The sequence below is a fragment of the Arachis ipaensis genome, chromosome B2 (assembly GCF_059453495.1).
Source record: "Arachis ipaensis isolate K30076 ecotype BB chromosome B2, ASM5945349v1, whole genome shotgun sequence".
NCBI classification, from domain to species: Eukaryota; Viridiplantae; Streptophyta; class Magnoliopsida; order Fabales; family Fabaceae; genus Arachis; species Arachis ipaensis.
In genome coordinates, this window is record NC_142437.1 from 101,419,658 (window position 1) to 101,491,746 (window position 72,089).

Genomic DNA, 72,089 nt, shown 5'->3' on the forward strand with positions numbered 1-72,089 from the left:
ACACACTACCTAACCACAAATATCACATTCAAACACCACAACTCAATACCCAACATCATAAATCAACAAATTTCACTAGGGTTGAGAATCTTACCACATCCAAGGTTCAAGGAGATAAGATTAATCTTCTCCTTCAAGAGAGTTGGGTCCTATAACATTAAAGAACTCAAAATCTCCATGAAATTCAAAATTAAGGGATGAAGAACTGAGATTAATTCGTGGCTTACCTCAAGAATAAAGTAGTGGATTTTTTAGAGCTCTTCGTGATGAACGTGTGGCCACAAACGATGTAACAATCGGAGCTTTAGATCAAAAGTTATGGTGGTTTGAAGATCAACCAAGGGTTAGAACTTGAGAGAGTGTTCTTCCCCATTTCCTTTTCATTTTTCAGCGTGTTTAGAGTGTAGAGAGGAGAGAGAGTGTTGAAAATTAGGGTTTTAGGTTTAGTTTGGTTGGGCCAAGGGCACATATGGGTTCGGTTGACCCGGTTCGGCCCGTTCAGTCCAATCTTGGGCCGATTTCTACAAAATTGGTATCGAAATTCTCGTCTCAATCTCCTATATCATATTAAGCCATAAAAATCACATTTTTGACTTTCTAGAATAAATTCTCATTTATGGGTTAATTATCCATTCATTAACCGGATTTTACACTCATGCAATATCATCGACTCATCGAGCAACCTGCTCTATTCTAGCATTATTGTTTTCTAACATAGGATTTAACACTATGGCCATTTGCTGGGTAAGCATATTTACTAAATCATGCTGGCTGTCCTCAATTTATTGTCTGAACATAGCCAAAGACTCGACTGTGTTAGGGGGCGATGTTCTGACAGAAATTTGCCTCGACATGTCTGAGAAAATAGAAGGACGTGCCACTCTCATTGGAAACCTACTTACCCTTATGCCTTGTGTTGAAAGAACATTTGGCATTGTAGAAGTGGTTTAATTTATGACAAAGGTACTGACCCTAAATAGAAAGGATTATTCATCAAATATTGATGTGCACCGTAATTTGTCATATAAGGGTAGTAATGATTTGGTATACCCATCGAGAGGTAATCCAAAGGAGGTCGTGCAGGATTATACAAAGGGTTATCCTTTATAGTATTAACATCTCCAACATATCCTGTATTAGGATTCTCTAAAGGTGGAGAATAATTTGGAGGTAGCCCATATGGAGGCCATGTGATGGGTACAGCTGTTGGAATTCCTTCCGTGTTAACAAGGTTCGACCTTCGGCTTGAGGTACCAGTCGATGGAACAACATCTGTTTCAGGCCTCTTGTGGAATCCCCAATATCACTATTAGACATATCTGTCAAAGTTTAGGCTCTATCAGACATTATTAACTTACCACTGCGTAATTGCATGCACAACTTGACACACAAACTTAATCCTGGGTTCCACTAGACGTGCTAATTTGTTTCACTTGAATTTTGGTAAACTTCGACAAGGTTTCTCGACAGGGTATCGAATCAAGCTTGTATCAAGATTTCAAGTATCAGAAAGCAGATACGACCCCTCTGAAACTCGACTTGAGAATCACTTAGTGTTAGTGTCGAAGCACACATTGTCGAAACGCTTGTGACAAAGTGTAGCAAATAAAAAGAAGTACGTAAAATAAATGAAAGCAAGTAAACAAAAGAAAGAGTAAAATTGAAATTGAAAGAAAGTAAAGTAAGAATAAAATACTGAAAACAAAGAAATGAAAAGAAATAAATTGAAATGGAAAAGAAAACAAAAGAAAAGCAAATAAAAGTGTACTTCCAACACTTACATACGCTTTTGCTCCATGTTCTTCCGTTGCGTTGCGGAGACCGGGAATTTTGGCGGAGGTTTTGTGTGATGATCTAGTATTTTTTATTGAAGTCCTAGAACTCTTCTAAGTTTCTCCTATTTATAGACCATGAAGATAGACTTGCCATGGAGAATCTTGGCCCACGATCTTATTTCATCCTTTTTCTCGGCCATGACCTTTCCTTAACCATGAAGAATCTTGACTCCCAAGTTTGATACCCACGTCTTCCTTGATCTTCAAGTCCTACGTTTTCTTCAGCTTGCTCCCCAAATTTCGCACCCATATTCTTTACTCAGTTTGAAGGTGGAGTAGCAAGCTTTGATGCTCAAGGAAAGACAATAACTATCTTTCGACTTCGACGTTCTTTGCACCATTTTTCTTCGACTTTAACTTATCTGTCTATACTTTTGTAAAACACTGCTTTTGTAGTTGAAATCATTGACAATCAGAACGTCCTCTTATCGAAAAAATCTATTTTTTATACCAACAACTACATACTTAATTTAGCATATTTTAAATTTTTTTCTCTTTGTATTGGCTTTACTCTTTTATCCACACATAATAAAAACTAAAAATTCAATGATAATTAATCTATTGTTTTATTATTTTTTTAATTTTCTACTTTTGAAAACAAAAATAATGCAATTTTGATCCATCATTTTATTAAGTAAAAATATATGTCTTCCTATTATCTATTATCTATTATATATTTCTAATTTTACAACCAAAATGTATTACATAGCACTCTCTCATTACAATTGAAATCAAATCTTTTCCTCCAAAATTAAGGAATTCTTCCCTCTTCCTTACTAATTTTACAACCAAAATGTGTCACATGTCACTCTCTCATTTCAATTGTAATCAAATCTTTCCTTCCAAAATTAAGGAATTCTCTCATCTTCTTTATTAATTTTACAACCAAAATGTGCCACATGTTATTCCCTCATTGCAATTGAAATCAAATCTTTTCCTCCAAAATTAAAGAGTTCTCCCCTCCTCCTTCTTTTCTCTATCTCTTTCATTCCTTCAACCACTCTATCTCTTTTATATATCATTATCAATATAAATGACTAATTACTAATTTGACAATCAAAATGTGCAACATGACATTCTTTAATTATATTAAAATTAAAATTAAAATATACTTATATTATGTATCATATATTACTATCTAATTTAATAACCAAATGTGTCACATGACACTCTCTTATTAAAATTGAGAAAAAATATTTTTCTTTAAAATTAATAAATTCTCTTCCTAAATTATCTCATCTACATTTCTCCATTTTTCTATTTCTCTCTACTATTTTCACTTTATATATATATATATATTATATTAGTAATTTAACAAATCAAAATATACCATCCGATATTTTTTATTACAATTAAAATAAAATTTTCTTCTAAAATTAACAAACTATCATTCTCACTCTCATTCTTCATCTTTATCTTTCTCTCTCTTTTCTCTCATTCTCTATTTTTTCTACATTTCTATTCTATAAAAAACAAAATTAACAAAATAATATAATTCAAATAAAAAATATTATTATTATATACATATTTTTTTAGTTTTTTATTTAGTTTTAAATTTTCACCGCTTATCTTTGTAATCTATTTTTCATTTTTCTTCTTTCAAATATTTATTACATATAATTTGGAGAGAATACTAATGTTTAATTAAAAGTTAGAATCAAAATTATATTGTTTAAAAAAAATTAATTGAATTTATTTTATAATTAGCAGTATAATTTTTTTATGCTAATATCTAATTATATTTTTATATACATAGAGAGAAAAAATATTATTTTTAAATAATAGGTATAAAAATTAATTATTTCTATTTGTGCAACAGACTTAGTACCTAATTAAATATAAAAGTATAAACGTTAAATTGTTTCAAAGTTTAGATAACAAATATTAAAATTAATTATTAATAAAAATTAGACTTTTATATAAAAATAATAACTAAAAATCTTATTATTTGATTTTTTATCTACAAAGACATTGGTCTTCTTAGTCGGAGATTTTTGTCAATCTACGACTTTTTTTTGTAAAAGTAATTTGATTTTATAAATCTTTTGTGCCATGCATAATCTATACTGTGAGAACAAAGTGGATCATAATTTTAAAAAATTTATATTCCTGTAATATTATTACGAGTAAAAATAAAATACTACTTTGAACTCGTTGACAATACGAAAATTAAATTAAACATCTGAAAATCAAACAGTAGTTTAATTAACCCCCGCCAAACATGAGATTTGGGTCCCCATCGGTTTCTTCATTTTTTTTTTTTCTTTCTTTCTGTTTGTCTCCTTTCAGGAGCTACAGTTGTGTCCAAAAGGTACATAGAATTTCACAAAGGAATGAATATTGAAAACTATGATTTTGCATGTGAAACGCTAAAAACACAGCTAGATAAATAAGCCAAGTTTCAGCATCAAATCAAGTAAATTAAAGGAATATATTAATTCCCCATAAAAGTCGTTCATATTAATAGAGAAAGCGAGCCTAATTTAGGTTAAAACAAAAACACCGACATACTTTGAGTTAAGTCGAAAGATATTCTTAAAATTAACTGCGTGTACTAAAATTCTAATTTGATCAATTATATTTTTGAAATCAACAAAAGTATATCATGCTAATTTTTAATGGCGTGATAAATCATTCTCAAAAACATAATTAGTATAACTGAAATTTTTGAAATTATTTTAATACATACAACTAATTTGGAAAATCACTTCAAACGAAACTTGATGTATTTTTCGTTTTCCCACTTTTATCTATCAGTAGTCGGATTTCATCAACTAAAATTCAACTAATTTGATATTAGAAAACAATGATTATGCCTCTTCAGTGACGGATTTAAAATATTTTATTAGTGAAAGCAAAACATATATAATATAATAATTATTTTTATAATTATATTTATTATTATAAAATATAATTAATTTTTAAGTTATCACATAAATAAATTAAAATACTAAAATAATTATTTAAACAATAGTCTGTTATTAATGCAACATCACATAATCAAAATTAAAATCAAATTCACTAATGAATACAATTTTAAAATTAATTTATGAAACAAAATAAAAAGTCACTCATGAAAATAGTAGTAAAATCATATATATACACGCATGCAATATATTCCTATTGCTTTGGCTATAATTTTTTCTTTAATTTATAATAAAATTAATCACGCGAATAAAAGAAAACATGCAATAAGACATAAAAATTTAATTTTCTCCACATATATAAACCAACTCTCACTTTATTAGGATGACATTAAATAAAATCATATAAAAAAATAATCAAAATTGTTGAAGACTTGAAGGTAATGTATTTAAATGCAGTGGTGAAGTTTAGTTCAGACAAGGGGGGGCCATGGCCCCCAAACTTTTTATAAAAAGTTTAGTAGTACTTTTTCAAAAGATAAAAAATAGTTCAATTGACTTAAATACTTTACTATGACTTAAAGTATCTAATAAGTTCAATAAACAACATTCTCTCTATCTTTAAGTTCAAATATAAAAAATTAGATATTTTTTATATATTTAATTTAATATTTTATATTTTACTATTTATTTAATTTAATTTTTTATATGATAAAAAATAATAAAATATTCAATAAGTATTAATATTATTGTATTTGTATAAATTGACAAAAAAAATTCAATAAATATTATAAATTTTAATATTTGTCCTTCTAACTTCTTCTTTACATATTTTACAAAATATATATTCAAATTTTTATATAAAATAATAATAAAAAAAAGATTTGATACATTTTTTAAGAGGAAGACTAATATTTAAGAAGGAGAAAATATAACTTTTATAATATTAACACCTGTAGATAGTTCTTCTACTTTAATGAATCACGAAAAAAGTGAGATATAACCTTCAAAAGTTCAAAAAGTTACATCTGATGACTTTTAACCTTAACTTTTTGGAACGAGATCTTGAAAAACTGCTTTAAATTTGGCAATATCACCCAAACCAGAGAAATGAGATTAGACGAACTTATCTTAAATAAGATCCATATCAAAAATATTTTTACAATTATTTTCTATCTGGCCCCTCCAAAATTTTGTTTCAAGTTCCGCCACTGTTTAAACGGAAGCCAATGAAAACAATCACGCACTTACATTGTCAGCCGGAGCAAAACAACATTCAGAAGAAGAAATAGATAGTAATATTAGATATTTGGATTACTTGAATAATTGCTAAACTAAAAAAGAGAGTTAGAGAATAGAACAAAAAAAAGTTGAACGGAAAACAACACTTTACAAATTGGAGTTATTCAAATTGATTAGGTTATTATTAATATTTTATTATTTTTTATATTATTTATTTAATTTTTTATTAAATAATTAATATAATATTTTATAATATAATAAAATCATTTAATCTCTTTTTTTTATTTGAATATATAAATGCTGTGACTAAGAAAATAGATAAAGTAATAGGGTTAAATTTATTTACTTTGTAGGGGCAAAAAATTTTTTTATTATATATTACATGAAAAATTTTTAAATGTCAGTGGAGGCATTTGCCTCCACACTGATCAATATATATAAATCCGTTCTTATGTTTTTTTATACTAATATTTTTTTAATTTTTAATAACAAAAAAATTTAATAAAAAATAATTAAATTTATTTTATTTAATATTTATTAATTATTATTTATAATAATAATTAATAAATATTAAATAAAATAAATTTTGACTATTTTTTTTATCTTCTTAGTATTATCAATTTTCTTTTTTTTTAAGTTTCAATTGACATAAATATCACTAGAAATATGTCATATTTGTTTACCACTCAATCAACTTGGTTTTTTATAAGTACCCACATAATAATTATGCCACCTAATTAATTAGATGGTGAATTTAAGTGTTTGACTTTTGCATGTGTACTACCACACACTGCTTTTTGGGATCCAAGATCACATGGGCACTATGATCATCTTTTGAAGGTAAGAAAATATTACAACAAGAGATCAAAATAAATAATTATTATATCAATTTATGGATCTCACGAATATACATGATTATGAAAAATAATGCACTTTGAAAACATAGCCCTAATCATGAGTTCTTAGACGCATTAAGAAGCGGTGAATATTTTGAGAAATCGAAGCACCTTTTTAGTTTTGTCTGGTTGGTCCCTTGATTTGTTGATTTCTTGAACACATGCCCACACCCTACAACTCAGATTTGCTTAGAATACAATGAAAGTCTCAAAATATATAAATATAAAATAACTTTTAATTGATTATTTGAGCTGATTTTTAAAAGTTTCCAAATATTTTTTTGTATTTTTTGTTTCTGACAAAAAGTTGTGCTGTCTTTTATTTTCTTAAAAAAATAAGGTTTGATTTCAGATTCGTGAGATGAACTTCGGAGTACCATGCTTAAAATAGAGAATAATTAATGAGAATGAAAATCAATTTGGGAGTATCATGTTTAAAATAGAGAATAATTAATTAAGACGAGAGAAGACATCTTACTAATAAAAAATGGTACATAATTAAAAATAAAAAATATTAACCGAATAAAATATGTTAAACATTATTAAAAGAAACATATTGAATTAAATTGCTCTCCAAGCAAAGGACTGTACTTTACAGTTAGCAAGTTCCGTACCACTTCATATGCTGAATCATATACATATTTTATTTTAATTTAACTATTTATTTAACCATCTTCAAGGGATCATCAATTTGTCGGTGATATGCTGCATATATTATCAGAAAATTTTTAAATATTTTAAAAATATTGTTGTTTGGCTTGATTTTCGTTTGATTTTGACACAAGTGTCGATCAAAGTTTGTATCTAAAAATTTAATTCGAAAAATAAATACGAGTCTTTTAACAGAATAAATTCGATACAAGATTTATTGACTTTAATATCGAAAGTAACTTTCTAAGTAGTAAAAAAATATCATTCTTGTGTTATTAATAATAGATGGATACAAACAAATGTTTAACATGAATTAAAGGCAAAACCTGGATTAAACAAATTTATACATGAATGAGAAGAAAGGAATGAAAAATGCTAGAATATTGAAAATAAAAAAAGAAATGAAAAACAAAGTTGAAAATTGCAATAAAATTAAAAGAAATAAGTTAAATTACACAGTTGGTCCCTATACTTTTAGTGAAATTACAAATTAGTCCTTACATTTTAAAAGTTTATAATTGGGTCCTAAAGATAATTAAAATTTGTAATTTAGTTCCCACCGTTCAAAAAGTATTTGATTTAACAGAATATTCTTAGCATATTCTCTATTTTAAACATGTGAGCTGCACATGTTTACAATAGGGACCAATTTGCAACTTTAGTAAAAGTATGAGGACCAACAGTGTAATTTAACCATTTGAAAATGACCAAAAACTTTTTAGACTATCTGAATCCACCCTATCCCTCCCCAGCTCTCTCACTCTCACTTTCTCACTTTTCAAAATGGCACCACAACTCCAACGCTCTCTGTCTCTCACCTCAGCTCACCATCGTCGTACCTCTCGCCTCCGTTACCGCGCCGGATTCACTAATAAATTGAGTTGCTATTTTTGTGTTGATTTGTTGTTATTTTTTTCTTAGACATTAAATTATTCTCTTTGAGCATTCTTGTGATTAGAATTGTTCTCTTTCATTTATTATCGGTGTTTTAGTATTGGGATTGGAAGAGAAGAAAAAGTTGTCGGAAGAGAGAAGCGAGATGAGAGATAGAGAGCGGTGGGGTTCGGGTGTCGTTTTAGAAAGTAAGAAAGTGAGAGTGAGAGAGTTGGAGAGGGACGGGGTAGGTTCAGATAGCCTAGGGAGATTTTGGTCACTTCAAATGATTAAATTACACTGTTGGTTCCCATACTTTCACTAAAATTGCAAATTGGTCCCTGTTGTCAAACATGTACAGCTCACATGTTCAAAATAGAGAATATTTCGAGAATATTCTGTTAAATCAAACACTTTTTGAATGGCGGGGACTAAATTGCAAATTTTAATTCTCTTTAGGGACCCAATTATAAACTTTTAAAGTGTAGGGACTAATTTGCAATTTCACTGAAAGTGTAGGGACCAACTGTGTAATTTAACCAAAGAAATATTAAATCATTCTTTTATCTTAGTCTATGACAACAATTAAAAAGTCTCATGACTCACAAATTTATTCCAACAAAATATATAAATTTAATTATAATTTTAGCCTTTATTATTATTTTATCTTTGTCTTATCTTTATTTATTCTTATCTTATCTTTATTTGTTTTTATCTTTTATAAGCCAATGTTCTGTATATATTTAGTTTTATTTTCATAATTCAATTCAATTCAATCAATTAACAATTAATAAAAATTTTTTATCTTTTCTTTTCTTTTTCTTGTTATTTTACAATTTTATTATCTTTGTGTACTCTTTATGTACTCTTTCTATTTTATTAAGAAACTAACTTTGAAATGAAACTTATATTATTTTTTTATTAATTTAATATTAATGATAATTAATTATAGTAAAAATATATAAAGAGTACCTAAGATTAGTCACAAAATTTTTTTGATAATTCATTCCAAATCTCAATTTTTTTAGATAATTCATTACAGATGGCAGATTTAGACATTATGTTTAGAGGATCTGAGGAGAACACAACACTGCTTGGTATGTAGTCATCAGTTAGAACAAGGTTCGGAATGTAAGGTTTGTCATATTGCTTTGGGAATGTTAGAGAATCATTAGCATCAATTTAGACCAATTAGTATCGTCTATATTTATATAGTATATCTGTATATTAATTATAGGATTCTATGCCTTTATTACTCTGATTCATTTAGCACCTATAAATACTCCTTGTATATTGTACTTTGGATCATACTGAATAATACATTTTTCAGATTCCTCTCCTAGTCTCTTGTTTGTAACATGGTATCAAGAGCTTAGGTTTTTTTTTTTTCAAATGAATTTTGGTTTATAGTCCCATTGTTTTTTTTCCTTCCGGCAGTGTTCTTTGGCCTCCTTTTTCGTTCCCTTTTTGACGCTTTGGTTCGTCACTACCGTAACCATCTTGTTCGTCTTGTCGCCGTGCTTCCAACGCAACCAGAATCGCCTCCAGACGCGCCTCCACGCGCCGCCGAAAGACGCTGCCACGACCAGGTTGCTCTCCTCTCCAGATTCCACCCGTGCCTCTTTGCCCTCATTTTTCTCTGTATTTCCGACGCTTTGGTTCGTCACCTCCGGCATCATTGTGATCTCCTCTTCATCAGCTTTCCAACGCCGCAAACCTTGCCACCGGAAGCCACAGGACGCGCCGCCACGCGCCGCCGGAAGTGGGCTGGCCACCACTACTGTTTTGCCTTCCAGAAGTTTCAGCAGCCGTTGATCTCGGCACCGATCCAACGCTGCAGGTGCTGCCACGTGTCGCGACGAAGCTTTCCTCCGTAGACCCGAGTGCCCGACCCGCTCGAACCTGACCCGCGCCTCTAGCATGCTGCCAGCGTGTCTCTCTTCTTCCAATCAGGTGCTGCCACGTGTCATTCTTCGCTGACGTGGCGCTGACGTGGCGGACAAGTGGAACCCTCCCAAAGATTTTTTGGTGAGCTCTTTCCGATTTTGCTATCCGTTTTCTCATTTTCTGCTCAGAAATTATAGTTTTTCTCTCCTCTCCTTGTTCTCTATGACTACTTTTATGGAAAAGTCAGATGTTTTTGCTGCCACAGACAGAAAGGGGGCCTTCTGTCGCAACTGTAACCGTTTCGGGCACCCGTTCTCCAGCTGTCCCTCTGTTGAATGTCGCACATGCCACCAGAAAGGTCATATTAGCTACCATTGTACGCAACTATTTTGCCATTATTGCAAGCTCTCGGACATTTGATTACTACCTGTCCTACTCGCCCACCACGTCCCGCGCCTGCTTCTACTGTTGAATCTACCACCACTGCTTCTCTCAACTCATCTCCTGTCTCTCTATCTGATATTGCGTCTCTTCTTCAACGTCTTCTCTCCCTTTCTGGTAATACCCATGCTGCTCTTTCGACCCCTCCAAGTACTTCTAAATGGTATTTTGACTCGGGATGCTTTAATCACATGTCTCCATTGCGTAATTTCTTCTCGTCTCTGTCTGCCACTACAAATGGACCTTCTGTCAATACTGCAAACGGTTCCCTCTTGCACCCCACACACAAGGGTTCTATATCCCAGTCGACTCTTAATCTTCCTGATACTTATTATATTCCCAAATTAAACTTTAATCTTATTTATGTCGGTCAACTTGTTGATATGGGCTTTGAAGTCACTTTTTCTATTTCTGGTTGTCGTGTACAGGATCCTCGGACGGGACAGATCATCGGGACTGGACGTAAGGTCGGAAGGTTGTTTGAACTCGAGAAACTTCATATTCCTCATGTACCAAATCTCTGTGCTACTTCTTCTCCCTCTACCCTTCACTTATGGCATCAACGTCTTGCCCATACCTCCTTAGGAAAACTGCGTCCTCTTGTGTCTCAGGGTGTTTTAGGTCAGGTTCCAAATGAATCTTTTGATTGCATTTCTTGCCAAACTGCCAAACAACCTGCTTTATCTTTTCACAATAACTCATCTCTTGCTTGCTCTCCTTTTGATCTCATTCACTCTGATGTTTGGGGCCCCGCTCCCACTGCCTCTATGGGCGGAGCTCGATACTTTGTTGTTTTCATTGATGATTATTCCCGTTTTACTTGGGTTTATTTGATGACTAATCGCCATGAGTTACCCCAAATCTATATCAACTTTGCTACTATGATTAAAAGTCAATTTTCAAAGGTCATTAAGGTTTTTAGACGTGATAATGCTATGGAATACCGTGATTCCAAACTCTTAACCTTTCTTGCAGAACAGGGTACTTTGTCTGAGTTTTCTTGTCCTGGTACGTCGCAACAAAATGGTAGAGCTGAACGTAAACACCGTCACATTCTTGACTCCGTCCGTGCAATGCTCCTTTATTCTTCGTGTCCTGAGCATACTTGGGGTGAAGCTGTTCTTACTGCTGTTCATGTTATTAATAGACTCCCTTCTTCTGTTCTTGGTAATGTTACTCCCTTTGAGCGTCTTTATCATACCTCCCCAGATTATAGTTCTCTTCGAGTTTTCGGATGTGTATGTTTTGTTCTTCTTCAGCCTCACGAACATAGTAAACTTGAACCTCGGGCTCGTATGTGTTGTTTTCTTGGTTATGGCACTGAACACAAGGGTTATCGTTGTTGGGATCCTCTCTCTAAACGTGTCCGTATATCTCGTCATGTTGTCTTCTGGGAGCATCACATGTTTTCTCAGTTCTCATCCTTTGAGTCAATCCCTACTACTCAGTCACCTCTGTTTACTAACCCCAATGTTGATCTTTTTCCTAGTGATGATTCTACAGATTCTATCTCGAGTGACCTTCCACAGCCTCCTGTTCTTCTGCCTTCTCCATCTCCCAATGATTCCAGACCGGACGATGATCCTGCTCCTACTGTCATGCCTCCTCCTCCCGCTCGTTCTTCAAGGGCAAGGAATCCACCTCCTCATCTTCTTGATTATCATTGTTTTTCTACTATCCTCCATCAACATGAACCTAAGTCATTCAGAGAAGCCTCCACAAATCCAAATTGGCAATAAGCAATACAGGAAGAAATACAGGCACTTGAAAAGGCACACACTTGGGATTTGGTTGATCCTCCTTCTGCTCAAGAAGTTGTAGGCAGCAGATGGGTATACAAGATCAAGACTCGCTCTAATGGTTCTATTGATCGGTATAAGGCGCGATTGGTTGCTCAGGGTTGTACGCAAGAGTATGGTATTGACTATGAAGAGACTTTTGCTCCTGTTGCTCGTCTCACATCTGTTCGCGCTCTTCTTGCCATTGCTGCGGTCAAAAAATGGTCTCTCAGTCAAATGGATGTGAAGAATGCATTTCTTAATGGAGATTTGAAAAGCAGGTATATATGAAGCCCCGTCCGGGTTATTCTTGTCCCTCCGGCAAAGTTTGTCTCCTTCGCAAAGCACTCTATGGGCTTAAGCAAGCTCCTCGTGAATGGTTTGACAAGTTCAGCACTACCATATGCAGTCTTGGTTTCACTTGCAGTCCTCATGAGCATGCTCTCTTTATTCGTAAAAGTGAACGCGGAGTCGTTCTTCTACTTTTGTATGTTGATGACATGATCATTACTGAGGATGATGTTGATGGTATCTCTGATCTCAAGGCCTCACTTCACCGAACCTTTGAGATGAAAGATCTTGGTTCTCTTAGCTATTTTCTTGGTCTCGAGGTCATCTCTACCGATGATGGCATCTATCTCTCTCAGGCTAAGTATGCTTCAGATCTTCTTGCTCGCGCTGGGATTACAGATAGTCGCACTGAGTCTACTCCTCTTGAGCCTAATGTTCGATTTACCCCTATGGATGGCACTGTTTTGGATAATCCAACTCTCTATCGACAGTTAGTTGGCGGTCTCATCTACTTGACTGTCACCCGACCAGACATTGCCTATCCAGTTCATGTACTTAGCCAGTTCTTGTCAGCCCCTCGTACTACTCACTATGCGGCAGTTCTTTGCATTCTTCGCTACATCAAAGGCACTCTATTTCATGGCCTTTATTTTTCGGCCCATTCCTCTTTGTCTCTTCAAGCTTACTCTGATGCTGATTGGGCTGGTGATCCCACTGATCGTCGTTCCACTACTGGTTACTGTTTGTTTCTTGGCGACGCTCTCATTTCTTGGCGTGCTAAGAAGCAAACGTTCACTGCTCGCTCAAGCACGGAAGCTGAGTACCGTGCCCTCGCTGACACCACTGCTGAAGTTATCTCGGTTCGTTGGCTTCTCGCGGATCTGGGTGCTCCTCAGTCGTCCCCTACTGATGTTCTTTGTGATAACCGCAGTGCTATTCAGATCGCACATAATGATGTTTTTCATGAACGCACCAAACACATTGAGATGATTGTCACTTTGTTCGGCAACGTATCCTTATTGATGCTATTCGTCTCATTGCTGTTGGAACACTAGATCAGACTGCTGATATCTTCACGAAAGCTCATCACCCGACTCGTTTCTGGACTTTGTTATCCAAACTCAAGTTGGTCTCCTTAGCTCCCACTTGAGTTTGAGGAGGGATGTTAGAGAATCATTAGCATCAATTTAGACCAATTAGTATCGTCTATATTTATATAATATATCTGTATATTAATTATAGGATTCTATACCTTTATTACTCTGATTCATTTAGCACCTATAAATACCCCTTGTATATTGTACTTTGGATCATACTGAATAATACACTTTTCAGATTCCTCTCCTAGTCTCTTGTTTGTAACAGGGAAATTTGCTAGAACAATCCCTTCAACCTTTTGTAGTTAATCAGAACAACATTCACGTTCTGGTTAGATTGGATGTTAAAATGTTACAAATTGTCCATTTTAAAAAGCAGTTCTTCCTGTGTTTTCATCTCCGGAAAGATGTCAGCATAGTATGAAAAATGATTTATGAAATACTCTGGAAAACAAAAATGGTTTTGGTTTGGATGGTGCTTGAAAAAAGCACCAAAATTATTTGACATAGAACATATACTTTCACAGAATAAGTGTTGTAAGCAATGTGATGCGAAGCAATGATGTAATTTGCTTTCACAGCATTCAAGGATAATTTAATACAATATTTTGAAGAAAAAAAAATATTTATGGCTAATCTTAGATATTTTTTATGTACTTCTATTATAATTAATTATTATTAACATTAAGCTAATAAAAAAATAATTTAAATAATAAAAAGAAATAAATAAATAAAAAAAAAACAATTCTTAACACTTATATGTACTTGTACTTATGTTCTTCCCTTGTCTTAGTATGACTAGAAATTTTGCAAAATTTTAATGTGATTTTATGATATTGAATTAAAGTCTCTTTCAAATTCTTTGCTACTTTTATTTATTAGAAAAAAAAAAAAGATTTCTAGTAATTTTCTAAGTTTACACACGTTGTTGTTACTTGTTCATCAAGAATATAAATACACATTCTTATACACAACTTGAGAATCAAGTAATATCCTGTATGTTAATTATGCCCTCTTTCATTTACATGTTTTATCTTCTAAATTTTTACTAAGTATTTTTATTTTCTACTTCTTTCAGTACCATTATTATTTCTTTTTCTTGATGATTGACATCTGTTAGAACATTTCGTCTACCACTAAAGACCTGTCATCCACTTTATTTGTTTGTATTTAAAGTTACTTAAGATAGTCGAACATTACTTTGTATAATAATTGTACTATAATAATTTTAATTGTTAATTTTGATTAATATTATACATATTATAATTATAATCAATGATTAACTATTAGAACAGCGATGTATTTTTGAAATACTTAAAATTTTTTCTATACTATAATGGTATAAAAGAATTAATACAAAAAATTTATTATATATCACGAATATTTAATAATTTATTATTAAATAAAAATATTACTATACATAAAAAATTACTTGTCACATAAATTACTATATTTTTGTGTATAAATATATAAATTATTTTATACATTTTTAATGTATGTGTATTTTACACTTTGACATGCATTATATGAATAATGAATTTAGTAATTGATTTTTGAGTATGAATAATATAATTTCTGTTAAATTAATAAAATATTGAATTTTTATACTCATTATGTGAGAAATTATTTAAATGTAATAATTTGATTAGATAACATTGTATAAAAATTATAACGTTTTAGTATTATGAAGATATTAAATACTATTATAAATTGAATATATCTTTAATATAAAAATATATCAAATTTAAATTCTTATTTTATTATTAAACAATTGAATGCGAAGAATAAACTAACATGCATTCCCCTGCTGACTTTAATGTTTCAAGCAACTTTTCTCTCATTTTTCCCATGTTGACTTTGCGATTTGTATTAAATTTTGTTGCTTAATTTGCACTCACTCGTTAGTTTGTATAACATGTTTTAAGCTTTTTTTTTTTTAAAAGAGTTTAGCTGATATGTACCTTAAATAAGCATATTAAAACATATTACTAAATTAAAAAATTATAAAATTTTATTAATAATAATTTTAACATGTAATTTTAGAGCATCTGAGATTTAAATATATTTTTAATTTAAATGTTAAGGTTTTCTATTGAATATTATATCAAATAGATTTAATTTAAAGTTTAATTAGTCTATTGGTCTTTATAGTTTTGCAAAATTTTTAATTAGATCTCTATATTTTTTTTTAATTGGTTCCTTGCACCAAATTTTATTTTTTAATTGGTTCCTATATTTTTTTTTCTCTTTTATTTGGGTCATTACACCAATCTTTTTTTTAAACTGACTCTCTATATAATTAAACCAATTACTGTTAAGACTTAAGAAGGACCTAATTGAAAAAAAATTTTGTGTAAAGACACAATTAAAAGAAAAAAAAGCATAAAGACCTAATTAAAAATTGTGTGAAACTATAGGACCAACAGAATAATTAAACCTTAATTTAATTATTACATATATGTGTATAGTATAATAGATGTCAAGGCTTCAGATGTTCACACAGCACAATAGAATTTTTTTTCCTTTCCAAGTGAGAGGAAGAAGTTTTGATATGGTCTGGAGAAAACAAATATTGGAAGAACACAAATCACACAATATTTGATGAAGTTGCTTAAATGTAAGAAGTGGGAATGAATGATTTCTATGTAAATGTTCCCAAAGTTTTTGTCTCACATCTGACCTACGCATATCGGCAACATCAATCCTTTCATTTTTCTCTCATGTCGTGAAATGTGTTTTATTACCGTATAATATCTTTTTCCAGATGTATTTAATTACTTAATTGTACTTAAAAAATACATGGTGAAAAAATTACATTTGACAGCAATAATTAAAAAAATGCTAAAAAGATTTATTTCCACACTTACTAAATTGACTGCCAAAGTTTCACCTCACGTAATTTAATAGGTGATCATATTTTTATTCAAAAAAATTTGGAAATTTTTTGTGTGTGTGTTTTTATTTAAAACTATATTGACTATGGATCCTATGGGTATAAATCATAGTTAAAAAGCCGGACTAAATTAACTAATTCAACTGAATTAATAAAAAAATTGAGGATTTTTAGCTCAAAATTACAACAGATTAATTAAAAAAGAAGAAAAAAAAAGAGAGTTTTTTCGTTCATTTTTTTATTTTCTTTTATATTTAAGTTTTTGTTTAAATTTAAAAAAAAATATTATTATTATTGTTATTGTTATTAAATTTGCTTCTTTTTTTTTTTGTTTATATTTTTGTTGTTGGTGACTTGGTGTTAGTGGTGATTTAGGATGAGAATAACGGTAAAAGTTGAGAAAAGCAAAATTCAATGGCGTGACAATGAGAAGATGGTGGCAATGGCTGAAAGTGTAAAGGATGGTAGGAGTGGGGTTGGCCGTGGGGGAATAGATCTTTTTAATTGTTAAAAAAAATTAAAAAAATAAAATATAATTTTTTATTTTTTAATATTTTTTTATTTTTTTTATTTTATTTATAAAATTAATAATAAGAGATCATATTTTACTCTAATTATTAAAAAGATTAAAAGGATGCATTTTCAGGCAGTGGAGGTTTGAGTTTGGATTATGATGTGATGTTGAGATAAGAAAAAGTGTGATAATGATGACGGTGATATATGTTGGTGGAGATGTTGAGAATAATTTAAAAAATTTGGAGACATTTTTTAACCAAGTGAACTAAAATTCAGCATCTAATATTTTTGTCAAATAAAATTCACTTTTTATAGATACAAAGTTAATTATGTTATTTTGTGGATAATTTTGTTAGCATTTAAAATATTCGTAAGTAAAAATGATAATATTTTTATTATTTTATTATATTTAATTTAACTGCGATTAATTTTCGGTTGAACCTTTAAATATTTGAACTTTTAATTTTACTGTTTAATTACGGGTTTAATTTTTAGAACCTAATTATGAATTGATTTATTTTATTTTTTTTAATATTACAAATTTAAATGAGTGTGGTAATTTCTTACTAAAACCTTCAAACTTCAAATGTATCCTATTGATCATTGCAAGTATCAACGATGCCAAATTATGTATTGTTTATTATCTCATCATATAGAAACGAAAAGGGAACTGGCTAGCTTGGAAATATATAGTAATTACTAAATTAGTATTGACATATTTATAGGTTATTGTCAAGATATCACTACTAAGTACTAACAATGATGGGGAGCTTATTTATTTATTTATTTTAATAGGAAACTCTTTGATAACTAAATTTAATTTGGACCCAGCAGAGATTGACACAACACACTTGGTTTGTTAGGCCCCAATTGCTGTTAGTATTTTCAACTGATTATGTTTTCCCCTTTAAGATTTATAAGACAAGCCAATAATATCTTTGTCTCCTATCTTACAACGTACAATAATAAGTAGAAGGATTGATCATCGATAAGTATCTATCAGCATTGGATTACATTTCCAAATTGTTGGTCCATAATGATGTTCAAGTCCATTGTTGGTTAAACAGAAAAATTTTCTTCTTTTTTAGTAAATATCATTCTTAATTTTTAAAACTTTTTAAGTTTAGACCGATCTATATATCTATCTATCTAAACAAAATATTGACCTCAATTTAATTTAAACCGTTTAAACTTTGATATTATGTACATCCTTCGGTGAAATTATTGTTAACTACTTTGTTTAGGATTCACTTTATTAACTTGAAAATAAAAAATGTAATAAAGAAAATTCTTAGGTAGAGTGCTTGTTATGGCAGAAATTTTGTCGAATTTTTCAATTTTGTCGATTTTAGCTGGCATATTAGTTAATGAGAATTATGGAATTAAAATTTTCGCAATGCATTACTATCGAGTATCGAATGCATAAATCTAATAATAATTCCGTCACAAGGGAGTGGCGTGAACATAAATACGCCAAAAGTTATTATTGGATTATTGGACGATAATCCAAATAATAAAAATGCACTGTTTTACTTAAGACTGCTATTTTTAACGTTAAATTAATCTAATTAATCTGACCGTAAAGATTAACATATTGATGAATCTTTGACCATTATTATTGTCGGGTAAATCTAATAAAAATCGTTTAGTAATTATAGTTAGATATCTAAAATTTGATGGTAATATTTTTCTATTAAGATTTTCTCAAGGGATGGTAACTAACGGTAAAAAAATTTACTGTCAAATTTTATATAGGAATTCGACAATAAATCTAACAGTATTTAACAAATTTTTTTGTAGTGTAGATATTTTACATAAGGGTATTACTAGAGTTACCCTTGGTGAGAGCCTAGGGAATGCAAGTGTTATATACAGCTTAGAGGAATGTAAGTGTAATAATGTTTAAATATTTGGCCAATTTTAGGATGTCTATGAGTTTTTACCTAAAAAGCTTACTTTTTATAGTAAGTTTTGATTTTTAAAAATTATTTATTCTTATATCTTTTAAATTAAATAATAACTTTTAATTATTTTTAGTAAATAGGCACCACTTTTTAGTTTTTAAGCACCATAGCATTCACCTAAATATTTTAGGAAAGACAAATATAATATGTTCTAATTTATGTCTAAAATCAGCACAATAATTATGTGCTTATTGGATATGCTACATTTATATAGACTATTAGATTATATTAGATGAAAATTAAAAGTTAATATAAAAGAAAAATATTGATGGATTCTAATAAATACAGAATATCCTAATACATAATTAAATGATTTAAATGACAATACTTTAATACACAATATTTTAAATGGTAAAAGAATCTTTTATTTTTAAATAATTAAATATAAAATATATAAATACAAAATATATAAGTATTTTTTATTCATTAAAATTAATTATTATGCAAGAAAATTTTATAATATTAAAAAATTATATTAAAATAAAATTTTAAATTGTAACATAAAAATATAAAATAATTAAAATTTTATTTTATATTACTAGACAAATAATTAGATTATTATATTCAAAATTTATTAATTAACTACTTTTGTTAAAGATATTATTATATAATATAATTTTTCATCAAAATATTTAAAAAAAATTATTTAAAATATTAAACATGAAAATATTAACTTTTTTATTTTTTTAATTTTTTTAGAAAATCAGAATAAATAATATAATTCTAAATACATGTCTATCACATTAATTATATATTTACTTATATTAGTAAGACCTAAAATAATCAAACTTACGTAATTAAAAATATAAAATATATAAATACAAAAAATATAAATAACTTTTATTCATTAAAATTAATTATTATGCAAAAATTTTTTTATAATATTAAAAAATTATATTAAAATAATATTTTAAACTGCAACATAAAAATATAAAATAATTAAATTTTATTTTATATTACTTGATAAATAATTAGATTATTATATTCGACACTTAACTAACTATTTTTGTTAAGAATATTATTATATAATATAATTTTTTATCAAATATTTGTCTAAATATAGTTTATTTAAAATATTATATATAATACATGAAAGTATTATTTTTTAATTTTTTTTAAAAATTGAATAAATAATATGTATCAACTACGTATATGTCATATGTGTATGTAATAGTGACTCATATAGGTGATATATATTCTTTTATTCTTTAAACTCTCTAATATATATGTCACCTCATGACTCTCTCTTCTAGTCTTTTTTATTTATATTTATTTTGTTGTAATATTAAGTAGATAATAATTTAAAATTATCTTTTAAATTTAACATTTATAGTTTCATATTTATAATTATATATTTATAATAAGTTTATTTTTTATTTTTTATTATTTTCAAATATTTTTTTATTTTTTTATTTAAATTTTTTTCTCTAACTCGACAAGACTTATATATATATATATATATATATATATATATATATATATATATATATATATATATATGAGAAATTAGTGTACAAATATCTTTCACAAAATAATTTTTATCATATATAATTTATTAAAAATATATTTTGTTAAATCCAAGAGTAAAATATATAATTTTTCAGTTTTAATGTAACAAATTTAATATGTTATTTAATTTTAATATTATTATATTATTATAATTATTTAATATAAAAAAATTAATAGATAGTATATATATATAAATAAAGAAGATTATCACATATTTTATTATATATAGGTGGAAGTTTTTTGTTTTAAAAAATATAAAATAGATAAATACAAAAAATATAAATATTTTTTATTCATTAGAATTAATTATTATGCAAGAAAATTTTTATAATTTTAAAAAATTATATTAAAATGATATTTTAAACTACAACATAAAAATATAAAACAATTAAAATTTATTTTATATTATTTTACAAATAATTAGATTATTATATTTAAAATTTATGAACTAATTACTTTATTAAATATATTATTATATAATATAATTTTTTATCAAATAAAAATAAAATTTATTTAAAATATTATATATAATACATGAAAATATTAGTTTTTTTTGTTTTTTCAAATTTTTATTGTGATATTACACGTTTATTATTTCTAAGTTTATTGTGATATATAATACATGAAAATATTATACGTTTAATATTTTCAAAATTAATTTTGTGAAAATATTTTTTCAAATTATATATAATACATGAAAATATTACATGTAAAACTCGAGAGATTAGTAAATAATTAGCGAATAAATTAATTATTAATCAAGAAAATTAGAAATATGATTTTTATGGTTTAATATGATAGAGAAAATTAAAATTAAAATTAAAATTTTGACACTAATTTCAAAAAATTTAGCTTACGATTGGGCCAAATGGGGCCAAACTAGGCCCGTATTGGACCTAAGGCCCAAGGCCAAACCCGTTTCTGCCTTTCATTAATGAACTTTAGTCATTTTCCTTGTTTCAAAGATGAAACACGCTGGGAAGAGAGGAGGGGGAGCAAAGATCATGCAAACCTATGTTCCAAAAATTTCAATCTCACCTAACTTTTGATCCGGAGTTTTGATTGACGAGCCGTCAGTGGCCACGCGTTCGTCTCATAATTCTCTACAAAGTCCAGTACTCTACTAGGTAAGAAAATCATTTCTCAATTTTGATTTTCTCCTTCTCCAATTTTAAAAATATTATGTGTTGGGTGTTGAGATTTTGTCAATTTTGATATTTTAGGACCAAATTAGCTTGCGTAAATTGTTGGGTATTGTTCATTTGAGCCGTGGGTAAGGTAAGAAAACTTTAACTCTTGTTACCTTACTGAATTTGTAAACCCTAAGGTAATTCTAATGGTAATTATGTTGTTAGATTGGAAATTGGTTGAGAAGTGAAATTAATTTGAGGATATGGGAGCTTGAGATCGATTTTGGAAGCTAGGCTCCTTGGTGAGGGGCTGTGTTGATAAGTTTATGGTGCGGAAACGCTTGAGATATTTTGGGTTTATCGGGAAATCAGCCAAGGTATGGTTTAGGTTTCTCGTATTTAATATATAATATTCTGTGAAAATTTAGGTTAGATGACCATAGGATAGGTGTGAATGCATGAGTATGATAATTGTCTAGCACCTTTGATGATGATTGTTGATATGGATTGAGTATTTGCTGATGATTATTGTTCATGATGAGAGTAGGGTGATGAATGATGGACTAATGATGCTAGATATGTTAATAATGATGAATATGAATAGATGATGGAGTGTTCATGATTTGTTGGTAAGAATGTGAAGTCCATGTTTGAGAGTTATGTAAAATTGAGGTGTGGTGGACTAGGGTGGTATGTGGAGGCTGTGTGGCTGTGATATGGTGTGTTGGTGGGTGGTTTGTAAGATTAAAATGTGGATTGAGTTTGATTTTTGATGAAAATTGAGGTTTGAGATTTCTGTGAAAAACTAATTTTTGGCCAAAGTTTGGCAAGGCATAACCTGACTTCCGGATCTCTAAATTATTTCAAACTTATTTCAAATGAAAATTGGGTCCGTGAAGTTTATGCCGTTCGAAGAACGGAAGAAAATGATTTAAAACAAAAAAGTTATGCGCGTCAGAAGTTTGGAGTGCAAACTGAAAATTCTGTAGCATTTAGCATTTTTGCTGTTCTGCATAAGCTTGCGTACGCGACCATCTACACGCGACGTGACCAACCTTTTCAGATTGGGCATCTCGCATACGTGAGCAAGGTGCTTGCGTATGCGAAGAAAGAAAAAGTACTCCCACGCGTACGCATGGCCCACACGTATGCATGATCTTTCAGTAATGTACTCCCATGCGTACGCATGGGCCACGCGTACCCACACGTACGCGTGGCTCCTGTTCAGCAAAAATAGATTTTGTGTTTTAAAGCTCAAATTCAAACCTCTAAACCTCTATTTTCATTTCTTTGACTCTAGACCTTGTTAGAAAGCTTAGTAATAGGATGAAGATAGGAAATGGTAGTAACTTGGAAATGAAGGAAGATTTTTAAAAGGTAATATGTAGTTAGAGAAGATAGTATTTAAGGTGACAGATTATGAAAGTGATATATGAACCACTTAAGAGAGTAAGGTAATGTTGAGAAAGATGAGATGAGCTATGAATGATTATTGAGAATGAAAATGATATTTATGAGAAATGATTGAATATCAAGCTTGGGGTGTTGTCTCCCCATGTCAACCTGAGATTCGTCTCACGGATAATGTTGAGTTTAGGGTGTTGTCTCCCCCATGTCAGCTTGGGATCTTGCCCATAGTTATCATTGAGCTTGGGGTGTGTCTTCCCCATGTCAGCTTGGAATTCTTTCCATGGTTAATTTTCTATGGTTAGCTACCAGGACATGTCGGGCTGGCTACGTAACCGACAGTTGATATCAACAACCATTAGACAGGCATACATGCATATTGTCCGATTTGATTGTTTGTGCATTAATTGGGATTGCCTAAATGATTTTAGTATGCTAACTGTTATACTTGCTATCTGTATTACTTGTATTCTATCTGTGTTTGCCATTGTCTGTTTGTTTCTCTATGTAAATTTACCAGAGTTGGAGAAACAGAGGAAAGGCGGAGAAGTTGGGGATTTTAGTTAGGCTTAAGACTTAGTTAAGTTAGGAACCCTAGAAAACTACCTTAACTTATGGTTTCTACTTTAGTTCCTTAATTTTTGTAATATGAATGACAGCGTTTTAGGATTGCCTCTGGCATTTCCAAGACCTTATATCTTATGTGCGTGGCACCTTTACCATGTTGAGAACCTCCGGTTCTCACCCCATACTCTGTTGATGTTTTTCAAATGCAGGTCGAGCGGCACCTCCCTAGGCGTCTGGAGTTCTGCTGCAAAGAGGTTTATTTTGAGGCCCTACTTTTAATATTTTGATATATATATATATATATATATATATATATATATATATATATATGTATTAGAATCTCCTTATATGTATATGAACACTTTATTTTTGGTACCTCTTAGAGGTTTCATGGAGAATTAGGACTTTTAAACATGTTCTTTTGGGCTTTCATTATGTATATACTGTATGTAAATCTTCTCCGACTAGCCTTAACTTCGCAGGCTGAGTTAGGAGCTTGTTATATCATTTTCTAGGCTCTCTACTTCTACTTTCTATTTAGTTATGCTTTTAAACTTTAGATTTTTTCGCACGCAAGTAATCCTGTTTTCTGAGTGTTGCGCTTTTTATTTTGCGATTTTGTTTTACCGGTTTTTTTCAAGGCTCCTAGTATACTATCTCCTTTTCTTTATTATTATTATATATTTTATTTTAAAGGTCGTAATACCACACCACCTCTATTTTACGGCTTAAACGTAAAGCTCTATATGGTAGGGTTTTACATTACACGTTTTTTCAAATATTATATAATAATTAGTTTTGTTAAAATGATATTATATATACTATTTTGAATAAAATATATGTTTACAAATATTTGAATAAAAAATTGTGTTATATAATAATATATTTTTAATTAAATTAACTATTAATAAATATATTTTAATGAATAATCTAATTATTTTTAAATAATATAAAATAATTTAATTATTTTCAAGTAATATAAAATAATTTAATTTTTTATATTATGTAATTAAAAATAGTACTGTATAATAATTAATCTTAATAAATAAAAAATATTTTTGTATGTATTTATGTGTTTTATATTTATTTTAAAGTAAAAGATTATACTTGCCATTTTTAAAATATTTTGTACTAAAATGTATTTATGTATGTATATACTAATATATTCTATATTTATAAAGTCTATCAGTACTCCACTTTCATAACATCCTTTGATTTTCATTTAATAAAATCTAATAATTCATAAAAGGTGACATATCTAATGCACACAAAATGGTTGGGTTGATTTTAGACATATCCTATAATAAGAGTTTATGATTTCATCATGTTTGACTAAACTTGAGTTAAGTGAGTTTGAAAATTAGAACTAAGCTCATTTACATTTGAATAAATTTATAGAGTAAATAGTAATTTTTTATCATGAAAGATTTGGATGCTGATAAAATTAACTATGAAAAATTAAAATTAAAGTTATATTTATATAAGATAAGTTTTGTTTGACAAAAAAGACCAATTGTTAAATTTTTATTGATAATTCTGTAAATATTCCTCTCCTTTCCTCCTCCTTCCTCGTCTTTCTTCCATAACCATCACCACCTCCGCTGCAAAATCTACTATCTCACTGAAAGAGCAAAACCGTCGGTTAGGAATTTCACACAAATAATTCCGTTGATAGTATAATTCTCAACCAACAAGTAATGCTCAATCAAAGTTTAGAATTTTTGGTTGTCACAAGTTCAACCCAATAAAAATAACCGAGAGTATTAGTCCCGGGTCGTCTTCTCAAGGAATTGCAGTGAGGTATGCGTATTATTGATTATGGTATCCAAGGGGTTGGGTTGGTAAAAAGAGGCAAGAAAATAAATGGCAAGAAAATAAAGCAACAACTAAAGAAAGCAAGTAATAAAGGGAGACATTCATGACAAGGATTGAGAATATAGACTTTCTATCCTAGTCATTAATTATCATGCGATGATTAACAAGAATTTATCCTATTTAGTCAACTCCAACAATGGAAGAAAGTACAATGTTATCTTCACACGAGAGAAAGTCAAATAAGACTAGTTAATCTCAATCCAAAAATCCTAATCAACTTACTAATTGAATTAGCAAGAGATTAGAGTCAATAGAAATAATATTAACTAACAACTCTAGATCACCAATCTAAATTAAGTATTAATGACTCAAGATTGCCCAATTTCTCTTTCCAAGCCAAGAATGCTAAAAAAGCTACTCTAACATCCAACCAAGCATTTTGTCAAACACTTGAAAGGCATAAAAGAAAAGCATATTAGATTGCAAGAATAATAAATCTACAACTATCCAATTGCAAGGAATTAACAATAACTACTCAAATCAATAATAAAAGAACATCAAACATGAAATTGCATTAAAGAAAATCCAAATCCAACAATAATTTATAAACATAAAAAGAGGCATAAAAAGGGAAATTAACAAGAAGAAACTAGGGAATTAAACTACTAGAGCATGAAAATGTAAAAGAAACAAGATGAAAACAAGAGATTAAACCTAGATCTAAGAGGAAAATTAACCTAAGAACCCTAATTCTAGAGAGAAGATGGAGCTTCTCTCTCTAGAAAATTAAACTACATGATCTTAAGCTAATCTAATTGCTCCCCCTTGATCCCTCTTGAATTCTGCATGAAATAGTCTCAGAAATGAGTTGGATTTGGGCCTGGACAACTCAGAAATCGCCCAGCAAATTCACTTTAATGAGGTCACATGATTAGCATCACACGTGCGCTGGCCAAAATTTCTCCGCACGCATACGCGTGGGTGACGCGTGCACGTGGCCTTCAATTCTCCAAAAGCTTATTTCTTCATGAATTCTCCACTTTGTATGCTTTTCTTTTCACTTTTTCTATCCAATACTTGCCTTATGAATCTGAAATCACTTAACAAATATATCAAGACATCGAATGGAATTAAAGTGAATTAAAATTAGCAAATTTAAGGCCTAAAAAGCATGTTTTCGCTCTTAAGCACAAATTTAGGGAGAATTACAAAACCATACTATCTCATTGAATAAATATGAGATAAGTTGATAAAATCTCCCAAATTAAGCACAAGATAAACCAAAAAATTGGTGTTTATCAAACCTCCCTACACTTAAACTAACCATGTCCTCATGCTAAACTCAAAAAAGAAACAAAAAGTATCAATATTTATTCAATACAAACTACCTAAATGCAATCTACCTACATGCAATCTATCTACATGCATGCAATTACTTGGTCAAAATAATTCAATTGCCAAGAATACATATATAAACAGAAGGGCTAAGGTAATCACAATCGATCAAACCCACAATTGAATTGAGTTATTGAAAAGATTTTAACAACTTGCAAGAAAGGAGATGATCATAGGTGAAAACATGTAATTGAGCAATCGAACCCTCACCGGATATGTATCCGCTCTAGTCACTCAAGTGTATAGGGTTGATTCACTCAATTCTCCCCTAATCATGCTTTCCAATATTTGTTTTTCATCTAACAATCAACAATTATTTCATACATGCAAACAAATATCATGAGGACTTATTCATAGGTTGTACTAGTGCTAGGGTCAATGTAGGATTGTATATGGTCAAGTGGACTAGAATTTGAATTTTTGATTAACTTAAACTTCCCACCTAACCTATAACAACCTATATAATTTCAAAGCTAACCTAACTACACATTCTTCACTTTTTCACACACGCATGCATTCTCTTTTTAATCACAACCCATATGCATTGATTATTATTGAACTTCACTTTGGAGCATTTTGTCTCCTTTTTATTGCTTTTCTTTTTCCTTTCTTTTTCTTTTTCTATTTTTTTTCTATTTTTTTCTTTTTATTTTTCTACATTTTTTTCTTTTTCTTTTTGATGACTTATATAAACAAAAAGTACCAATGCATATGGTTTAAACATCTAATGTATGAGTATGTACCCAATTCCCAAAATTTTCAACAAAAATACAAAAATACACTTTTATCTCTACCCAATGTTCCCAACTCTCCCACAATTAAATAATACACACTCTCACTAACCAAAGCTAATCAAAGATCTAAACAAGGGACATTTATTATTTTTTGCTTAAAGGCTTGCAATGTGCTAAAATTAAGAACAAATGGGTTTAGCATAGGCTCAAAGTTAGCTAACAATGGTAGATAAAAGGTAAGGCTATTTGGATAAGTGAGCTATTCGAAACGATAGCCTCAATCATATAAGTGCATTCATACACAAAATAATGGACATAAAAAATCAAACAAATCAAAGATCACAATCATAGAAAGAGAATAATACACACAAGAATGAAAATAAGTGGTTATATGATGCAACCACGCAATTTAGGCTCAAAACTCACATGCTTATGTGTTCTTAGCTCAAAAACATGATCCATAATATATAGTTCAAGCAAGTTCTAAAATTTTTTTTTCAAATCAATTGGGGTGCCCTATAGATAAGTTTCTTAGAAAATTTCATTATTTTGACTAAGCTTATTATATATATATGCAAAACAAGAAAATATAACAAAAAATCCTAAAAGACCTAAAAATGAAATGCAAAAGTGTTGGGATTAGAAATTTGTCACCTAAAAACGCCGAGTGGTCGGACGACCTCCCCACACTTAAAAGTTTGCACCGTTCTCGGTGCATTCAGAGATGAGCAAGGGGGTACGGCGACTACACGGGTTGCCACCTTCAGCTGATGGATCAACCGGCTGCTGTGTGTTCTTTCTCCTGCTTCCATCTTTGCTTATGAAGACTCACCCATGAAAGATAGGAAATAACACAATAAGATGAAAAAATGCAAAAGTAAGGAAGCGTAAATTGTTGGAATGAGGTAAATCACTAGAATTGAGTGAGTGAATTAGTGTGACATTGAAGAAAATGGTGTGTGAGTTCTAAGTTGCGAGCGGTTTAGAACACACACACACACTAGCATAAAAAGCTATGTCACAATTACACAAAAGAAATATGCACTTCACTCATCCTAGTGTGCTTGAAATACTTCAAGGAAAACTTCTAAGTTAAGACAACTAAACAAGCAATAAAGAAGCATAAAAGCATTCAAGTAAATAATCAAGCAATTGTGAATTGGATAATGGATGTGCATTGATTGATGTGTAAGTAAACTTAGTGAAATAAATGAAATATAGAGCTCACACATCAAACAATGACACATATTGAAGTTGTTGCAACACCTAAGTGACATAGAGGTGGAACACATGGGTGCTATGGAACTTAGGAAAAAGAAGATAGAAATTAAACTCAATCACATAGCAAGCATTGTCCACAAAGCTTTACAAAGCTCAAAAACATGTCACTAGGTAAGCTTTCGATCCAATTCCACAATTCCAAAGTCTCAATGCATGAAATAGGTGATGTGAATAAGGGTCAATCATAACAAGCATCACCTAAAAAAATGCATTGATAATACACAAATTACCTCATCATAGATAATGAAATCAAATCACATGGTGGCCAAAACATGCAATTCAAAAGATTTAAAAAGCTTGAAGGCAATGTTGTGAGTACTTGGTATTTCAAAAATATTAAGCATAAAGAACTCAAAACCAAGTAACAAAATATAACCTCAACAATGAATCCCAACAATGAATATCAAAAACAGTTATGCTAAAATAGCGTTCAGTTAATAATAAGCAGCAATAAATAGCAAACAAAATTAATAATTCAACACTTATCATAAAAACAAAAAGTAAACTAACTAAATGACTAACTAACTAACTAACTAACTAACTAAAAGAAATGGTGATAGATGCTGATTGGTAGTGTTGGATGATGGTTGAAGAAGGAAAAGAAAAGAGGAGAAGAGAGAAAAAGGAAAGAAATGGAAAGAAGAGAAGAAAAGATGAACGGTGAAACAGGGCAGGATCACGCGTACGCGTGGAGTGATGCGTAAGCGTGGTGAGGTGAAAGGGATGCGACGCGTATGCGTGGATCCCGCGTACACGTGATGGTCAAATCAGAGAAGGGCGATGTGTACGCATGGGATGATGTGTATGCGTGGGTGGATTTGTGCTAGAGGCACAATTACAGCCCAAAATGCGTGAAACTCTCTGGAATTTGTATGGGAGCATGAGAAATTTGGATGTCACACGTACGCGTGGGCGAAGCGTACGCGTGGATGGTTGGAAACTTAGGGGTCAGGTGTACGCGTGGCATGGTGCTCTATTTTTCAAAATTTTTCCAAGTTCTTGCACCAAACCAAGCATTCCAAACCTCCAAACAGCTACCAAAACACTATAAAACCTTATTTAACATACTAGACTACTAATTAAACTCAATAAACTAACATAAACATGAAATTAAACCTATTTTACCAATATTTACAAAAGAGAAAAGGGAAAGATGTTACCATTGTGGGGTATCTCCCACCTAACACTTTTATTTATTGTCCTTAAGTTGGACTTATGGGGAGCTTCCATCAAGGTGGCTTGTGCTTGAATCCATCCTTGAACATCCACCAATGCTTGAATCTCCAATAAACTCCATCATTCAAAATTAATAGCTCCAAGCTTTGATGGAGTTCTTCACAAACTATGAGCTCCCAAAATTGGTCCTCTTTGTGCGATCCGGGACCCCACACTTTGTTTTGACACCCGTCTTTAAGTTGATCACGTTGATTCCCTCCGGGTGATAAGTAAGCTGAATTCTCATTTAAATATCAAACGATCCTCCTAGACCCATCCATTTTGGTTTTACACCAACAATTGCTCCTAAACTTGGAGTTTCCAACCATAATGAACTGTGAAACATGATGCCTACCACTAACCAACCCTTTCTTTCTTTCCATTCCACAAAGAGCTCTAAGTTGACCATCAGTTTCAAGCAAACCATATTCAAGAGGAATTAGAAAGCTTAGAGATAAGAATTTTACCCACTTGAATGGTGTAAAGGATGATGGTGACTTAGGAAGGGAGACCTCTCCACACTTTGAATATGCAAGGTCCACTCCCTTGTGCTCTTCCTCGACTACCTCCACCTCTTGACAAACATCTTTCATGTTCACCTCTTGACTAGGCTCTTCACATTCAATCACTTCCTCACCAACCTCTTCTAGCTCTTTTCCATTCTTTATATCACAACTTGGAGGTAATGTGGAACTTATCTCAACATCTATCTCAATTTCAATGGGAGAATATTCCTCAAATACCAAAGGACCATGTGTTGGTGGGGAATCATCATCAAGAAGAAGAATCATTGCTTGCTTAACTTCTTCCAATTCTTTATCATTCACCATATGCTTCGGAGGTTGCACACCCTCCTTAACATCGCTTTCTAGTCCAATGGAAGAAGGCTCAACAAGATCATCAAGGGGATTGATCAATGTGGACAAAAAATCACTAATGATGGAATTCACTTCTTGATCAATTTTCCTCAACTCTTTATCCACTTCCTTAACATCAATGACCTCAACTTCCTCCTCTTGATGCAATTCTTGCTTTAACTCCTCTTCTTTACCTTGAATCTCCAAATTCTCCTTCTCATTGTGTTCCTCAACTAATCCTCCATATTTAACAATAAGGGTATCTTGGATAGTTGAGCACAATGATGCCAATTGGCTTATCACTTTGGTTAAACTAGCCACGGCTTTCCCTTGCTTTTGGCAACGAATTAGAAGTTCTTGTTGTTCTTGCATTAGAGGTTGGAGAGATTGGTACAATGAAAGTGGTGGTGGGAGATAGGGTTCATTGTTTGAGGGAAAGGATTCATAATTGGAAGGTGGTTATTTTTAGTAAGGGTATAGAGATGGTGTATATTGAGGTGGTTCTTGGGAGTAATTGTGTTGGAATTGTTGTGGTTCTATGTATGGTTCATATGGTTCATAAGGTGGTTGGTATGGTGGATAAGGATTAGGGTCATATGAAGGTATTTGGTTGTAGGGGGCTTGTGAGTATGGTGGTTCAAAACTATGTTGAGGAGGTGGTTCATAGGCATATGGTGATTGCGGTTGACAACCACAATGAGGGTCACCACATCCATTAAGTTGATATACATTAGAAGTTGGATTATACCTATAAGAAACCGGCGGAAGTTGTTGCCAAGAAGGGTAATCAATTCCTTGAGGCTCCTCCCATCTTTGATTGTCCCATCCTTGATGCATGTTGTCATTGTAGCTTCCATTCCCTACAACATAGTTAGAACTAAACTCATAGCCAAGGGGTGAGAATTCATAATAGTAAGAGCGAATGAAAACAAAATCTAACAAGAAACAAAGAAAAATAAATCCTAAAACTAGAAAAAACTAACAAAGAAACAAAAGGCAAACATATTCACAATATTCACAATATTCACATATATACAATAACCAATAACAAGCACACATTGCAATTACCCGGCAACGGCGCCAAAAACTTGAAAGAGCAAAACAGTCGGTTAGGAATTTCACACAAATAATTCCGTTGATAGTATAGTTCCCAACCAACAAGTAATGCTCAATCAAAGTTTAGAATTTTTTGTTGTCATAAGTCCAACCCAATAAAAATAACCGAGAGTATTAGTCCCGGGTCGTCTTCTCAAGGAATTGCAGTGAGGTATGTGTATTATTGGTTATGGTATCCAAGGGGTTGGATTGGTAAAAAGAGGTAAGAAAATAAATGACAAGAAAATAAAGCAACAATAAAGAAAGCAAGTAATAAAGGGAGACATTCATGACAAGGATTGAGAATATAGGCTTTCTATCCTAGCATTAATTATCATGCGATGATTAACAAGAATTTATCCTATTTAGGCCCAGTTTGGGTAAACAACTTAATTAAGTTACTTTTGAAGAAATAGCTTAAACAATAAATGCTTATATTAAAAGTAGCTTATAAATAAGTTATTTTATGTTTGGTTTTTTTAGTTCTAAAAGTACTTATTTTAAGAGAAAAGTGATAAAAAGCTTTTTATTATGAGAGAAGTCATTTTTTAACTTCTCCTTAAGCACCAAAACAACTTTTTAGAAAGTTGTAATTTTATTTTGAAAATTGTATCAGACATTAATACTACACCTTTTTATAAGTTAAAAGTTAAAAAAAGTCACTTATCAACCTATCCAAACGGGCCCTTAGTCAACTCCAACAATGGAAGAAAGTACAATGTTATCTTCACACGAGAGAAAGTCAAATAAGACTAGTTAATCTCAATCCAAAAATCTTAATCAACTTACTAATTGAAATAGCAAAAGATTAGAGTCAATGGAAATAATATTAACTAACAACTCTAAATCACCAATCTAAATTGGGTATTAATGACTCAAGATTGCCCAATTTCTCTTTCCAAGTCAAGAATGCTCAAAAAGCTACTCTAACATCCAACCAAGCATTTTGTCAAACACTTGGAAGAAATAAAAAGAAAGCATGTTAGATTACAAGAATAATAAATCTACAACTACCCAATTGCAAGGAATTAACAATAACTACTCAAATCAACAATAAAAGAACATAAAACATGAAATTGCATTAAAGGAAATCAAAATCCAACAATAATTCATAAATATAAAAAGAGGCATAAAAAGGGGAAATTAACAAGAAGAAACTAGGAAATTAAACTACTAGAGCATGAAAATGTAAAAGAAACAAGATGAAAACAAGAGATTAAACCTAGATCTAAGAGGAAAATTAACCTAAGAACCCTAATTCTAGAGAAAAGGGAGCTTCTCTCTCTACAAAACTAAACTACATGATCCTAAGCTAATATAATTGCTCCCCCTTGACCCCTCTTGAATTCTGCATGAAATAGTCTCAGAAATTGCCCCTAGCGAATTCACTTTAATGAGGTCACGTGATCAGCGTCACGCGTGCGTGTGGGTGACGCGTGCATGTCACTAGCTAAAATTCCTCCTTACGCGTACGCGTGGGTGACGCGTGCGCTTGGCCTTCAATTCTCCAAAAGCTCATTTCTTCATGAATTCTCCACTTTGTATGCTTTTCTTTTCACTTCTTCCATCCAATACTTGCTTTATGAATCTGAAATAACTTAACAAACATATCAAGGCATCGAATGGAATTAAAATGAATTAAAATTGGCAAATTTAAGGCCTAAAAAGTATGTTTTCACTCTTAAGCACATATTTAGGGAGAATTACAAAACCATGCTATTTCATTGAATAAATGTGAGATAAGTTGATAAAATCTTCCAAATTAAGCACAAGATAAACCACCAAAATTGGGGTTTATCACTCACCAGATCTACTCCTCTATTTCCAGAAAACATCACAGCAAGGTTCACCTCATGGCAACAACACTGCTCTCTCTCTCTCTCTCTCTCTCTCTCTCTCTCTCTCTTTGAATAATGGTATTGGCGCAACACCATTTTCCCATAAGGAGACATAGACGAAGATGACGAAGAGTCCCAAGAGGACAAAGAAGAGGAAGACATCAATGACAACGTTATTTTTCCAGATGACAACGAAAATAAGCCCTCTCCCTCTACATCATCTGCTGCTCTCACTGTCACCGTCGTCGTTCCCTCCTCCGTCATTCCCAACGGCAAAAAGGCTTCAATTTCAAACCCCATTGCCAACACAGCCACCACTGTGGTTGTTGCCCTCGAAGGCAACTCCTCCGATCTGAAATGGCAGTAGCAAATCAAGGAGAAGAAGTCGCTCGACGATTCACGGAGGCTGTTCCAGCGGCCGTGGACAGACGAGGATGAGATTGAGCTTCTACAAGGATTTCTTGATTAATATTGCATGTTATGATGGATTGTTATATAGAAATGGAGTTATGGAACATGTCGACAATTGAAATTGGACAAAAGTGTGAAATTATTTTATATAAAGATTCTTTTCTTTTCTTTTTTTTTCATTGTGATTTTTTTCCGAACATGTTCGCAAGTAATTGTAGATTTTTTGAGGGAGAAGAAAGGCACAGTGCAGAGATTTATTGATTGGGGTATGAGAAGGCTGGTTTACAAAATAAAGAAAGCTAAAAACGCACACTACATTTTGATGAACTTTGAGTTGGATGTGAAATATATCAACGAGTTCAAGACAATATTGGACCAAGATGAGAGAGTTATTTGTCGCCGTTGGTGAAGGAATTGGTGGGCGGCATTGCCATGGGAGGTGGTCACTTTGACAGAAGAGGGTTTGCTGAACCCCATTCCATTGGGTTTGAAGCGATGAATAATTTGTGTTTGGGTGGATTGGAGATGGGTATTTATGGAATTATCAACAAAAATTTAATAAATTAGTTATTTTTATTGAATGAAATTTATATTGTATAGGTATAACTTTAGTTTCAATTTTTCATGGTCAGTTTTATAAGTGTCTAAATCTTTCATAGTTAGAAATGGCTATTTACTCTAACTTTATAAGTCACGAGTTTGAATAAGGGATTTATTTGCACTCATTTATTTAATAATTCGAACTTGAGGTTTGTCATATTTAACCTAATAACCCATGTGTTGTTATGTTGTGTGTGTATTGTTGTACTTAAATTATGATATTATTTACGAGAGGTAAATACTAAATTGATATCCGAAAGTTTTTTGCACTAACAAAATGGTACCTGACTTTTGTTATTAACAAAATAGTCCCTAAAAGATTTTAAAATTTGACAAAATCACCTAATCGTGAAAGAATGATGTCACAATAAACAGAAAACACTGATGTGGCCGACGAAAGAGAGCTCCAACGATGTTTCCAGTGTTCTCTTCTTCTTCTTCGCTTTGCCATGGCGGAAGGGGACGCAATGGCAAGGTGCTGCCATGGCGGAAAGGAACGCAGCGGAGAGGTGCTGCCATGGCGGAAGAGACGCTTCTTCTTCTTTGTGGCAGAAGGGGACACAACAGTGAGGTACTGCCATGGCGGTGGGGACGTGGAACGGATGTGATGAGTCCAATTCACACCCCCATTCAAAAATTAGTGAATTAGTTCTTTTGGCAAGCGCACCAAAGTTATCGTCAAGTAATAACCCACAATAGAGTGGGATCGTATCCACAGAGATTGGCAAATTTAAGCAGTTTTAATTGATTGATGAATTAGTCAAGCAGATCAATAAGATTGTGAAGTGTAGAATTGTAAATGACATAAATGTAAATGACTAGAATATAAAGAAAAGCGATAAAGTGCATAAATATAAATGGCAGAATGTAAAGTGCAAAATCATAAATGACTTGAATGTAAATGGGAATGGAGAATTGTTGAATGTAAAATTAAGCTATAGAGAAATGGATAGATAAGAATGGGGAAATTCATTGAGATTGGGAGATGTTGTCTCTTTGGATCAAATCTAGCTTATATCCTCTTCAATCATGCAACTCATTGACCTCTTGGCAATCATGATTGATTGAGCCCCAATCCCTTGGTGACTCAATCTCTCAGATCTTGATCAATAGCCAATTCCTTGGTCTAATTGCTCATGAAGAGAGATATGCTTGGTCCCTGATTATACCACACACCATTATAGGTCCAAGTAGAGGGAGGATTATATGTCACATATCCAAACACCAAAACCTAGATTCTACTCAAGTGTGAGAAGGGATTTCAAGCATGGTTTCATGTTTCCTTTCTCAAGATTCCCATGAAACCCAATTGCATTCCATCTATTTTCCAAGATAATTGAACACTAAGCATTAAGAACGAAATTTCTTCCAGCAAATCAAAGAGAAGATGAAGAGAAGAAGAATTTCACTATTATCAATCCATCAAGTACAACAGAGCTCCCCCTCTCAATGAGAGGGAAGTTAGCTACTCATAACTCAAAAAGTACTCAAAAGTGAAGTGTAAAAGTGGATCTAAAACTAACTGCTTAACCCCCTTCTTCAGTACTCCTTGGGGGTATTTATACTACTCCTAGTAAAATAAAAGAATTACAAAAGTGAAAAAGAAAATTACATTTTGGAGGGAAAAGAAAACACTCAATAAGCGTGACTTCTCAGCTGGCGTGTGGCTGGCGCTTTACTGGCGTGTCACGTGCCCTTCATTTCTAGCTTGGCGTGCCACGCCTAATCCTTCAAGTGGCACGCTCATCTCTCTATCAACCTTGGCGTGCCACGCCTTCGAACTCAAGTGGCACGCCCTTTGCCTTTTTCCACTTTTCTTTGCCTCTGGAAACTTGAACTGGCGTGCCACGCCCAGGGTCTGGCGTGCCACACCCTTGCTCTATGCTTGGCTAAGCTTCTCTGAAAAGTTGCACTAGCGTGGCACGCCCAGGGTCTGGCGTGCCACGCCCTTTTTGTGAGTGAGTGGTTCTTCTGTTTGGCGTGCCACGCCACGAACTCAAGTGGCACACCCCAATGCTTCTTTGCTCTCTGAGTGACACTGGCGTGCCACACCTGGTTGCTCAAGTGGCACGCCTAAGTGAAGAATGGTGAGTGGCGTGCCACACCTTCGATACCAAGTGGTACGCCCCATGTAATTGGCCTCCTTCATCCTCTCTGAAAACTTATACCAGCGTGCCACGCCTAAAGGCTGGCGTGCCACGCCTAAAGGCTGGCGTGCCACGCTCATGATCTTGTCTTGGTTCCAGTAGTTGGTATGCCACGCCTCAGTCTTCAAGTGGCACGCCATAGTGACATGCTTGGGTTGGGTTGGCGTGCCACGCCTTCGATACCAAGTGACACGCCTAAGTGAGGTTGAGAGGTTGGCGTGCCACGCCTTCGACTTCAAGTGGCACGCCCAGTCTTCAATTGCCTTCAGCCCCTTCTCTAGATTATTGTACCAGCGTGCCACGCCATGCTGTTCGAGTGGCACGCTCATGGATTTGTGAACTCTTCAAGCTTGGCGTGCCACGCCTGAGTTCTCAAGTGGCACGCCCAAGTGACTTCTTGGGGCTGGCGTGCCACGCCTTCGATACCAAGTGGCACACGATAGTGGAGGTTCTTCTTGGAATGGTGAGTTGGCGTGCCACGCCCCTTTGCTCAAGTGGCACGCCCATGATAGTTGATGGGTCAGGCGTGCCACGCCCAACCTGGCGTGCCACACCCCTTTTGTGTCCTCCATTTTGCTCTCTGGAATTTTGTACTAGCGTGCCACGCCCAGTCCCTGGCGTGCCACGCTCATATGCATGGTTGGACTTCTTCTCTGGACTTTAGTACTGGCGTGCCACGCCTAGCTCCTGGAGTGCCACGCCAGTGCATTTTTGTGGCGTTTGCTCCAAGTGGCATGCCAGTTTCATACGCCCAGCTTCTTGTTTGTCTTCTACCCATTTTCGATGCCTTTCTTACCTGAAATTCAGCACAACTCATCTCAAAGTAGTGTACCATAATATTCATCAAATAATGCATGAATTGTACTGATCAAATGAGATTTATGCTCTTTTATGGTCTTCTTTATGCAAGAAAGAAGGGTAGATGATGCAAGTCATCAGGATGCAACGGCATGTTAAAGAAGAAGAAGCGACGAACACGAGAACGCGGCGAGATATTGCCATGGTGGTTTGGTGGAAGGGGACACGAAAGGGGACGCAATGGTGTGTTGAAGAAGAAGAAGTGGCGAACACGAAGAACGCGGCGAGGTGCAGCGGTGTGCCATGGTGATCTTCTTCAGCTGCCATGGCAGAAGGGGACGCAGTGGCGTGTTGAGGAAAAAGAAGAAAGTCACCGAAAACGTCGTCAGAAACGTTGCCATCATCGGAGCTCTCTTCCGACGGCCTATCAGCGTTTTCCGTTCACTGTGACGTCATTCTTTCATGGTGGGTGATTTTGTCAAATTTTAAAATTTTTCAGGGACTATTTTGTCAATAACAAAAGTCAAATACCATTTTATCAACCTCACAATCTTTCGAATACCAATTTAGTATTTACCTATTTTACAATTACATAATTTTATAGTGTGCAACCACATATGTGTGTATGGTAGTTTTTTCCTCGATTTGTTTCCATTATTGTGAGTAGTATTGAAAGTGGTTGCCATTCTTTTTTTTAATTTGAATTTTTTTTTTTTTTAGAAAAAAATTCATAAATGTGGTTAGTTTTGTTTAAGAATGATGAATAATAATTCTATAAATCATTTAAAAAAAAATGTGGGTGTATGTTTTCTTATAAACAAATATATAGTTTAAATTATATTTAAATGGAAAACCAACATATGAATAACCCGTAATCGTATATATAATACCTGGATTTGTATTCTTTGAGCATATCTCCTATAGACCCGAACTTAATCAAGCAAGTGACCGACACAAACCTAGATTTAGAATACAGGTCCAATTCAAACATACACAACTATATTACATAAAAACTAAAAATCGATTTATATATATATAATTAAACTTTTAAAAAATCATTTTCACATTTATAAATAAAATACAAATTAAAAATATAACAATAGCTAATTAATTTCAGTGTTATAAAAAATTAATTATTATAATAATTTATTATTTTGTTAAAAATAATTAATACCCAAGTAAAACAAATGAATTTAGTTACATAAATATAACCAATAATTGATTCAGATATTAATTTCTATTGTTGATAGATTATTTTTTATTCGCATATTAGATGAAATAAGCTCCTTGAGCTTAAAACAATGCATCCAACCCATGAGCATAGATATATAGACAGCTATACATAAAATCCAAGCCATGGGAAGAGAGAGACACCTACCATCATGAATAATGTAATATATTGATGAAAAAATTTTGGAGTTGAAAGATCCTTCGATTAGGATCGGAGCCCCCCCAATGAGTGACCAACCTAACAGCCTTTCATATCATAAATGACAATTAGGTCCACAAGGAGTTGACAGAAGGAAAAGAAAGCAATGGAGACTCACCATTCTTCATGTGGTCACCACAGAAATGGGTTTCATGTTAGCCTACTAAATGCATTTCCCAAAAAAAGTTATTTAATGTTGAGATATAAATAAGTACATTTTTAAGGATAAAAAATTTATTTTTATAATTTTTAAAAAGTAGGATCGCTAGAAATAAAATTCAAAAACTAAAAATATTTAACTTATGAAATAAATGAGTTTTAAATCTGATATGTATAGGAAGTTGATCCAATTTTAAATTTCACTTTACATTGAAAATTATTTTTAAAATGAGACCGGTTTTAATATTAAAAAAAAAACTGTTTCGTTTTGATGAGAAACCAATTAAATAAAGTTTAAATTGAATTTAAATTAAATATTAAAATGACAAATTTAATTTTTACTCTCAAACCACTATTTATTACATGATTTTATAAATATTGATATAGTATTTTGAGTAAATTATAACTATTGCATGCAAGTAGCAAGATACACACACACCAAAAAATGAATAAATAAATTGAAGGGGTTAGTAGGGTTTGGAGTTGGACACAACTTACAAGCACATCACATGCATTTTGCATGATGGCTCTGAGTGATTGTCGAAAAGAACCATCAATTGCATCTTTTGATGCAAATTCAATGTGGTTGAGACTCTGATCTCTTTCAAATTTTACGTATCGTCATTGGTAGACATCAACCTCTCCTTTTGTTTTCTCTGATTTATTTTTATCTGAGACTTCTCTGTAGTATGTACCCTCACACGCAAAATAATTAGTAAATAAAAAGATAGAACGTCTATGCTATAAATAAAATTGCAGCTATCAAAATTCAAGAGAGACTAAATAGTTATAGGTTCTGTTTGCACATTATTTCACAGGAATACTAAGTTACAGTCATTGTCATTTTAGAACATTTATACACAAATTTGGGACTTCATAATAATAATAATAATAATAATAAATACAAGAATAAAGTCGCTTTTAAGAATTTAAATTTTCATGTATTGACTGTGAGTATAAAAGTAATTACTAATTACATAAATCTGATTGAATGATTGTATAAATTTTTTTTATCTTATTAAACTCTTAAAAGTAATAAAAATATTTCTCATCATCACTAACGAAAAAAAGAAATCACAAATTAGTTGTTGTATGCAAAATTCACACATTAACAAATAACTAATATTCGTCTACTCATGTTTACGATGAAAAGAGTTCAAAAGACCAATTTATCACTTTCAAAATCCTGAAGTACTCTATTCCAGTATTCCTTCTATTTATCAGGGACAAAATTGAAATTTTACGACCAGATGCGTATCAAGTTTCATTGTCCCTACAATACAATGTCGGTGCTAAAATGAGTAAATTACCGAAGGTTAGCCATGTAGGGTGAAAAAAAGTTTCTCAAGTGAAAAAACAAAAACTGCTCAAGTAATTTTCAGAAAAGAACTACTTTGAACTTTTTCCATTTCAAACGGGCCCATAACTGTTGGTTGCTTGCACAAACGAAAACCTTACTGTGTTTCCAAACTATTGAAGATGTTACTAAGAATCATTGTTGGGTTTTCCAATCACGGGTAGCGTAAAACAAAGCAGACTCACATGCAAATTAAGATAATAATAATAATAATATTAATAATAATAGACTTTAGCTCAAGTTGTAAATCTGCATCCGAGTTTAAACATTGGCAAATGTCAAGTAGTGAATATGAACACTTAAGTGTTATGTGATGAATATGTAGTGTGAATGAGTTATAGTGTTGTAATATCTAAGATCGAGGACTATCCAATCTCTAGTTAGTAACATTAAAAAGGTTAAGCATTGTTGAATTACTAACCCTTTTTTTTGGTGTGGAACACATATTTAAGAATAGTTAACTCGTGTACTTTCTCATTAACTTCGTGCACTTTAAGAAAGCCAAATCTTAGGTCAAATATACTTCTTATAAAAAGAGTGCTATATGTATTTATTTCGGATTAATATTATGTTTAACCGTTTAAGTAAAAATGACAATGGGTATGGGAGATAGGTACTCTTTCTCCGCCCTCATTTCTATTTAAAAAAAAATGTCTTTCTGTCTCTATCTCCATTCTATTTTTATCATGGATTTCCGCTTAACTGTCTCCACAGAAAACACAGATATTCGCAAATATCTATGAATATTATTGTTAAAAAAATAAAAAAAATTAACACAATCATAACTTATTCCATACAATTCAACAAAATTTAACATAATAAAACACTTAATCTAAACACAATTTAATATAATTCAACATACACTTTAAATATCTAACATACACACTAAAAAAAACTTCTAACATAAAATAACATAATTCACCTTAGTAAGTGAAAACATTCTAGTAAATTCATATTTGCGGGAATTTAAAAATTTCCATCCCCTTTACTCGCAGGGACGGGTCTTCATCTCCATGGAGATTTCGCGAATCCCCCATATCTCCATGGGTCTTCACCCCTAACTTTAAGTGACTTGTTATTCGCTCACCCTAGTTCCTCCCTAATGGCACATTTACCATGCTTACAATCTTTAGAAGCGTAAGCAAAAATAATGGGAATCGGAAACTCAGGAACAGATGTTCTTAACATCCTTGATAATAAAAAAGCCAGAGATACATTGATGCAATTTTGTCCCTTTATGATGAATTACGGAAATTGATTATCTCGTGAATTTTTCACATGACTAGGTCAAACATGATGGTGAGATCTGTCTCTTTATATTGATGGTGATATGAAACACGGCCAAATCATGTGAAAAATCCATAAATTACAGTGATTTCTCTGAAAATTCAAACCGACAGTTATATAATGATGAAGCTGTAAACGGCCGGCACATAATATTGAATTAACTTCCTCCGGTGATATATATTATTATTGGAAAAAGAAAAAATAAATCATGCCAAACATATCTGAAGGACTGTACAGTGTTCACTAGCATCACCATGAAGCCTAAATGCCAGTCATAATCTGAATTTCTCTCCACCTCAAAACTTGGAACAGCTTGAAAGAGTTCACAAGGTTGGATCCTTGCCCCTTCAGCATGATTCTTCTTCCATGAAGTAGACAATCGACGCGGCATCATACCAAACAAGCTGAATGAGGGTTTAGACGACCATCCAATTCAAATAGTATGGTCCATGTGTTGATTTGCAAGATATATATTACCTCTTTGAATCTTCAACAGAGTTATCTTTAACACTGCGGTCACTGTTTTATAACCTCCTTCAGACAGATAATGTCATCGCGAGGATGTGATTCTTCCACCTTAACTAATATTTCATCCCCTACCTGAGTTCCAACAGAAACCCACGTAGAAGCTTGAAGTCCAACCTACAGATAAAAGCAACTTTGGATTAAATAGAGTAGCATATTACAATTGCAGACATTAAAACAAGGTTTAATTAATCTGGAATTCCTTATAGTCCGAATGAGTTTTCACTTTTCAATTGGATTATGTTAGTTTAAACATTTCTTATTAAATACCTATACTATACAAACATTTTTCAACTGTTCAACTTACTCCTAGTTTAAAAATATTGTGATCAAGTCTCTACTGCACATTTTCAGAAAAGCAGTGATTCATCATGAATATAGAGACTTAATGAACTATAGGAACTTGATTGAAATTTTTTACTCAATACATGGATTTGATTACAAAGTTATAGGAACCTAATGAGAATGAGTGAAACTATAGAAACCTCCAAAGTAATTTAATCTAAATGCAAACTAGCTAAACACAGACACGTAAAACAATACCTAAGGTTAACGGCACGTCTATCTGTTCTAACGATCAATTTTTAGCTTCACTGCTCAATTTTCCTGAATGCATTTTGGCACGCAGCAAAACATTTTGGTTCAAGCAACAGGAAACCAAAACTTCCAAACAAATAATTGAGACTATATTTCACCAATGATACAAACAATAAAGTCATTCTCAAGTAATCGTAGACGTAGCATTTTTAGGCAGGTATCTCATCAAGATTTTTAATGGGCTACCAGAATTTCCATTGGTACAATGACGAAATGGCATGAACTGCAGAATACAGTACAAGTAGGAGCTATTGACTGCTTACCTCAACCAACAATAGAGCTGCAATTCGATCTTTCAAAAATCTAAGGACCAAGGCACGGTATCTTCTCTCTCTTGGTTCTCTTCGTAAATATTCCAACATCCAGTATCGAAGACTGTTGTTGCTGAGCTTCCTCACTGTTTTGAATCTCTCATTTACAACTGCAGCAATCCCTTCAAGCTTACCAGATGTAAAAGGTGGAGGTTCACCTCTAAGAAATGCTTTTACCTGAAGAAAACACACATTACAGACACAACCAAAACAGATATAGAAAAACCCTTAGAAGTTAGAATTACTTACCAAGATGCAGCATAGCATATTAATTATATTAATAGAAACAATTTCATAACGGCAGCTTCGGATGGAGAAAAGGCCACAGATAAAAAAAATTTACAAACTTAAAGGACGCAAGCTCAATTGCATAGCAAAACTCATCATGGTACAATGGCTACTATAAGTTATAAAACAATGTCCTCTAGGCAGTATTCTGAGCATGAACAGATCCACTGAACACTTATATTGCATGTGCATAAATGTCACATGATACTTTTTATCTATCTAGACGAAAAATTACTAAATAGGATATGAAATTATTATGTATGTTATTTATTACTTGATACATGCAGATGATTTGGTAAAATATTACGATTTTAAAATAATCAGTTTTTGAGCTCTAGATAACAACCTGCTGCTAGTAATCTTTAAATCTATGGTTTAACTCTAACCAAAAAACTCAGAATGCTATGAAGTAGAAATGGTATCTCTACACCTTTTATTAATCTAGCATGGGCTGTTAATCTAATCATCACTTAATTTTGTCTTTTAAGAAAATTTATAAATTGGTGGAACACAACAATTATTTGTTGCAGTTATATCCCTCCTGAAACAGTCACATAGGTACACACTTCAAGCACCTATAGTAGCAGCTTATGCATCACAGCACCAATATAGGCAAGAAGTGATTAATTTCTTTTCACTTCCCAAATCTAGCTTCTTGTCTTTCAAAAGTTTTGCTGACTTCATAGTATTTATATTGAGAAACTAGCTGCACCAAGATATGCAATCCATTGTACCTCTAAATTATAAAACTGAAACACACCTGATAATGAGCAAGAAGATCTAAATATCTACGGATGGGAGATGTAAATTGAACATAACCAGGAATTCCCAAAATCCCATGTCGTGCTGGCTTCCTGAAATCAATTTCTGCAGCACGCATTACTTTGACCAGGGCAAAGCTTCTGACAGGCCCTTCTGGAAGGTGAGCAAATTCAGAAACATTTATATCTGATTGGGGCTGTCCCCTATAGGGTAAAGGAATTTCATTCTGAGATCCAAATGTGGCAATAGCTTCGCCACAGAGTATCATCATCTCAGACACTAATCGCATTGCAGGGTCTGCTTGGTTTTCCACATAAAGTTTTATTGATGGCTCTGGATCATCTGGATTAGACACTTTAATGCGAGCTTCTAATGTTGCTGTCTCAACTGCACCCTGGGCAAAGGCAGGAAAAAAGAGAACTTATGGTATTAGAGGCTAAATAATTCTGGACAGCTTTAACTAACTAAATAGTTAAGCACCATAACCATGAATTCTAGGAAAGCCTATCCACTCAGTTAAACCTATCATTCCAGTCCCCCAATAAATTCTGAGAATATTTCTATCCACATCTCAAGGGTAGATTTTTAATAATAATAATAGTAATAAAAAAAAATCTTAACATCTAAGTGCATTTTAGAAACACTGACAAGGAAAGAGAAATTTCCAAGAGCATTTGATGCAAGGCAAACAAAGATGGCATCCTTTTGAGTATTCTACAAGGTAAATTTTGTGATTGTTCTGTGCAGAAATTTGGTGCTGATTATTTTTTAAAATATCATATGTATATACTGTATTCCTATAGTTAGGCTTATCTCTGATTATGTTCCGAGAATAAGATTAATTAGGTATTCAAGAAACAAATCATGGGATCAGATTTCGTTACTTTCCTATTCTGGTTGGGCGCAGCTGTATATATCCAACCCTTTATTGTGTAAAAGAAGAAGAAATATACAGCTGTTAAGTCATTTCTATCAGCAGTGGTGATACTTTTCGATATCCTTGTGAACAGTTTGATACATTCTAATGGCTTCTGTAATTTGATTATCAAATAGGATATTCCCTAGCTTTAATTAGCTGATGAATCCCCCTCTATCTATAGTCTATACTCTCAAATAAAAGGTTAGGGACTGATTTGGTGATTAAATTTGTTGAGGATTAAATTGTTTGACTAAAAAGTTTTCGGGGACTGATTTGCGATATATATATAAACTAGGACAAACCTGTTGGCGACGCCAATTTAACCGAAGATTTGCAGCCTCGGACAAAATTCTCAGTTCACTCTCTTCCTGAAGGTTCAAATGGAGTAGCTCAGATGCACTCTCGTATGTCAGCATGTATGTTGGTTTAATCACCGAGTTAACCACTGAACATTCTGCGATACTGTTGCACCCACATAGAACATCATTAAAAGGGGGTAACTCACCATCCTAACTATTAGTGTCAGATATAAAACCATTTGAATACTTCTAGAGTTTGATCTTTGTTATTCCTGTTGGCACATCCTTCTAAATAAAAATTGAATTTGAGAAAAAAGTGGTATGGACATACACATTATCCACACTTCAAGTCCAAAAGAGGCTCTTGCATATGGAGCATATTAGATATAAAACTATTTAAGTTTTTGGGGGAGATGGTTTCATGACAATTATCACCATAACTACTTTGAATGAAGGAAGAATCTGTCAAGATAAAGAATAGTGCAGGCTTGAGTATAAGGGATCTTTCTGTGCGGATAAAGGGGGAGAAAGAAAAAAAGATAGAAAAGATAAGGTAAACCCAAACAATCTATGTAGTACCTTGAACAAGTAAAAAAATGGATATCCCTTCCCAAATATTTAATTAATAACTAAAAATAAATAAATTAGCATTATACTCATCTCACTTGAAGCTTCAACAGTTTCAAATACCTAAATGCAATATATGACATCAAATACATGAGTGAGACAGAAATACTCCAAGTCCCACTTCAGAATGGGTCCCAACTCCTAACTGATTTCTCACATACCGGACACCACAGTTTTAAGTTCTCCTACTTAATCAGATGAACTTCTACCATAATGTACAATCTTTGAATTCATAATTACCTGCCATCATTATGCAGCACAACTGATACAGTAACAGCATTACAAAGGTCTCCTTGTCTCAGGCTCATACCTTCCATGGCAAGCTTTTCTGGAAACATAGGATATGTGGCAGTCGGTAAGAAAACAGATGTTCCTCTTCTCATAGCCTCCCTGCATCCAGCGAAATATGTTATGTTGCAACTGCAAGACTAAAAAATAACTAATATTTATTTTAATGTCATTCAGATACCTGTCCACAATGCTTCCAGGTTGAACATATCTAGTTGCGTCTGCAACATGTATCCAAACTTTGATCCGACCATCTTGCAACTTGGTTGCACTCAAAGCATCATCAAGCTGCATTTATTTGTTGGTCAATAAAATTCTAGACACCCAAAACACTGAAGCAATACTTAGCAGATCTCAATACAACCAACAAATAACATTCATTGAATACCTCATCAGCCTCATCAACATCAATGGCGTACACCTTTAAATCAGTGAAATCCTTCCTGATATTCTGAACATAGACAAAGCCAAATACAACATCAGCATCTAAAATTAAAAAAAAAAAAATGACGAGTCCAAGCATTATTTGGAATGCTTACACCAATAAAAGAGAACAAGAAGATGGAAAAGAAAATTTTCAGAGTCCAGCCATTATAGCAATTTAAAACTACTGCAAAGGCTGAATAGTCCATGCATTTAGTGAAAGAATTGGGGTAATCCAACAATGATTAGTATGGTACATAACCATCATAGGAGTATGACACTTGTTAATTACCTCAAAATCTAATTTTTCATGTTTGTGACATCATTTGGTTGTATTCAGAAATTTTAGATATTCAACTTCGAAGTTCCAAAAACACCCTCTCCCAAATTAACATTTTTAACTAATAGATAGAATCTGACCCAAAAAATAAAAAATAAAAAAAAAACCCTAATAGATAACATATTTACATGACACGCACGCTGTATTTCAAATAACAAAGTATTAATCATCTTTGAATGGTTAATCATTAACAATGATAAAAAGATGATTTAAAATATGAATTAGAAACATTTCAAAAGTAACAAAATTTCTCGCTACTCTTTATCATAGCAACATATAAGGGTATGAACCAGTCACCAAAGCTCTAAACCAATTAGTATATATTAGTATATATTAACTGTAATACTTGTTCTTGAAGCAAGAGAATGTAACAGCATATTAATGATGTTAGAAGTTTGTGGTACATGTATCTTTATCATTCTAAAGAAATGGCCATGACATGTACGATATCACACACTTGAGCTGTTAACAAGCATAGTACATCACCTCGTCAGGATCAGATGAGTCCGATAGAAGAGCTTGACCAACTGATATGATTTCTTCTGAATGCTCAGTGGGAGTTCCGGACTTCAACAACTCAAGATTGACATGTACAGGAAAATACCCAATATCTACCAAGAGATTCGCAGCAGAAGATGCTGTTTTTGCCAGACCCATTTCCTTTAGTATCTGATAGTAGTATAGAAGATGAACTTATTAGAACAAGAAAGTCAACTCCACTGACTTAAATTGCACTCGAACAGCCTAGAGATGCAATACTAATCGAAGATTCTCCTGTTGTGATAAAATTTCTATTTCTAGCAACCCCCCCCCCCCTTCCCTCTCTTCTCTCCCACCTCTCCCCACCTTACAAAAAAGATAAAATAAAATAAAACTATTCGAAGATATTCTATTGTACTTCCAGCAAGGAGAAAAGTGAATCAAACTAAGATAAGCCACCTTTCAAGTTGTTAGCCAGTTTCTTCAGTAGGGACTGAATGTCATGGAGATATGCCATGCTTTGTACTAGTTGTACTACCCTTCTACTCAATTACATCTAATATAAATACATAAAAAGTATTCCAAATACAACCAGCTTGTAAATCATCTTTTCAGACTCTAATGCTTAAACTTCTCTTAATTTTATCACTTGATATCCTTTACTAAAAGATAAGAAAGCAAATGCAACAATGCTAAATCAGAACAAACTAGGTATGAGAGGAGAAGTTACCATCCCAGCTGTTTTCCTTTGTTCATCATTTTGATATGAATCAACAGCATATGCTTCAAGATATTCGATTCTTCTCCTGATTTTCTCGTCATCCATCCATGAAGATTTAGGAGGTTTATCTTGTGAAGCCATTGATTTTGCCGAGACCAGCAATTTTAAAAACTCCTGAAGTTCTTTCTCAGCAGCCTCCTTTGCAAGCTTGCTTCGGATAAGGTCCTCAACCTGCCTTTTCAGAAAAATGATTTTTAAGAAATATTAGCGCATGCAGGCATCTCAGAATAACTAGTAAAACAAACCAAAAGATTGTACAACACTGCCTCTTACACTAGAAAGCACCATCTTCCTAATTCACAGTTTAATGAATCAGTACTTTAAATGATTTAAAATCACAAGGGAAAAAAAGACCATTTATTTTGTGCTTGTTTGGGCATCATTATTTTGATAAAAAAAAAAGATCTTTTTTTTCAATGAAAGAAGATCTTTTTTTTATTTTTTAGCATATTTGGCAAATTTCTAGTAGTAAAAGTAAAAGTACTAGAAAAATTTAAAAAAAAAAACATCTTTTTTGAGAAGCTGCAATTTACATCTTTTTTTTAAAAGATCTTTTTTCTTTAAAAAAAAAGATGTTTTTCATGTAATAAATAAACAGATCTTTTTGCATGAGATATCCGAACATAAAATTATTTTTACTTTTCCATAAGATTTTTTAAAAAAAGATGACTCGAAAAAAGATATTTTCTTAGAAGCTCACCCAAACAAGCCCAAAAAAGATGTTTTTATTTTTTATTTTTCTAGTGCTTTTATTTTTACTATTAGAAATTTGCCAAACACACTAAAAAATAAAAAAAAGATCTTTTTTCATTGAAAGAAAAAAATTTTTTTATCGATTTAATGACGCCCAAACAAGCACATAGTAGCACTACTACTCACTACATCTCCATAACTACAAAAAGTAACTTGCACAACAAGAATGGAAGAAATTTTGTAGGATTAGGGATACTCCTTAACCAAAAGGAGAAATACGGCCAGCAAAGAAAGGACCAAAATGCCAAATCCCTCAGCCTATCTATTAGAGAAACCTCCTTGAAAAGAGTGTACATAATACACATAGCAGCCAAGGAAACCCCCTTTGAAACATAATTCACATGGAAAAATGCAAAAGTTACAATGACTGGTATATTCATGAAACCAGAAAACATAGCATGTGACACCTTACGGAAAACTCCTGCAGCTAAAGAAAAACTCCACTAACTTGCCATTAGTATAGGCTTACACTACTAAGCCATGATTCAATTTGCAACAAGTTCAAAACAAGCAAACTGTAAGGTTCTTCCTGGAGCACAAGTATAACTTAGGAAATGAGGAGTGAAATCACTAACATATATAATGAACAGTACTTTCTCTTTTGAAAGCTTATCTGAATATGAAAGTAATACGTCTACCTGTTCACTTGGGCGGGGTCCATATATTGAACGAGAACCTTTTGTCTCCAGCACAGTAAAGTATATTTCATCCCTTGACAGCAAAAGATGAGTAGAATAGCTCTCAAGAGGTTCAGCACTACCAAAAATTATCTACAGAATAAGCAGCATAAGAGAGGATATAGGAAGCATACTAACATCGAATTCAAAATAATAATACCTTAGCTAACTCTTCAACTGTCACAGATTTATTCTTTTCAAGGAGCTCAACCCAAGCAAATTCAAGTAGTGATGGATCCTGCATCATATCATCCAATGTATTACTTATCAACAGAAATAAAATGTTATGGAATCGGAATTTGTTGCCATCCTATTGTGAAACTGACCATGTTATCCTGAACTTTCTTAATAAAATCTGCAATATCTGCTTGGTCGAAATTGTCAATCCCAGGGACAATATATGTCACCTGTTGTGGCTTGATGGAAGAAGTGGCACCATTCTTCAGCCCAATAAAAATAGAGTCAGAATAGACAAACACTAGCAATATTTAGCATTTACAAAAATGCAAAAGTTCTAACACCTAGCAACCTATTAAACATGCCGCATTATGTTGTTTCTACAAGAACCTGATCAGAAACCATCCAATTCTTCTTGCCATCACGTCTCTGAGCAACTGCTAACAACATCCTATCAGAATCCTTCTTGAATTCCAAAAGCAACCCCTTCTGCAATGAACGGCTCACAAGTCTATCTTCAACAAGTTCTTCATTCAACAAACCCATGCTGTCAAATAAAATTACAATCAAGACAGTAACTGACACAAGGTCAAAGCTAGGAAACCACAAGTAAAACTATATATGAAAATTTAAAAGACTTCTTTCACTTGGGACACGTATTTGATACCAAACCCCAATAACATTTTTTTACCTTGAATCCAAGAACTAAACAAAAGGGAGTAAGAAATACACACACACACACACACACACAAAAAGAAGAACAATTTCCAACTTGTTGGAGGGTAGAAGATGGCAAAGATTGATATTTAAAAATATCAATTCAAAATTCAACCAAAAATCCTACTTAGTGTTAGCAAATAGCTATAAATACATTTCTAGATCTTAATAAGGATTTGGGTATAGTATACTTTTTGTCACTAATGTTTGCGATTTTTTTCAAAAATACCACTAACGCTTAGTTGCATTCAATTTTGTCCCTAACATTTTTTATTTTTGCCAAAATTACCCTGGACATTAACTCCAAGTAAAATATTAGGGACAAAATTGAAAACTTCTGGGGATAGTTTTGACAAAAATAAAAAAAAAAACGTTAGAGACAAAATTGAAAACGTTAGGGATAAAACTGAATAAAACTAAACATTATGGGTATTTTGAAACAAAGTGCAAACGTTAGGGACAAAAAATATACTTTATCCTAAGAATTTTTTTTTTAAATATATGTTACATATTAAATACAACAGCTAAGGTTCCTAAACTAACATATCATGCACCAAAGTCCAAAACCCCAAAACATCATGAAGCTTATGTTAAGACGTTTCCATTTCACCTTCTAAACTTCCTACTCAACTCAGCTTGAATATTCAATGACTTCAGCTTTGAAATCCTATGCTATTTTCAAACCAAACATAACAAATATCTATCAATTATTGTGTACTAATAGATAAATTCCTCTAAAATGAATTTGTATTGGTGTGTATCCACTCTTAGATCAATGTTTTAACTCAGTAAAAGTTTTTACTTTGTTTTGGCTTCTATGGTTGGGTGTCTTGTGTTGGAGTGGCCTCTCATTTATCTAGGTGTTCCACTGGGAGGCAATCCTAGATCCATTTCCTTATGGGATCCTGTCGTTGAGAAGATTTCTAAGCGCCAGGAAATTCAGAAAGGGGCCTATTTTTCTTTAGGTGGTAGTATCACTCTCATTTAAGCATGCCTCTCCAGTATTCCTCTTTACTTCGTCCATTTAAAATTCTAGTAAGAGTGGTCAACACCATTGAAAGGATTATGACGAACTTTCTTTGGTGTGGTGCTTTGGATATGAAGTGGGATCACTTGGTGAATTGGGAAGTTTGTTGTCCTAAAAAGAAAGGAGGCTTGGGTCTTGGCAATATTGTGTTTAAGAATATTACTTTTGGTGGCAAAATGGCTATGGCACTTTCCTTTAGAATCCCAATCTTTATGGCATCAAACTATCAGAAGTAAATTGGCTAAAAGTGGCTTAGAAGGGATCAATATTGACCCAACTTATCTCTCAGACATAGCATCTCTGGCTGGATGTCAAATTCTGGAATGACCTCTTGTTTTATCTGGGTGTTCCTTTAGGTGGGACCCTACTTCAACCTCTTTCCTGGGATCCTGTTGTGAAGAAGATTTCCAAGCATCTTCGTGTTTGGAAAGGAGCATATTTCTCATTAGGAGGAAGGATCACTCTTTTTCAATCTTGCTTATCAAGTATCCCTCTTTACTTCCTATCTTTGCTTCATATACCACAGGGAGTGGCTAAAACCATTGAGGAAAAAATGAGGGATTTCCTTTGGTCTAGTGCTATGGGCTTAACATGGGATCATTTGGTGAGTTGGGAAATTTGTTGTCTACCAAAAAAGAAGCAGGATTTGGTCTTGGTAATCTACTATAAAAAAACATTAGCTTGGCAACAAAATGGCTAATGGCGTTTTCCTTTGGGACCACATTCTCTTTGGTATAACGTTATTAGAAGCATGTATGGATTGAACAGAAATGAATGGATGCAAATCTTGCTTCACATGCTACTCTAGCCCCTGGAAATTTGTTTCTAATGGTTATGCTACTTTGATATCTTTTCTTTCTTCAAAAGTAGGGGATGGATCTCACTTTCTCTTTCTGGTAGATTATTGGCTATGAGATGCTCCTTTTAGTTCCTCGTCTTTATTGCTTATCAGTTTTACATAACATTCCTATTAGGGATTTCTATTCAATAAGGGATTTTCCTATTCTTGGAACTTTCACTTTAGAAATCTTAGTGATGGTGAGCCCATTGAATTAGGTAACCTTTTTAGTCTACTTGAAATGCCCCTTTATCTTCTACTCCTGTCAAAAGATTATGATATCTTGATTCATCGGGTCAGTATACCCGTAAAGTTTATTTTCAATCTCTATACCAACCCTTGATAAACAAATATTGAAATCTAAAGCTCCCTTTAAAGTCAAAATTCAAATCCTTTATTTGGACTGCTATGCCTAACAGAATTAACGCCAATAACAATTTACTAGTCAGAAGACCTCATATTCACATAAGGCTATATCACCAAATGTGTGTAATGTATTAGGGATATTCAGAAATGGTCTGACATTTGTTTTTACATTGTCCTATGGCTGATTCTTTGTGGAGTTCTTTGTTTGGAATGTTTAGAGAATCTTGGGTTTGCCCAGTGTGCCCCGCATCACTAGATCAGTTTCTTTTGATGAGGTTTGCTGATTTTGGGAGAAAGAAAGAGGCTAAATTTTTGTGGCAATGTGCAATATATTCCACTATTTGGAGTATTTAGCTAGAAAGCAATCACAATCTACACACTTTTAACAATAGATTCGCAAGAGAAGTTGCTATTTGGGATAGAATTAGGCGTTTAGTATCTATATGGTGTAAAGCATATGGTTTTACAGAGGACTTTCCCTCTTGGACATGATGAAAGATTGGAAAGCTACAGTTCATTGAAGTTTGTGGTCTTATTTGTATTTCCTTTGGTTTGGAGGAACTTTTTTCCTCCACTCCTTTGTAGTGTTCCATCAATACATTAATGAAATTCTCTCTTCTATAGATAAATCCCTTTTTTTTTTGCTTTGCTTTTATATAAGGGAACTCTTATCCCCAATTTGTATTATCCTTCTCCGAATCCTAATGAAATTCTTCTTTTATCCCAAAAATAAAAAATAAAAATAATATGTAAGGTGCATACACCCTTGGTAGCTGCCACCTTAGTCAGGGGACTATTATTCGCATTTGATCATTATCTTATTTTTTTAAGTCCACAATACTGGTGCAGACAATTCAAGAAGTAGATAGTGTACTCTCTAGTCTTCAGCATCTGATTTGAATACAGTAATACTTTTATTATGATCTCATCCAATTATATAGTCACATCCAAACATGATGAAGACTTAAGAGTGCAAAATCTAGTCCACTTCACTCCTCAGATTTCTTTGTCATTTCGTTAAAGAAAACGTTTATTGAACAAGTATTTAATTCATCGCATTTCATGACAACCACCATTCTAGTACCGTTCCCTTATCATTTACAGTACTCTTAAGCATAACTTAATAATTAGGTAAATCCAAACACACAGAAGCGAAAAATGAGGCAAGGGTTTTTACTTGGAAGCAGCGGAGATTCTATTGTTGCGGCGTTTCCGCATGGCACGGAGCTCTTCCATGACGCTGTCGAAGAGAGTGTAGACGGAGCGGCGTTGGAGAAGGCAGGCGCCATAATTGGAGGAGGGCGGCCGAGGGACGAATGCTGGGGATGAGGAGCAGCAGCAGCAGCGGAGAGTGCGGCGGCAGGAGGAGGAGGAGGAGGAGAAGCGGAGAGGAGGAGAAGATGAACGGAAGAGGAAGCAGGTGTTCACTGCTCTAACCGCCATGATAACGGTTAAGAGGTGAAAGAAGAGTGAAAAGAGAAGAATAGCAAGGCTCAGAGCATTTAGCAATTGGGGATGTAGTAGAACTTCAATGGATGGACTTGGCGTTTGGACTATTGCTGGCTTGTTGCTTCTCCTTTATGAATTTATCTTCTTCCTTTTTCAGTTTTTCTACAATTTTTTTTTTTCTAAAACAATATTTTCCTTTTGATTTCCAAGGATATCTAGTGTACAATTTAGTTTCTCTGATTAGATTATATTTTAGTCCCATAATTTCAAGAAAATTATTTTATACTAACAAAATTGTTAATTGTAAAAAAGACAAAGTTAATCATTTAATTTTTATAATTAAATTTTAGTCCTTGAATTTTTGAGGAAGTAATATTAAAAAGTATTTATTGTAAAATAAATAAATAAGAAAGAGAAAATAGATATATAATAAAGAAGCGTAAATAGATAACTTTAGTATTAATATTCACCAATATAATTATCTTAATATAATAGAGATGGTTTATATATATATATATATATATATATATATATATATATATATATATATATATATATATATATATATATATATATATGTTGCAACTTATTTATAAGAGAGAGAGGATCAGTATATGAAAAGGAGAGAGTGATTTTATTGTTACTATTGTGTGTGTTATTAACGGAGGCTTAACCTCCTATTTATACACATACAAAATGTTATATTTTCAACGTTATTAAATTCATTCTCTCTTGAGAATGGACATCCACATAATCAACCTTATCACAACACTCTCTCTTGATGTCCATTTAGGATTATGCCTCATTAAAACCTTACTAAAGAAAAATCTAATGGAAAAAAAAAACTTTAGTAAAGGAAAAAGAGTACAAAATCCTTTGTAATGGGAACTGCCTCATTAAAAACTTTGTTAAGAAAAACCCAATGGGAAAAAACCTGACCAAGGGTAAAAAAGTTCAATCGACATCATTTAATATCTCGAAATCGGCGCATCCCAATCTGATGTACCAATTTTTCAAAGAAGGATTTTGGAAGTGACTTTATAAATAAGTCTACCAGATTATCGCTCGAGTGGATCTGTTAGACATCAATTGTTCCTTGATTTTGAATATCATGAGTAAAGAAGAATTTGGGAGAAATATGTTTTATTCTATCATCTTTGATGTATCCACCCTTAAGTTAAGCAATGCATGCTGTATTATCTTCAAACAGGACAGTAGGAGCTATCTTATGATCAATTAGTTTACATGATGACAGAATATATTGGATCAAACTCCTGAGCCAAAAACACTCGCAACTAGCTTCATGTATTGCTAGTATTTCAGCATGATTAGAGGATGTTGCTGCAGTCGTCTGTTTTGTGAACCTCCATGATATAGCTGTACCACCATATGTGAACAGATATCCTGTTTGAGATCTCTCTTTGTATGGATCAGACAAGTATCTTACATCTGCATAACCAATTAGTTGTGACTTGTATTCATATGGATAAAACAATTTCATATCAACCGTTCCATGAAGATATCGAAAGATTTGTTTGATTTCATTCCAATGTCTTCTGGTTGAAGAGGAACTATATCTTGTTAACAAATTCACAGCAAATGATATATTGGGTTGTGTATTATTAGCAAGATACATTAGCGCTCCAATGACACTAAGATATGATACTTCAGAACCAAGGATATCTTCATTTTCTTCTTTAGGACGGAATTGATCCTTTTCCACATCCAAAAACCTTACGATCATTGGGATATTTAATGGATATGACTTGTCCATATAAAATCTCTTCAAGATCTTTTTCTGTGTATGTTGTTTGATGAATAAAGATCCCATTTTTTGTATGCTCGATCTGCAGGCCAAGACAAAATTTAGTCTTTCCAAGATCTTTCATTTCAAACTCTTTTTTTAGAGCTTTTATAATTGTTGGAATATTTTCAGGAGTTTGAATGATATTTAAATCATCAACGTACACAGCAATTATAATGAATCCAGATGTAGATTTCTTTATGAAAACATATCGGCAGATATCATCATTCTTGAATCCGTTTTTGACCAGATGTTCAGTAAGACAATTATACCACATTCGTCCCGATTGCTTTAAACCATATAAAGATCTTTTCAATTTGACTGAGTATAACCCATGTGAATATTCATTGGATGGTTTAGATATCTTTAGTGTTGCAGGGACTTTCATATAGATATCACGATCTAATGATCCATATAAGTAGGTTGTTACCACATCCATTAAATGCATATGTCGTTTATGATATGTGGATAAACTGACCAAATAACGCAATGTTATTGCATCCACTACAGGGGAATATGTTTCTTCATAATCTATACTGAGCCTTTGTGAGAAACCTTGTGCCACAAGTCGAGCTTTGTAGTCTACAACTTCATTTTTCTCATTTTGTTTTCTCACAAATACTCATCTATATCCAACAGGTTTTACATCTTCTGATGTACGGACTACAGGTCCAAAGACTTCACGTTTTGCAAGTGAGTCTAACTCAGCCTTCATAGCTTCTTCTCATTTTGGCCAATCGTTTCTTTGTCGACATTCTTCGATTGTTCTTGGCTCAAGATCCTTACTTTCATGCATGATACTTAATGTCACATTATATGCAAATATTTCATTGACAATTGTCTTATTTCGGTTCTATTTTTTCCTACAAAGGCATAATTTATCGAGATCTTGTCATTTTCACAATTTTCTGGTACCTGAACGTCTTCTAGCGTCAAAACTATATCAAAATTTTGGACAACTGCAGGTGTCTTTGCTATGTCTTTTTCAACAGAAATAGTATTTACCTCTTTTTCTCTTTTTCGAGAATTTTTATCTTTGAAACCGACAGACCTACCACGCTTCTGACGTGAATTTGTTTCGGTGGCTATTTGTCCGACTAGGACATCAATTGGAGCATTTTCAGCTAGTATATAGGATTTAGTTATCCTTTTTGTATTAGAAAATGCATCAAGCAATTCATTTGCTATTCTTTGCAAATGTATAATATTTTGAGCTTCTAGTTCACATTGCCCTGATCGAGGATCTAAATGCATCAAGGATGATACATTCCAATTAAGTTCCTTTTCAGGAAGCTTATTCTCTCCTCCTAATGTTGGAAATTTTGATTCATCAAAATGATAATCCACAAATCGAACTTTAAATACATTTCCAGTTTGTATATCAAGATACCTTACTATAGAGGGAGAATCATATCCAACATATATTCCCAATTTTCTTTGGGTCCTATTTTGTTGCGACAAGGTAGTGCAATGGGAACATATATCGCACACCCGAATATTTTTAAATGGAAAATATTTTGCTACTGGCAAAAAACTAATTGCATAGGAGAGAACTGATGGTAATTTGTTGGCCTCAAACGAATAAGTGCTGCAGCATGTAAAATAGCATGCCCCAAGTCGAGGTTGGGAGATTTGCTTTTATATGTAAGGGTCTAGTAATTAGCTGGAGACATTTAATAAGTGATTCTGCGAACCCATTTTGTGTGTGAACATGAGCTATTTGATTTTCAACGCTTATTCCGTTAGCCATACAATAAGCATCAAAGGCTTGGGAAGTGAATGCACCAGCCTATCAAGATGAATTGCTTTGATTGGATTTTCTGGAAACTGTGCTTTTAATCGGATAATTTGGACAAGTAATCTCGCAAACGCCAGGTTCCGAGAAGACAATAAGCACGCATGTGACCATCTCGAAGATGCATCTATTAGGACCATAAAATATCTAAAAGATCCACATGGTGGATGAATAGGTTCACATATATCGCCTTGAATCCTTTCTAGGAATTCAGGGGACTCAAATCCAATATTTACTAGTGATGGCCTTAAAATTAGCTTTCCTTGAGAACATGCAGCACAACAAAATTCACTAGATTTAAGAATCTTCTGGTTCTTTAGTAAATGTCTATGGAAGTTTTCAATAATTTTTTGCATCATGGTTGTTCCCGGATGACCCAATCGATCATGCCAAGTTATAAATTCATTTGGGTTAGTAAACTTCTAGTTTATAATGACATGTGATTCAATTGTACTAATTTTAGTATAATATAACCCAGATGAAAGTGATGGTAACTTTTCTAATATAACATTTTTATTTGAGTCATGTGTTGTGATACATATACTCATAATTTTCCTCATTCATTGTTTCAATATGATATCTATTTCGGCGAATATCTTTAAAACTTAACAAATTTCTTAGAGACTTGGTAGACAATAGTGCATTATTTATTATGAATTTTATTCCTCTGGAAAACAAAATTATAGCTCTTCCGAAACCTTCTATCACATTGCCTGAGCCAATAGTAGTATGAACATATCCTTTTTTTGGCACAAGATAGGTAAAATATATATTACATTTGAGAATGGTGTGCAAACTTGCACTATCCGTAAGGCAAACATCTTCACTATAAGTCCTTGCCATTTTCTTCAAAAACAAATAATAAAATGAGTAGAAATATTTACGCAGTAAAATTATTTTCTTGGTTGAAAATATTTTTCTAACAAGTATAATATATACTAAAAATTTTATTATTATTATCTTGGCACATTCAACAATTTTGAAATTTATAAATATTTTATTAAACATTATTGATATACATCGTACTTGAAATTCAAATGCATAGAAAATAAAACTTAATAAAAAGTTTCTTACATTATTTATTTACATGAGTACTTAACAAACCCACATATTAAACTATTCCATCATTGATCAAATGACCAATATTTTCTTCAAGATCCTCAAAGAAATCAGATACTTCATAATGAGTGGTGTAATTTTTAGCATCATTTGAAACAAAATTCGTCTCCTTTTTTTGTCGTCCTTTTTCAAAGATGCTTGATAAAGATCGATCAAGTGCCTTGGGGTATGACAGGTACACGACCAATGACCCTTTCCACCACAACGGAAACATTTATCCTCTGTTGATTTATTTTGCCCATTGTTTCTTTCTTTATCACACTTCTAATGAGATCCTTTCTTGTGAACATAATTTTTCTTCCTTCTATGATTTTTCTTGTTGTTAAAATCTTGCCATTTATCTTTTCTGGGATTATGATTTGCCGCATTTGCTTCAGAAAATGGGGCGGCGCCAGTTGGGCGCGTTTCATGATTTTTTAAAAGCAACTCATTGTTGTGTTCAGCAACAAGAAAGCATGAAATTAACTCAGAATATATTTTAAATTATTTTTCTCGATACTGCTGCTGCAAGAGCACATTCGAGGCATGAAAGGTCGAGAAAGTTTTCTCTAACATATCATTATCAGTTATCTTTTTCCCACATAATTTCATTCGTGAGGTGATTCGAAACATTGCTGAATTATATTCATTATAGATTTAAAATTCTGTAGACGCAAGTGCGTCTATTCATATCGGGTTTGAGGAAGTATCACTATCTTTTGATAATTATACCTTTTTTCAAGGTTTTTCCATAGATCTGCAGGATCTTTTAATGTGAGATTTTTATTTTTCAATCTTTCGTCAAGATGACGACGAAGGAAGATTATGGTTTTTGCTTTATTCTTCTAGGATGTATTATTTTCAACCTTAATGGTATCTCCAAGATCCATTAAATAAAGATAGATTTTAGCATCTAGTATCCATGATAACTAGTTGTTTCCAAATATATCAAGAGCATTAAATTCAAGATGAGAAGGCTTCAACCTAGTGAAAATTTGTTACTTGAGTCTTCCTAAAATTTGATCAGAGTCTCGTGTTGATAACGTGTTGTAAAATAAATAAATAAGGAAGAGAAAATAGATATAAAATAAAGAAGCGTAAACAGATAACTTTAGTAATAACATTCACGAATATAATTATCTCAATATAATAGAGATGGTTTATATATATATCTACTAATATATGTAGCAACTTATTTGTAAAAGAGAGAGAGGAACATTATATAAAAAAGGAGAAAGTGATTTTATTGTTACTATTGTACGTGTTATTAATGGAGGCTTAACCTCCTACTTATACAAATACAAAATGTTATATTTTCAATGTTATTAAATTCATTCTCTCTTGAGAATGGTGGTGTGCGAAATTAGAACTCGCACAACTGAACCAGCAAGTACATCAGGTCGTCCAAGTAATACCTCAGGTGAGTGAGGGTTGAATCCCACGAGAATTGTCGGATTGAACAAGCTGTGGTTATCCTGTAGATCTTAGTCAGGCGAATAGAAAATATAGTTATTGTTGAATGCGATAAAATAAATAAAGGAAGCAATAAAGTAATAGCAAAGAAACAATAATGAGAAATCAGTCAAGGCTTCGGAGATGCTTTATCTTTCTGGATTAACTTTTCTTACTGATTACTTCAATAATGAATGATTCATTCAATGGCAAAACTGTAAGTGATTAACTCATGTCCTCTCATCAAGTTAGTTCATAGTGCTTCACTATAGCCGAAGATGAAGCCCGTGCAATCCACTCTCCTTTTGTTGATCCTACTCAAAATGCCACAGATAAGGTCAGATCTTTCGAATCAGAGAATGATGTTTTATGATTCTAGCCTTAGCGCCACAGAGACCTCATTTACCCATGACTAATGGAATTTTATGTCACATATCCTAATTAGCCCAGATACTCTCTTGGAATCTGTGATGCACTCTCAAGCTGTAGCTCAATACTATCCGGGTCAAGACTCGCATGAACTCATATAGAATAAGGGGCCATACTTCCGTTCCACCCCAAATTCATAAGGATAAAGGACAAAAATGCATCATAGAATAGAATCAAACATGTATTGAAATAGAACACTAATATTATTAATCCATAGGAATCAGCAGAGCTCCTAACCTTAACCTAGGAGGTTTAATTTCTCATACTGTACAGAGAACAATGTGTAAGGTTCGAATGTGGTGGAGAAGATCCTAAACAATGGTGATCTTCCCTTATATATACTAATACTAAACCTAAAAAGACATTAATAATAATTAAAAATTACAAAAATAAACTAAACTAGGTTAAAGGTGCGAAAATCCACTTTTGGGTTGGTGAGTGTTTGGCATCCAACTTGAAAGGGTGGGCGTTGAACGCCCACTAGGGGGTAGATATGCTGCTTCCTTACTCCCCTTGTGGCGTTGAATGCCAGTCTTAGGCGTTCAACGCTGGCTTCAGTCCTTTTGGGGCGTTGAACGCCAGAAAGTGGGTAGTTTGGGTGTTCAACACCCATTTTGGGCCATCATTTCCCAAAAATGGCATAGACTATTATATATTGCGAGAAAGATCTAGAAGTTATCTTTCCTAAGCCATTGAGAACGCGTCATTTAGACCTCTGTAGCTCTAGAAATGCTCGTTTGAATACACAGAGGTCAGAATCTGACAGCATCTGCTATGCTTTCTTTGCCTCTAAATCAAACTTTGTCAAAACTTGCCAAATTCATCCAAAATTCACCTAAAATCATAGGAAAAACACAAAATCTCAAAGTAGCATCTAAAAAGTGAATTTTGAAATAAAATCTACTAAAACATAATAAAACTTAACAAGATATACTAAAAATAGTAGGAAAATAACATCAAAAAGTGTATAAAATATCCGCTCATCAGAACACCAAATTTAAACTATTGCTTGTCCTCAAGCAACCAAAATAAAGTAGGACTAAAAAGAAGAGAAAGATACAATAGGTCTTAAATTTTTTCAATGAAGCTCAATTCCAAATATTGAGTGGGGCTAATATCTCTTTACTTCTGAATAGTTTTGGCATCTCACTTTCCTTTGAAGTTCAGAAATATTGACATCCCTTGGGATCAGAATCCAGATGATATTATTGATTCTCTTAGTTTAACTCTTCTTGATTCTTGAACACAGCTTCTTTTGGTACTTTGCACCTTTTTAAGCCTAGCTGTGACTCTAAACGTTTTGTTTTCCCTTATTTCCACCGGATATATAAATGCCACAGGCACTTAACTAGGGAACCCCTTGGATTCGAATTTAGCTTTGCTTAAATTCCCAGTCAGTGGTGCCTAGAGTTCTTAGGCATACTCTTTTGCTTTGGATCACGACTTTAACTGCTTAGTCTCAAGCTTTTCACTTGACACCTTCACACCACAAGCATTTAATTAGGGACAGCAACTCAATTGAGCTTTTTAGGCTAATTTTTAACCTCCTAATCATTAATACTCAAAGCCTTGGATCCTTGCTCTTTTGATTTTTCTTTTATGAGCATTCTTTTCCTTTTTTTTTTCTGCTGCTTTTTCTTACTTCAAGAATCAATAATTTTTTATTTTTCAGAGAGTCGATAATACTTTTCTAAATTCTTTGTTCTCTCAAGAGTCAATATACTCAACTTCAATATCAATCATGCATGGTTAATTCATAGATTCAGAAAACAAATGCAAGGCTACCATATCTTAAACAATTGGAATCTCTCATGATATGCTTAAAACTTATGTATCTCACTGTTTCTTTTTCAAATAATTTTTCTTTTAAGTATGGTGAGGATACAATGGATATCTTATAACCAAAATGAAACAAGAAAATAAAACTAGAAAAGAACAAATACTAAACGTGATCATGAACTTAGAGAAGAAAACAAACAATAATTAAATTACAATAAAAACAAAAATAAAGCAAACAGAGAGATAATGGGACTCAACAACCTCAGTGATGTCGGCTGCTGCTCCCTCTGTAGAATCCAATGGAGCGTTTGATCTCCTCTATATCGCGCCCTTGTCTCTGTTGTTCCTCCATTAATCTTTTCTGATCTTCTCTTATTTCATGGAGGGTACTGGCGTGCTCCCTATGCTCTACTCTCAGCTGCTTTACGTTTGAGCTCAGCCCCCCTATTGATGTATTCAGTTGATCCCAATAGTCACGGGGAGGAAAATACATCCCTTGAGGCATCTCAGGAATCTCTAGTGGAGGCGGGTGCACAGGCTCCTGCTGTGGTTCATGTGCAGGCTTTCTCAAATGCTCCATCTTCCTCTTTGTGATGGGCTTTTCCATCTCAATGAGGGCGTCTCCAGCTATACCAATTCCAGCTGAATTGTATAGGTGATATATGAGGTGTGAGAATGCTAACTTCGCTTGGGTGGAGGTCTTTTCAGCCACCTTGTACAACTCTTGAGGTATCACCTCATGTACCTCTACCTCATTCTCAAGCATAATGCAATGAATCATTATTGCTCGGTCAATAGTAACCTCAGATCGGTTACTTGTGAGGATGATGGAGCGTCTGATAAACTCCAACCAACCTCGGGCCACAAACTTGAGGTCAAGCCTACCTAGTTGATAGGGCTTGCCTTGTGTGTCCCTTCTCCACTGAGCTCCTTCCACACAAATATCTGTAAGGACTTGATCCAGTCTTTGGTCGGAGTTGACCATTCTAGTGTAAGAGTGTGGGTCTCCTAGCATGTATGGCAATTGTAGTGCCACTCTCACACTTTCCAGGCTAAAGTCCAAGAGTTGCTATCGGACCATGTTGTGCCAGTTTTTAGGGCTTGAGTTCACACTTGTATCATAATTTTTGGTGACCCAAGCATTGGCAAATAATTCTTGCACCATTAGTGTTCTGACCTCTGAAACAGGATTGGTAAGAATTTCCCAATCCTTTCTCCAGATCTCTTTTTGGATCTCTGGATATTTCCCTTTCTTGAGCTTCAAGGGGACCTCGGGAATCACCTTTTTGTGCCTTACCATATTATAGAAGTGATCGTGGTGCACTTTAGTGAGGAATCTCCATGATTTCCACGGTTTGGAAGTGGAAGCGGGGGCTTTTTCCTTCTTATTTCTTGCGGCTCCGCTGGCCTTTAGTGCCATACTTAGGAATGGAGAAGTCAAAAGCAAAGTTTTTGCAACACCAAACTTAAGAACTTTGCTTGTCCTCGAGAAAATAGGAACAAAAGGAAAGAAAAGAGTAGAAGAGAGAAGGAAATGATAGAGATAGAGGGGGAGGAAGACGTCGGCCAAGTGGGGGAATGTGGAGGAAGAAGGGAGTGGAAAGTGTATAGGGTTAGAGGGAGAGAGTGTGTAGGAGGTGTGGGTATGAAGGGTTGTATGAGGGGGTATATATAGGGTGGAGATAGGGTAAGGTTCGGTTATTTGGGAAGGAAGAATGGGTGGGAAAGGTTTGAATTTGAAGTGGATGGGATTGGTGGAAATTAAAGTAATCGGATTTATAATGGATTTGGGGAAGAGTGTGTATTGGGAAGAGGGAAAATAGGGTGTGGGTTTCAAGGTCTAGAAAAGGTGGGAGAGAGAGAAGAAAGGTGGGGGTAGGTGGAGATTTTGTGGGACCAAGTGGCTGAGAAGCTTCCAAACTTGAGCAGCCTGCCCACTACCTGGCGTTCAACGCCAAGAATGGGTGTTAGACGCCCATAGGGGGAGTCAAAATGCAGGCCTGGATGCTCCCTTTAGGGCGTTGAATGCCCAGCATTGCTCCCTGACTGGCATTCAACACCAGTGTATGCTCCCCATGGGGCGTTGAACGCCTAAGATGGTCATTCTCTAGTGTTGAACGCCCAGCTTCCTCCTTGTCTGGCGTTCAATGCCACTAAGGGACTCTCCCCAGGGTGTTCTATTGACCTTGTCTCTGTCCTAAGTGCTATACATGATTACAAACGTCAAAAATCAAAGGAAAAATTATAATATATAAAACTTGAAGAAAAGAAAATGAAAACACTATGTTAATGGTTGGGTTGCCTTCCAACAAGCGCTTCTTTACCGTCATTAGCTTGACGGACAGCTCCATTACAGAGGTAGGTAGGGGCTTAGATTTTCACCCTCACAGTGAACTTTCTTCCTGTGTTCTCATGAATGAGCTCCACATGCTCTAGAGATAGGATCTGGTTCACAGTATGTGGAATGACTGGACTCTTAGTGAAGACAACTCTCATGCCAGGTGAGAGGCCTTCAATGAAGATCTTTTTGTCCCTCCAGCCTTTAGGTACCTTCTTCTTAGTACCTTCCTTCTCAATGCTTAAAGATGGTTACCCAACATCAAACTTAGAGTTGGTGTCTGGGGACTCTATATAGCTCTGTACTGAGAGGGAGGGCTGAAACACTACGTGTTGTACAATGGTACTTCCTTTGTTAGAGGGAGACTGAGGGTTGGGGATCTTGAACAAGATACAATCCTCATGTAGTCTAAGAACTAGCTCTCCTTTTTCCACATCAATTAAGGCCTTAGCAGTGGCTAGGAAAGGCCTTCTGAGGATGATGGGTTCATCTCTATCCTCCCTATTGTCTAAGATTACAAAATCAGCAGGGATGTATAGATCTTTAACCTTTACTAGGACATCCTCCACCATGCCATATGCTATTTTCAGGGACTTTTCTGCCATCTCCAATGAGATCTTGGCACGCTGCACCTCTAGAATTCCTAGCCTCTTCATTACAGAGAGAGACATGAGGTTGATGCTTGAGCCAAAGTCACATAGTGCCTTCTCAAAGGTGATGGTCCCTATAGTACAGGGAATCAGGAAGCTTCCGGGATCCACAGCTTTTGAGGGAGCTTCTTCTGGACCAAGGCACTGCATTCCTTGGCCAATACCATAGGCTCATCTTCCTCCTCCAACGCCTCTGTATTTCGCCTTCAGCTTTATGAGGATTGCCAGGAACTGAGCAATTCGCTCTTCCTTGGACTCCTCGTCCTCGTCAGAAAGAGGTGTATTCTTCAGGTTCCTCTCCCAACAAAAGGGCGTGCAAGGTGACATTATCAGTCTTCTCATGAGCTCTGATTTTCTTGAGCTCCTCAATAGCAAGCTCCTCTTTGAGTTCGGTCACAACCTCCACCATGAGGGCCTTGCACTCTTCCCTTAGGTTTACCTCTGTGTTGCTTGGAAGAGTGTTAGAAGGGATCTTTAGAATCCTCTTACTTAACTGACTAACCTGTATCTCCAAGTTCTGAATGGAAGACCTAGTTTCAGCCATGAAACTGTGAGGGGTCTTAAAGAGGTTAGAGACTATAGTAGCCAGGTCAGAGAGGCTCTGTGTGGGAGTCTCTGTCTATTGTTGAAAAGGTTGGAGTGGTCTGTTGTTGAACCGGTTCTGATTCATTCCACCCTGATTATTACTGAAGCCTTGTTGAAGCTTCTGCTGATCTTTCCACCCAAAATTGGGGTGGTTCCTCTATCCCTGATTGAAAGTATTCGAATAGAGATTATTGTTGGAGTTTCTGGAGGGGTTTCCCATATAGTTCACCTCCTCTATGTTGGTCCAGGCATTATCACCTGCGTTTATCTCATAAGCCATCTCCGGACAGTAAGCTTCTAAGCTTTGTGCCCCACTCAAATGCTGAGTGATCATGTTGATTTGCTGGGACATCAGCTTGTTCTGAGCCAAGATAGCATCTAAGGTCCCTACTTCTAGAACGCCTCTCTTCTGAGTAACCCCATTGTTTACAGGGTTCCTTTCAGAAGTGTACATACACTGGTTATTGGGAACCATGTCAATAAGCTCCTGTGCCTCTTCAGGTGTCTTCTTGAAGTGGAGGGATCTACCTGTAGAGTGGTCCAAAGACATCTTGGACGCCTCTGATAGGCCATCATAGAAGATGTCTAGCATGGTCCAATCTGAGATCATATCAAGAGAACATCTTCTGATCAGTTGCTTGTATTTTTCCAAAGCTTCATAAAGGGATTCACCCTCTTTCTGTCTGAAGGTTTGTACTTCCACCCTGAGCTGACTAAGATGGAAAGAACTTGGTCAAGAATTCATTGACCACCTTTTTCCATGTATCTAGGCTTTCTTTAGACTGAGAATACAGCCACAGCCTTACTCTATCTCTTACAGCAAATGGAAAGAGTATGAGCTTGTAGACTTCTAGATTTAGTCCATTAGTCTTGACAGTGTCACATATCTACAGGAAGTCAGATATGAATTTGTTTGGATCTTCCTGTGGAAGTCCATAAAACTAGTAGTTCTGTTGTACTAGAGTGACCAGTTGAGGTTTCAACTCAAAGTTGTTTGCGCCAATGGCAGGAATGGAGATGCTGCGCCCATAGAAATCAGAATTTGGTGCAGTGTAAGATCCTAGGACCTTTCTTGCGCCACCCCCATTATCTGGGTTAGCTGCCATTGTTGTATCTTCAGCTTCTTGTTCTAGATCCCGTGTGAGATTCCTTATGGCTCTGCTAGCCTTAACTTGTTGCAGACGCCTTCTTAGAGTCCTTTCAGGTTCAGAATCCAGATCAAAGAGAGGTTCTTTATCCCTACTCCTGTTCATAAACGAGAAGAAAGAAACCAAGAAAAGAAAAAGAAAGAATTCTCTATATCAGAGTATAGAGGTCGTTTGTTAGAGAGAGATAGATAAAGAAAAAAGAAAAAAAATAAAGGTATCTTTTAATTAAAAGAGTTTTCGAAAATAAAAAGAGAGAAAAAGGTAGAAGATTTTTGAAAAAGAAGAGAGAGAGAATTGAAGAGATTTTCGAAAAAAAAAGAAAAATGAAAGAGATACCAAACTTTTAAAATTAGAATAAGATAAAACAAATAACTAACTAACAAGATTTGAAAATAAAATAAAAGATTTGATTTTTAAAAATTTTTGAAATTTAAAAAGAAAGAGTCAATCAAAGATTTTAAAATTTAAATTTAAAAAGAAAAAGTCAAACAAGATAAGATAAGATCTAAAATTTAAAACAAGATATTTGATTTTGAAAATCTTTTAAAAATATAAAGTCAAAGAAAGATTTTTAAATTCAAAATTTTAAAAAGTCAAGAGAGAGAAAAACAAGATAAGATAAGATTTAAAAAATTTCAAGATTTTAAAATTCAAATTTAAAAAGAAAGAAAAACTAGCAAGATACTAAAATTTAAAATTTTAAATTAAAAAGAAAGATAAGATAACAAAATTTTGAAAATTAAAGAAAAAGATAAGATAAAGATTTTTAAAGATATAAAAGATAAACAAGATTAAAAATCAAGACACCAAACTTAAAATTTTAAATTTAAATAAAAGAAATTTTCGAAAAAATTAAAAAGGAAAAACAAACACAAACAGGATACTAAACTAACAAGTTTTGAAATCAAACAATTATTTCGAAAAAAATTAAAAGAAAAAACACTAAAAGACACCAAACTTAAAGATTTTGAGATCAAACAAAGAAAAATAAAAGAAAAATTTCGAACACCCAAAAAAAACAAGAACAATTTTCAAAGATTCGAGAAAAGAAATGAAAACTAAAGGGACACCAAACTTAAGACTTGATACAATACTCAAACAAGAGAAAAAAGATGACTAAAGATGAAAATATAATTTTTTTTGAAAAATTTTGAAAAGAAAATAAGAAACACAAAAAGAAAAATAGTAAAACGTACCTGATCTAAGCAGCAAGACAACCGTTAGTTTGTCAATCACAAACAATCTCCGACAACGGTACCAAAAATTTGGTGTGCGAAATTAGAACTCACACAACTGAACCGACAAGTGCACTGGGTCATCCAAGTAATACCTCAGGTGAGTGAGGGTCGAATCCCACGAGGATTGTCGGATTGAACAAGCTGTGGTTATCCTGCAGATCTTAGTCAGGTGAATAGAAAATATGGTTATTGTTGAATGCGCATAAAATAAATAAAGGAAGCAATAAAGAAATAGCAGAGAAACAATAATGAGAAATTAGTTAAGGCTTTGGAGATGCTTTATCTTTCTGGATTAACTTTTCTTACTGATTACTTCAATAATGAATGATTCATTCAATGGTAAAGCTGTAAGTGATTAACTCATGTCCTCTCATCAACTTAATCTCCCCTAAACCATAGCTACACACCGTATTTGAGTAACTCATGTCCTCTCATCAAGTTAGCTCATAGTGCTTCACTATAGCCGAAGATGAAGCCCGTGCAATCCACTATTCTTTTGTTGATCCTATTCAAAATGCCACAGATAAGGTCGGATCTTCCGGATCGGAGAATGATGCTTTATGATTCTAGCCTTAACGCCACAAAGACCTCATTTACCCATGACTAACGGGATTTTATGTCACATAACCCAAGTAGCCCAGATACTCTCTTGGAACCAGTGATGCACTCTCAAGCTGTAGCTCAATACTATCTAGGTTAGGACTCGCATGAACTCATATAGAATAAGGGCCATACTTTCGTTCCTCCCCAGATTCATAAGGATGAAGGATGAAAATGCATCATAGAATAGAATCAAACATGTATTGAAATAGAACATAATGTTATTAATCCATAGGAATCAACAGAGCTCCTAATCTTAACCTTGGAGGTTTAGTTGCTCATACTGTACAGAGAATAATGTGTAAGGTTCGAATGTGGTGGAGAAGATCCTAAACAATGGTGATCTCCCCTTATATATACTAATACTAAACCTAAAAAGACATTAATAATAATTAGAAATTATAAAAATAAACTAAACTAGGTTAAAGGTGCGAAAATCCACTTTTGGGCCCACTTGGTGAATGTTTGGGTTGAGTTTGGCGTCCAACTTGAAAGGGTGGGAGTTGAACGCCCACTAGGGGGTAGATATGCTGCTTCCTTTCTCTCCTTGTGGCGTTGAATGCCAGTCTTGGGCGTTCAACGCTGGCTTCAGTCCTTTTAGGGTGTTGAACGCCAGAAAGGGGGTAGTTTAGGCGTTCAACGCCCATTTTAGGCCATCATTTCTAAAAAAAGGTATAGACTATTATATATTGCTGGAAAGCTCTAAAAGTTAGCTTTTTAATGCCATTGAGATCGCATCATTTTGATCTCTGTAGCTCCAGAAATACTCGTTTGAATGCACAGAGGTCAGAATCTGACAGCATCTGCTATGCTTTCTTTGCCTCTGAATCAGACTTTGTCAAAACTTGCCAAATTCATCCAAAATTCTCCTAAAATCATAGAAAAAACACAAGCTCAAATTAGCATTCAAAAAGTGAATTTTGCAATAAAACCTACTAAAACATAATAAAACTTAACAAGATATACTAAAAACAGTAGAAAAATAACATAAAAAGCGTATAAAATATCCGCACATCAAATGGACATCTACATACTCAACCTTATCACAACAGTATTATGTTAATGAGACAAAAATATTGATAGTAAGACATATAATTTTTTTAAATTTGAATCCTCTAAATTTTGAATTTTACTTTAGAAGGAAAAATGTGATCTCTCATCATTTATTTTTCATATGTAGGACTAAGAGAAAATATGAGAGAGAAACCATTAAAGGGTGAGAGATTACACTTTACTTTCTAAAGTAAAAATTCAAAATTTAGAGGATCCAAATTAAAATTTTTTTTTATATTATTTATTTGGTGATAACACTGAATACAAGATAGAAAATTGTAGAAAAAAAATTATAAATAGTTAATGACAATTATTTTAAAATACAACGAAATTCTCAACAAAAAATATATTCTTTTTTACTCCTGATGATTTTTACTTTTATAAGATTGATTAGCCTTTTTGTTAATAATTTCTCTCTGTATTAATAGAATGAGCTTATATGGCATATTAAACTGTTGATTTGTTCATTAAAAATTAATTAGAATTGACAAATTCTTTTTTGTTGGGAATCTCGTTGTCTTTTAAAAATAATTGTCAAGACCGTTTAGTTTTTTCATTTTTTTATTATCTTTTTTAAATATATTAGTATAAAACTAAAAAATATTTTTGATTTTTAAATTATTTTTACTTATAAAAATTAAATGGAGGATATATTAGTGATTAACATGTTATATAAGTATGTTCTGAAGAGAGATCATTGATAGAGAGACTAACTAGTATCACGAAGTTAAATATCAAGGCCCCGAAAAGATATTTTTTTTTATTGGAGATCTCGTAGTCCTTCGAAAAAATTATCAGGACTGGCCATTTACTCAAAATTGTAATATCTTATGCGTAAATATTGATTTGGATCCTCTAAATTTTGAATTTTTATTTTAGAGGATAAAGTGTGATCTCTCACTCTTAAATAGTTTTTCTCCCATATTATTTTTTAGTCCCACCTATAAAATAAATGGTGATAAATTACATTTTACCCTCTAAAGTGAAATTCAAAATTTAAAAGTGAAATTCAAAATTTAAAAGATCCAAATCAGTAAACATTCACCTTTTTGTTCTACTAAGGATTTCAACTTACTCTCTCTCTTTTTCATCTTTGTTGCTATTCCAAAAGGAGATTGGTACCGCTAACCTTGCAAGGCGGTGGCTTCCCTCTCCTCTTTTCCATCTTTTTATTTTATTACCACTTTACTTTTTTTTCATGTTTTCTTTGACCTTTC

General features: G+C 33.3%; 2 protein-coding genes across 2 annotated transcripts; both read right to left on the bottom strand.

Moving 5' to 3' along the window:
* Positions 1–42,188: 42,188 nt before the first annotated feature.
* On the bottom strand, positions 42,189–55,021 carry EMB2730 (Ribonuclease II/R family protein). The gene is made up of 14 exons (XM_016328254.3): positions 54,632–55,021; positions 50,897–51,053; positions 50,656–50,769; positions 50,490–50,567; positions 50,291–50,422; positions 48,849–49,070; positions 48,125–48,307; positions 47,264–47,326; positions 47,057–47,163; positions 46,828–46,977; positions 45,964–46,123; positions 44,741–45,136; positions 43,645–43,869; positions 42,189–42,901 (listed from the first exon to the last, which is right to left on the bottom strand). Exons 1-14 carry the CDS (start codon positions 54,895–54,897, stop codon positions 42,776–42,778), a joined length of 2,379 nt encoding a protein of 792 aa, XP_016183740.1. The 5' UTR covers positions 54,898–55,021; the 3' UTR covers positions 42,189–42,775.
* A 10,828-nt stretch (positions 55,022–65,849) lies between these two features.
* LOC148575033 (uncharacterized) lies at positions 65,850–66,398 on the bottom strand. The gene has a single exon (XM_088506022.1). It carries the CDS (start codon positions 66,396–66,398, stop codon positions 65,850–65,852), a length of 549 nt encoding a protein of 182 aa, XP_088362148.1.
* Between the last annotated feature and the right edge of the window lie 5,691 nt (positions 66,399–72,089).

What these genes read in the sequence shown, in the direction of transcription:
- EMB2730 (XM_016328254.3), bottom strand. Translation starts at nt 54,897, where the DNA reads ATGGCGGTTAGAGCAGTGAACACCTGCTTCCTCTTCCGTTCATCTTCT. An exon ending in AGAAAGTTCAGGATAACATG is followed by an intron (nt 50,568 to 50,655) that starts GTCAGTTTCACA and finishes GATATGATGCAG; the next exon opens with GATCCATCACTACTTGAATT. An exon ending in GTGCTGCATAATGATGGCAG is followed by an intron (nt 46,124 to 46,827) that starts GTAATTATGAAT and finishes TGGGTGCAACAG; the next exon opens with TATCGCAGAATGTTCAGTGG.
- LOC148575033 (XM_088506022.1), bottom strand. Translation starts at nt 66,398, where the DNA reads ATGCAGTGCCTTGGTCCAGAAGAAGCTCCCTCAAAAGCTGTGGATCCC.